Source organism: Pseudochaenichthys georgianus, unplaced genomic scaffold (assembly GCF_902827115.2).
Source record: "Pseudochaenichthys georgianus unplaced genomic scaffold, fPseGeo1.2 scaffold_457_arrow_ctg1, whole genome shotgun sequence".
NCBI lineage: Eukaryota > Metazoa > Chordata > Actinopteri > Perciformes > Channichthyidae > Pseudochaenichthys > Pseudochaenichthys georgianus.
Genome location: NW_027263022.1, coordinates 113,370 through 185,458, shown reverse-complemented (window position 1 = coordinate 185,458; position 72,089 = coordinate 113,370). Strand labels below are relative to the sequence as shown.

At 42.2% G+C, this 72,089-nt stretch overlaps 1 protein-coding gene across 1 annotated transcript; it reads right to left on the bottom strand.

The window, feature by feature from the left end:
- Positions 1 to 49,839: 49,839 nt before the first annotated feature.
- Positions 49,840 to 53,006, bottom strand: ppp1r3ca (protein phosphatase 1, regulatory subunit 3Ca). The gene is made up of 2 exons (XM_034078662.2): positions 52,835 to 53,006; positions 49,840 to 51,748 (listed from the first exon to the last, which is right to left on the bottom strand). Exons 1-2 carry the CDS (start codon positions 52,846 to 52,848, stop codon positions 50,758 to 50,760), a joined length of 1,005 nt encoding a protein of 334 aa, XP_033934553.1. The 5' UTR covers positions 52,849 to 53,006; the 3' UTR covers positions 49,840 to 50,757.
- Between the last annotated feature and the right edge of the window lie 19,083 nt (positions 53,007 to 72,089).

Sequence of the window (72,089 nt, the reverse complement as noted above, 5' to 3'; positions counted from 1 at the left end):
TCTTTAGGACAAGTTAGAGGTATCGAGGTCTTTAGGATAGCAGGTCTTTAGGGTACCACGTAATATGATACCTCTTAAAGATGCCAACAAGTCTTTAGGAAGGCAAGTCTTTACGATGCCATGAAGGCTTGAGGATACCAAGTCTTTAGTTTCCCCAGTGACTAGGTAAACAAGTATTTTGGTAAAAACAGGTCTTTAAGAAAACACTCTTTAGGATACTGAGTCTTTAGGGTAAGAATACTTTGGGGTAACAACACTTTACAATACCAATTATTTAGGATACCAAGTCTTAAGGATACCAAGTTTTCAGGATAACAAGTCTTTAGAAAACCAAACAGTCAACAGTGCAAATGAAGATGTCACGTGTGTCGGTAGCTGAACGGCAAACACTTGAACACAGACCCAAATGAAACGGCACATGTCAGTGATGTCCGAGACGAGCCCACCTTCATCAGAAACTGATATCTTCATCTCAGTTTGCTCTGAAATAAAAGCAACATCTTCCTCTCTTCTGCTCTGAAGCAACCCAGCAGATTTCACTCTAAATCAAGCCTACGTAGACCTAAGCCTCATCCCAATACCCCTCCTCGACTCCTCCTTTCCCTCACTCGCCTCCCTTCCTTGCGTCTTAGCTCCGCCTCTGTAAGATGCGAGTGAGAGACACAAGAGCCTCATCCCAATACCCCCTCGACTCCTCTCTTCCCCTCCTCCGGGACTTGACCCGGAAATTGATCAAGACATTTTGATCAATTTTGAAGGACGTCCCAGTAGCTGAAATGCACACGGGGAGTCGAGGAGGGGTGCAGGAGGAGGGGTGCGTAAGGAGGGGGGAGTCGAGGAGGGGTGAGGTAGGAGGGGTGCGGGAGGAGGGGTGCGGGAGAATACACACGAGCAGACTAGCGGAAGTGTTTTCACTACTCGCGTATATAAGCCCCGCCCCCACCTTCACAGCTGGTCCATTTCAACAGAGGAAAACAGAGAACTGGAAGATGAGTGGAAAAGCGTCACATACATGTCTCAGTGCTCACAGCTCCATGGGAATTATTATGTGCAATTCATTTCTAAAATGCTTTCACATTACTATAATTATATTTGTATTTAAATGTAGGCTATATTTTACACAGACGGAACACAAAAGCAGGACCAACCATCACACATTGAGTTCCTTGACTGACAAGAGAAAGATTCATTCATTTAAAGAAATGTTTAACCAGAAATGGGCCGGTTCTGAGGGTTCTTCAGTTCAGCCCGATGAGAGGGGGTCAGCTGTGCACATGGCTTCATTAACAGACGTCGTTTAAGAGTGACATTTGAGTGAACGAGGACATCCCGATTGGTACCTGAGGACTCCTCTGTCCTCGCGTCACCTCCTCGTGTCTCTCGCTCGCATCTTACGGAGGCGGAGCTAAGACGCAAGGAAGGGACGCCAGTGAGGGAAAGGAGGAGTCGAGGAGGGGTATTGGCATGAGGCTAAGGAGGTGATGCGAGGACAGAGGAGTCCTCAGGTATTAATTGGGATGTCCTCGTTCACGCGGACTGAGGCTCGGTGCGCGCTCCGCAGAAGGCTGGAGGCGTTGCTCGCCGTTCCTGCATCGGCTTTCTATCCAACGGGGGGACGATGCATGACCTGCTAGGTCGACCATCAACCCCATTGCTACCTCGTGGGTTTGTTCTTCGGGCGTGCGGCTGCACGTCCCGGCTGCTAACCACGTGGGGCTAACGACGGCTAGTGCTAACGGCTATCAGCCCTTTTTAATTTTTTTTTCCTGGTGCCGGAGAGGAGGTTCGACCAGCCGGTTGACCTCATGTGGATACTCTCACCTTTTTCACCACCTCGATGGCGGTTCCAGACGCCACTCACGTTTTCATCGAAGCCTGGGTGGTGCAATCCTGGACCCCATCTCGCCTCGACAGTTCCGGACGTCGCCCATGCTCCATCGGCCCATGGGTGGCGCGCTCCGGGACCCTGTCTGGCCTCTCCTGCTTCCCGGGGATGCCTCAGCGCCTGCTGAGGACTTCATGCCCGCCGCCGTGGCACGTCTGCCTGCGGCCGGGTTGCGCTCCTGCTTCCCGGGGCTACCTCGACGCCTGCCGAGGACTTCGTGCCCGCCGCCGTTGTGCGTCTGCCTGTGGCCAGGTTGCGCTCTTTCCTGCTGGGTTCTCCGCGACACCTACTGCGGCCCCCTTACGACGGCCCGTTCTGGCCCGCCCCCGTGGGGGTTCCCTCGCCCTCGTTAGGGCCCCTCCCCTCTCCTGCGGCCCCCTTCCGTGGCCGTTCCATGGCCCGGTCCTCACCTGCCGCCCCACCCTCCTCGGCCCTTGTGGTGCTTCCTCCACGGACGTGGGTATATATAACGGCACCATCCAGAGATAACATCAGAAAACACTTCATCGTTGTGACCTGTTGGCCTTCATCAAATCACATGTGAATGCAGCGATGATTACCAAAGTCCTTCACTGATTACAGACATGCTGGATCTCAGGGTAGCTCTCGTCTCTGTGTTTATGAAACACAAGAGGTCCAATCTGAAATCAATGGACACGATGACCCTGTTGAGAGGACGCTCACACTGTGACAGGGCAAACAAAGACTCGGTGTTCCTGGTTCCTCGTTGATATGCTGCTAATGTTTGTTTATGTTTTCCTACAACAGCTGATAGAGGCTGATAGACAGCTGGCAGAAGGTCCGACGAGTTTCAAAGGGCAACATTCATCTGAGGTGATCTGTGGTGATTCAAACGGAGGACACATACACGTCTGTACTAGGACATTATTCAACTTTATTAAAATATATATAGCTCCTATTTCTAACCTGACCTATCTTACCAAGTATTTAGCATAACAAGTCTAACCAAGTACGTAGGATACCAATTATTTAGGATAGCAAGTCTTTGGGAAAACAGTTTCTTAAGGATATCAAGTGTTAAAGAAACAAGTCTTTAGGATACCAAATCTTAAGGGTAAAACATCTTTAGGATACCAAGTGTTTAAGACCACAAGTCTTTATGGTACCAAGTCTTTTTAGAATACAGAGTCTTTGTATAATTAGTCTTTAGTGTAACATATCTTAAGGATACAATTGATGTAGGATACCAAGTGTCTAGGATAACAAGTCTTTAGGAAATCAAGTCTTTATGGTATCAAGTCTTTATGGTATCAAGTCTTTGGGAAACAAGTTTTTAAGGAACCAAGTTTTTAGTTTACCTAGGCTTTAGGTTACAGAGGTTCCGGGATACCAAGTCTTTAAGATAACAAGTATTTAGTATAACAAGTATTAAGCATAACAAGTCTTTAGGGTACCTTATATTTAGGATACCAAGTCTATAAGGAAACAAGTCTTTAGTATATCAAGTCTTACGGAAAACAAGTATTTTACCTAGGCTTTAGGTTACAGAGGTTCCGGGATACCAAGTCTTTAAGATAACACTTCTTCAGAATACGAGCCTTAAGGAAACCAAGTATTAAGGATAACAAGTCTTTAAGGGATCAAATCTTTAGGAACAATTATCGTTAGGATAACAACCCTGCATATTCACGCATTAAAAGTAGCTCAATATTTCATTAATTCCTCAGTCTTTGGAGTTAATTGTGATTATGAGGACATTTGTGTTCGACTGAGCAAAGAGAAGAGTTAGTAAATGGAAATGCAGCAGGTAAGACTCAAACAGAAGCAGAACGAGGTTAAGGTCCACCTTTTGACCTTTTCTGTGTTGTACTACATTTCACCACAGTCAACAATAGAGGGACTTTACATGACTTCATTCTGGTTTGTTTCTTGACTTTCTGGAATTACCAAACCAAGTGTGTACGTGCTCTTTCTCTTTTCTTTCTTGAGGCTGTGCAATACTGTTGTCACTGCCCAATTTACCGCCAGGGCAACATTGCATCAGGCAGATGGGCATTTGTTGCAGATACAGTAAGCAGGGGCGGACTGAGTGAACTCAGTCTTTACACAGCTGATAATACTGCTTCACTCGTTGAAGTGAGGTCGGTCCAGACCCTAGGGGTTTTTAAATCTTTTTTTTTATTTTTTATTTGGGCTGTTTTTTATTGAAATGTTTTTTTTTATTGTATGTACAGCACTTGTGCTCGACCACATTTTTTTTCTTCTAAATGTGTTATATAAATAAAACTTGATTTGATTTGATCCTGTGTAATAAAGTCCAATCATATTTACATCAAAGTTAAAAGTAAATGGTTATAAGAGATGTCAATCACCAAAAATCGACCAATGGGTTCCAGAGAAACGGCAAATTCCACCCAAATGACCCCAAGGTGTGTTTGTTTGTTTTCTTTACTTTTTTTATTGAGTCAGGCACAATGAGTTTACATTTATACAGTCCAATATTTTATTATTTTTCCCCTTTCCTTCCCTCCCGGTCCTAGCTAGTAAATAAATAACTAACTAAATAAATAAGATAGATACCTGTATAGGTAAAGTAAAGTAATATAGAAGATAATATTAAAAGAAAATGTATAGAGAAGGGAATAAAGAATAGTTAACAGTAATACTCATATGTATACCCACATGTACACATGCACATACATACATGTACCTACCTACATACATACATGTATACAAAGACAGAACAAATACAATAAAAAATAAATAAATAAAAAAATTATATAAAAAGAGACACAAGAAAAAAAAAAAAGAGGAAAAAAAAAACAACATACATTCATAGTTCCCCCTCTTTCTCCTTAATGTAGTGTCTTACGTTCAGCTATGTAGGCTATCATAGAGCCCCAGACAGATTCAAATAGTTTTGAGGAGCCCCTCAGGTTATATTTAATCTTCTCCAAGTTCAGGTACAACATTAGATCTTTAAGCCATTGAGATGCTTTAGGTGGTATAGAAGAGTTCCATTCTAGGAGTATTCTTCTTCGTGCTAAAAGAGATGCAAAGGCTATACTGTCCTTAGTTTTCCTCTTCAACATTCGGTGGCCAGGTATTACTCTCAAAAATGGCAGTTTCTGCACATGGTGTCAATACCACGTCCAAGGCCTCAGTAAGGTGATTGAAAATGCTTGTGTTTTGTTGTTTTCTAAATGTCTCTAAAAAGAGTTACTTGTTTTGCATCAATCTTGATACAGGGTACTTATTATGTTATAGTGTGGATTCCTAAAGCTTTTAGTCTACTAGCCCATCATTCAAGGTTAGTTTTCACTATAAGTAATGTTTATTTTTTGGACGGACACTATAATTTACATGTTTTTAATATGTTCAATCTGAATTTACTTTACAATAAAACAATTATATATTGATTCTAACTTTTCTACATCCAACTCACAGGTTCATCATTGCTTTGAGAAAAAAAGATGATTAATAGAAGATAAGTTATGGTCATTTGTTCTTGGAATGTCATTTTGAAAACAGGTTAAACTGGGTTCACACCTTTTACAATGTGTGTGTTTAATGTGTGTGTTGTGTAACTCTTGAGGCTGTGCAATACTGTTGTCACTGCCCAATTTAACCCGCCAGGGCAACATTGCATCAGTCTTTATGGTACCAAGTCTTTTTAGAATACAGAGTCTTTGTATAATTAGTCTTTAGTGTAACATATCTTAAGGATACAATTGATGTAGGATACCAAGTGTCTAGGATAACAAGTCTTTAGGAAATCAAGTCTTTATGGTATCAAGTCTTTATGGTATCAAGTCTTTGGGAGAACAAGTTTTTAAGGAACCAAGTTTTTAGTTTACCTAGGCTTTAGGTTACAGAGGTTCCGGGATACCAAGTCTTTAAGATAACAAGTATTTAGTATAACAAGTATTAAGCATAACAAGTCTTTAGGGTACCTTATATTTAGGATACCAAGTCTATAAGGAAACAAGTCTTTAGTATATCAAGTCTTACGGAAAACAAGTATTTTACCTAGGCTTTAGGTTACAGAGGTTCCGGGATACCAAGTCTTTAAGATAACACTTCTTCCGAATACGAGCCTTAAGGAAACCAAGTATTAAGGATAACAAGTCTTTAAGGGATCAAATCTTAGGAACAATTATCGTTAGGATAACAACCCCTGCATATTCACGCATTAAAAGTAGCTCAATATTTCATTAATTCCTCAGTCTTTGGAGTTAATTGTGATTATGAGGACATTTGTGTTCGACTGAGCAAAGAGAAGAGTTAGTAAATGGAAATGCAGCAGGTAAGACTCAAACAGAAGCAGAAAGACGAGGTTAAGGTCCACCTTTTGACCTTTTCTGTGTTGTACTACATTTCACCACAGTCAACAATAGAGGGACTTTACATGACTTCATTCTGGTTTGTTTCTTGACTTTCTGGAATTACCAAACCAAGTGTGTACGTGCTCTTTCTCTTTTCTTTCTTGAGGCTGTGCAATACTGTTGTCACTGCCCAATTTACCGCCAGGGCAACATTGCATCAGGCAGATGGGCATTTGTTGCAGATACAGTAAGCAGGGCGTGACTGAGTGAACTCAGTCTTTACACAGCTGATAATACTGCTTCACTCGTTGAAGTGAGGTCGGTCCAGACCCTAGGGGTTTTTAAATCTTTTTTTTTATTTTTTATTTGTGCTGTTTTTATTGAAATGTTTTTTTTTATTGTATGTACAGCACTTTGGCTCGACCACATTTTTTTTCTTCTAAATGTGTTATATAAATAAAACTTGATTTGATTTGATCCTGTGTAATAAAGTCCAATCATTTTACATCAAAAGTTAAAAGTAAATGGTTATAAAGAGATGTCAATCACCAAAATCGACCAATGGGTTCCAGAGAAACGGCAAATCCACCCAAATGACCCCAAAGGTGTTTTGTTGTTTTCTTTTACTTTTTTTTATTGAGTCAGGCACAATGAGTTTACATTTATACAGTCAATATTTTTATTTATTTTTCCCCTTTCCTTCCCTCCCGGTCCTAGCTAGTAAAATAAATAACTAACTAAATAAATAAGATAGATACCTGTATAGGTAAAAGTAAAGTAATATAGAAGATAATATTAAAAGAAAATGTATAGATAAGGGAATAAAGAATAGTAACAGTAATACTCATATGTATACCCACATGTACACATGCACATACATACATGTACCTACCTACATACATACATACATGTATACAAAGACAGAACAATAAATAAAAAATAAATAAATAAAAAAATTAATATAAAAAGAGACACAAGAAAAAAAAAAAAAGAGGAAAAAAAACAAACATACATTCATAGTTCCCCCTCTTTCTCCTTAATGTAGTGTCTTACGTTCAGCTATGTAGGCTATCATAGAGCCCCAGACAGATTCAAATAGTTTTGAGGAGCCCCTCAGGTTATATTTAATCTTCTCCAAGTTCAGGTACAACATTAGATCTTTAAGCCATTGAGATGCTTTAGGTGGTATAGAAGAGTTCCATTCTAGGAGTATTCTTCTTCGTGCTAAAAGAGATGCAAAGGCTATACTGTCCTTAGTTTTCCTCTTCAACATTCGGTGGCCAGGTATTACTCCAAAAATGGCAGTTTCTGCACATGGTGTCAATACCACGTCCAAGGCCTCAGTAAGGTGATTGAAAATGCTTGTGTTTTGTTGTTTTCTAAATGTCTCTAAAAAGATGTTACTTGTTTTGCATCAATCTTGATACAGGGTACTTATTATGTTATAGTGTGGATTCCTAAAGCTTTTAGTCTACTAGCCCATCATTCAAGGTTAGTTTTCACTATAAGTAATGTTTATTTTTTGGACGGACACTATAATTTACATGTTTTTAATATGTTCAATCTGAATTTACTTTACAATAAAACAATTATATATTGATTCTAACTTTTCTACATCCAACTCACAGGTTCATCATTGCTTTGAGAAAAAAGATGATTAATAGAAGATAAGTTATGGTCATTTGTTCTGGGAATGTCATTTTGAAAACAGGTTAAACTGGGTTCACACCTTTTACAATGTGTGTGTTTAATGTGTGTGTTGTGTAACTCTCGATTACACTGAACGTCTTACACAACAGTCCTGTCATACTGAATGAGTTGTATTAGTCAGAATTAATTTACATTGTGATGCTCTGTCTCATCTGTAACTGATATTAACAAAGTATGATTGGCAGATGACAACAGATTTAACATCGAGAGATATGCCGAATTTAGAAGAGGGTGTGCTTAAAGGCCCGGACACACCAAACTGACACCAAAGAACACGTCCCGACGGACCACGACTGTTGTGTCGCCTCACGTCTCTGCGTCTCGGCCATGTGTCGCACTGGAACACACCGACAAGACTTCAGCCGACGGCCAAGTAGCACGTACGAACTGCGCATGCGTGAGTGGCAATAACTCTCCTTACCAGCAGGCGGCGGTAGTGTGTGTTCGCCATTCAAAAGAGGCAACAACCGGAAGACAGACTGCGTGATAACCGAGAGAAGAAGAACAGACTGCGTGATATAAACAAACAACAAATAGCGTTCCATTTTCACTCTACAGAGAGAAGCTCACGGGGCTTTCCCGAACCTGTGTCGAGAGCTGGAGTTAAATGAAATCTCAGATTTGCCTTCTTAATAGTTTGTTTGGGTCCCTCACTTCCGTTTCACTTCTCATGCACTGATTCGCTAAGCTGAACAGCCAATTAGAGTGATTTATTTGGCCAAGCCCCCAGGAGGAGGAAAATATTAGTTGTGGCCAAACGGCGGTACTACACTTCCGTATCAGTCGCTGGGCCCGGAAATACTTTTCCCATTGACTTACATTGGGAAAGAGACGTTTGTAAATCGTTGGATAATTCTTGTTTAAACTAAATAAACTACCCAGTATGAACACTTGTAAAGCCCTTATTAAAAACATTCGGTCCTCAAGCTGTAAAATGTGCTAATAACGTTATTCTCAGAGTTATTATGGACGCGGATCCAACCCACGGGACCGCGCCGCCCGGCACATTCATGTGACGTGTTCAGCACTACATTTGTTTTGTTTTGTTTGAATATTAATATACCTGCTCCAAGATCATCGGCGTGAAACAGAGAGACTTAAATTCCTTCTGTAACCAACAGATTCTGCGGAAAGCAGAGAGCATTCTGAACTCTCCAGGTCGTGGACTCTCACATGAATCTCGTCTGTTGCCATCAGGGCGAAGATATGCTCTACCTGATCAAAGGACTAATCACTTCTCTAAATCATTCATCCCTTCTGCACTCAAACTTCTACATTCTTGAAAAGGCTTTTAACTTGATTATTTATTTATTATTTATTTATTATTGTGATGCTTTGAACTATTTATAGTGTAGATTGGAATGATCCACATCTGTGCTCCCGGGTGTATCTGTGTGTTTCTTCTTGTATGTTCCTGCCTGTGTTCCTGACATACTGTAAGCTGCTGCTCACAACCAACTGCCCCTTGCGGGATTAATAAAGTTGTTGATTGATTGTTTGAATATAAAAAAGTTAGGACTCCCCAGACTATTAGCAGCACCTGTGCCAACACTCGGTTGGATAATAATAATAATATATGACACGTATATAGCGATAGGTAAAGCAGCAGAATGGCAACACTGAGAGTTCCTTTCTAAATCTGTGCTGCCAGGTGTTCAGAATACCTTCATCCCGTCTGCAGGCGACACGAGGAACTTCCTGAATGGTTTCCACTTCCTCTGTTGATCATGCATTGCATTATTTTCCTTATTAAAACCTGTTGAACCCCATCCTCCCGGCGGCGGGGGGAAAACGCAAAACAGCGTCTGAGGGCATCTTAATATTTAATAAACTATGAATGTTTCATATCCATGTAACGGGAAGAAACTCAGCTAACTGATGACATGAACCAATTTTAGCAAAAAAAAACAAGACTAACGCTGAGCCTCTGAATTAGCCCTGAGCGAAATCTTAAGTCCGTTAGCACAGAACTCTCGCTATACCGATCGATATTGGAGCACAAACAAGCTGAGCTAACATCCTGAGAGTCCACAGATTATAGAACTATAAGGATCATCACTGAGCAACCAGAACTCGCGACAGGGGAAGCAAATACAGACAACACACGACGTAGCTTTAGGTAGCAGAACACGGAGATACGCTCACCTCAGCTGTTATTCTGATCAAAGGTCGTGTTCAATGGCATTACAACGAGAAACAACGCGGCTGAAGGTTAATCCATAGGTTAATCCATAGGTTAATCCATAGGTTAATCCATAGGTAATCCATAGGTTAATCCATAGGTAATCCATAGGTTATAGCAATGTGTCACTTTGAAAAAAGTATTGATAATCCATAATTCCATTTTATGCAAAAATCGGATAATAAAAATGTGCTGCTAATGGTACGCGTCACTCTTACTCCTTATTTGGTAACCTGTGTGTGTATGTTGAAATGTCCCTCGATGCCATTGGCTCTGACGGTTAGAAAGAGATATCAATCATCAAAATCGACCAAGGGGGGCCAGAGATATGGAAAATCCACCCAAATGGCCCCAGAAGAGTTATTTTTTGCTAAATCTCTCTAAAAAGGTCAAAGGTCACTTGTTTTGCATCAATCTTGATACAAGGTATTTATTATATGTTGTAGTTTGGACTCCTAAAGCTTTTAGTCTACCATCCCATCATTCAAGGATGGTTTTCACTATAAGTGATGTTTTTTTTTGGACGGACACTATCATTTACATTTTACATGTTCAATCTGGATTTACTTTAATATAAAACACATCTATATTGATTCTGACTGTCCTACATCAAACTCACAGGTTCATCATTACTTTGAGAACAAAGATTATTAATTTCCCCCTTTTAGAAGATATGGTCCTTTGTCATTTGGAGCCTGAGACCTGAAAACAGGCTCAGGGCTAAACGTGTTAAACCTAGATCGTATCTGCATGAGAACAAGTGAAAGGAACCAGAAGACAGAGCCCTGACTCTAGTAATATCACTTCTGCTTGTTTAACCCGTTTCACCAATTAGCATCCAGGGTTTAACAATCTGAACATCATGCTCCTTCCTGCTTCCTCCGTCTGGAGCTTCAGCTCGAGGTACATTTCGACCCAAACACTACATTTGGAAGAAGATGAAAGAAAGAGCCACTGGGTAGGGGGTGCTGATGGAATACAATGAAAGTATAGAACATCAGGGGGACTGGAATAAAAGATGGACTGTAAATATAAATGAAGAATGGGATGTACGAAACAAGCATAGAGATGAGAACCAGAGAGGCTCGAGGTTAGATTGCACAACGATGGACTTTATTGCAAGGCCCTTTTGTAATTCATGTAATGCCAATATTAACTTAATAGCTGTTAGAAAATACATTGCATTTGCACGATTTCGATATAAACCTAGCCCGAATCGTCACTGTAGACCTCTTCTAAAATGAAGCTAGCAAACTTAACACTAAGCGTATCTAGTGTGCCTAAAAAGAGTTGGTTTGTCCATTATTGAAACATATGGAGACCCAAGGTGGACAGGGACAACATTTTTAACAAAAGACGTTCTCGTGCGCACATAGAAGTGATTGTGAGTAGGCAAATGTTATTTCTTTAATATTGTTGTCCCCTTAAAGATGGGGTAGGTCATGTTGGAGAAACCAGCTGGAACGCGCTAGAATTTGAAAATACACAACCGGAACAAATCTGCCACTTCCTCTCAGAGCCCCGCCTCCAACACACGCGCACATGACCAATGAGGGCACGAGATACGTCTGTGCCCCGATGGAAGGCTGACAGGCAGGTCGGCCACCCAGTTCCTTGCTTACCCCACCTTTAAGAGTTCCCTGAAACAAAATAAAAGCTGGAATATGTCTACAAATTTAAATGGAGCACCTTGTTGTGTTTACCTCAAAATGTCAGTTTGACTTATTCCCTAACGCTGAGTTTATTACACCCTCTTGGAACAAGGGATAGAAATTAAAAAACGGAATTGTTATAATCCTTTCTTCATTGATGATCCAACATGTATCCATCAAAGCCAGACCCCTCCCTCACGCTCGTCTCTGGTGAGAGATGTGCGTGACGAGTGTTTCGTGAGTAGACATTACTCACTGGTTTCAACATCAGTCGTTGGACATGAAGCCAAAGGACAGATTGTGTCACCTCAGCATTTCCTGTTCTCACTATGGATGCAATCCAACACATGTGGGTGTTGGCAGCGGTGTCACACAAGCAAACATGTGTGTTTTAAAGCGTTGCAATGTGTATATCGTATAAGGAATATAATACAGCTTTGGAAATATGTCTAATACATGTTCAGAAGATGTTTAATGTTGTTGTCTCGCTTGTTGCTTCGTATCTGCACAACATGGCTTCTATGAGTTCAAACGTGGCTGACTGCACGGATGGTGTAACGGGGACACACACACAGTCGTGTTGGGCCAATAATGAACATATCGAGACGTGACTTTCACTCAGCGTTTTAACTCATTTCAAAACTATATCACGATCTTTCACAACTTAAAAAGACTTTGCAAAACTTAAAAACCATAACCAAATTCTTCTGACCTGAGCTCCTCCCACAATGCAACAGTCAAATAAAGCCTATATACACGTACACAGAATATGATATATACAACAGAATGTAAAATTAAATATTGTACATTAAGATGAAATGAAATACGGTTTATTACGGTGATAACTGTTTATAAACACAAGGGACAGGTCTGTGTCTTCCTCGTGCTCAACTGAAGGAACCTCAGTGTTCTTGAGACATCATTGTCAGCACGCAGACATGTTTCTCAGACGCGTCCCTGACAGCCTCTCCTCTGACTCCCGGTCGTATCGCTTCCGTTCACTTCAACTTGTTTCAGTGACGCAGCACTTCCTAAAACATGAGGTCCTGATCCAAAGGTTTGCCATCGTCATTATAAGGTTAACTAAAGTGTGTGTTCTGCCTCTTCAGACATGTCATGTGTTATCCTTTGCTTTATGACATTACAAACATCATATCGCTGAAACTTTAATCAAAGCTACTTAGACTAAGTGCAAAAACCATAAAGATTCAAACTCAGAACAAAAAGGAAAGTGCAGATATATTGACTGCAAGCGAGATCGTACCATAAGTGCTGGCGAATCAGACGAGGCCTAGGGCAGGGGGTCAAGCTCAAACACACAGTGGGCCGAAATGAACAAATGGGTGCTAGTGGAGGGCCGGACTGGTTCAATGTTTACTGCAGAACTTATTGAAATGAACTTATTGCACATATTGAACCTGGAACTATCAAAGCTTAAATTATTGCCTATAAAAACAACATTAAATAATCAGCTGCTTTCATTTCTCATGGCTCTATCTGCAGCTTCTCCAGAGTCACTTCTTATGAGTACATTTCCCCACAGGCCAACAACAGCTTCAACAAAACTATTCCCTCAGAGAGAAACCAAACATGCCCTGCTGTCGAGAGAGAGGAAGTGCAGAAGGAAGCATCCATTGAGCTCAGGTTGCTGCTCTGTGATGCTAGCTCAGACACTTGGCGTCTCATCAGGGTGCAAGGTCATCAATGTTTGGGCTCTGAGCGGAGGAGACCCTCAGGATGGAGGGAAGGTGCAATATACCGGAGGGCCAGATCTAATAGGAATTACAAATTATCCTGCGGGCCGAAATTAAATCCACCACGGCCCTGATTTGGCCCCCGGGCCTCGGGTTTGACACATGTGACCTAAAGTAACTCTAGAGTTTCGTGGTTTGTTTGTTTTCTCAGCGATAGCTTCCTTGCCAAGGAGCTGCAGTGTGATCAAGATAAAGGACATCATCGCCAGCACGCAGACATATCTCAGTGTTATTGCTTCAGTTGTCTTCAAGCTGTTTAGTGACACAGACAATCCGTCAACATGAGTCTCTTTCTTTTCCGTCTGATCCAAACGTGGGCAATCCTTATCAAGTTGGCGAGAGGCTGTTCGTCTGCCTGTTCCTGCATGTCCTGTTATCTCTTGTTTTAAACTGCAAAAGAACCAAAGTATAAGAACTGTTAAAGCAGCAGCTTCACACCTGATGGCTTCTGTCACGCCGGCAGAGACCTTCTTTTCATTCTCCTTGAACAGTTTGATTGTCTTTTGGAGATTCACGTTGTTTCTTTGATCTTCGCTGCTTTGGGGGGTTATAGTATTATATCTGATGCACGACATGTGTTGATGTACTTTTCCTTCAGGGTGTCGTCCAATCACAGCAGGTCATCTGAACACACATATTTCTCTTTCCCTCCCGTCTGTTTTCACTCGGCGACCCTCTCTGTTTGGTCTCATTCCGCATCTCCTCGTTCATAACACCCCCAACTGCTGCTGAGTTTCAGCTTCTCTCTACCCGTCTGCCCACGTTCTGCTAACACTTGCTCCAGCTCTTAAACCCCTCCCCCTTCCTCCATGTTATCTGCCCTAACCCAATCTGCAGTGATGTCCACCTCAGTGACCCGGCACGGACTCAACCCGAGCACATGTTCTGCCACACAGTACGTCTGGATGTCACGTACGCCTGCTCTGATGTGCCGCCTCGTGACTGGAGACACATTCAGGACGACTCCAGAGAGACAGATGTGGAACCTAACCAAGAAAAATACCAGAGGTGGGAAGTAACTAAGTACAGTTACTCAAGTACTGTTCTTCTACTCCACTAGTTCAGAGGTACATGGTGTACTTCTACTCCACTACATGTATTTAACACCTTTAGTTACTTCTCAGATCTGGATGAATGATGGTAAATATAACCAAGTGTTGAATCAGACTTTAGTTCCACCTGGAGTAAATCCACCAGCTACCCTGCAGTCTACAAAGTCCTTCAGACTAGCTGCACCTTCACCAGCTACCCTGCAGTCTACAAAGTACTTCAGACTAGCTGCACCTTCACCAGCTACCCTGCAGTCTACAAAGTACTTCAGACTAGCTGCACCTCCTCCAGCTACCCTGCAGTCTACAAAGTACTTCAGACTAGCTGCACCTTCACCAGCTACCCTGCAGTCTACAAAGTACTTCAGACTAGCTGCACCTCCACCAGCTACCCTGCAGTCTACAAAGTACTTCAGACTAGCTGCACCTCCACCAGCTACCCTGCAGTCTACAAAGTACTTCAGACTAGCTGCACCTCCACCAGCTACCCTGCAGTCTACAAAGTACTTCAGACTAGCTGCACCTCCACCAGCTACCCTGCAGTCTACAAAGTACTTCAGACTAGCTGCACCTTCACCAGCAACCCTGCAGTCTACAAAGTACTTCAGACTAGCTGCTCCTTCACCAGCTACCCTGCAGTCTACAAAGTACTTCAGACTAGCTGCACCTTCACCAGCTACCCTGCAGTCTACAAAGTACTTCAGACTAGCTGCACCTTCACCAGCTACCCTGCAGTCTACAAAGTACTTCAGACTAGCTGCACCTCCACCAGCTCTGAGAACACTTTCATGATCAATCATTATAAACATATCATATATATTATTCTGAAATGGACCAATCTGCACAACGACTACTTTCACTGTCTTTCACTATATTTAGATGAGAATACTTTTATACTTTCACCTGAGGAACATTTTGAATACAGGACTTTTACTGTGACAGAGTATTCCTACACTCTGGTACTTCTACTTTTACTCAAGTACAAGATCTGAGTACTTCTACTTTTACTCAAGTACAAGATCTGAGTACTTCTACTTTTACTCAAGTACAACATCTGAGTACTTCTACTTTACTCAAGTACAAGATCTGAATACTTCTACTTTTACTCAAGTACAATATCTGAGTACTTCTACTTTTACTCAAGTACAAGATGTGAGTACTTCTACTTTTACTCAAGTACAAGATCTGAATACTTCTACTTTTACTCAAGTACAATATCTGAGTACTTCGACTTTTACTCAAGTACAAAATCTGAGTACTTCTACTTTTACTCAAGTACAAGATCTGAGTACTTCTACTTTTACTCAAGTACACAATCTGAGTACTTTGACTTTTACTCAAGTACAAAATCTGAGTACTTCTACTTTTACTCAAGTACACGATCTGAGTACTTCTACTTTTACTCAAGATCTGAGTACTTCTACTTTTACTCAAGATCTGAGTACTTCTACTTTTACTCAAGATCTGAGTACTTCTTTTACCTCGGAAAAATACATTTCTGTCCACTTACAACAATAACAAAATACCCACATGATTAAAAAGTTGTTGCAGGAAACAATAAAATTGATAATACATATTTTCTTGGCGGAAATACAAGTATTCCCCCCCCCCCCCCCCTCTATTCTGAATGTTACGTGTTGCTTCCTGATACATTTTGTCCCGTACTTGTATGTCAGCGCCGTGTTGTGTTACTTTCAGCACCAGTTAATCAAGTCCATCTCATTCTGCAGCTGCTGTGTTGGGGACCGAAGTGAATGCCCTCTAGAACACAATACGCTTTACATGTACGTTGATATAACTAGCTTTGTACAAATGACAAGAAAAGCCTTGCATCTTGAATCTTGGGGTAAGGACTCCTTCCCCATCTGTATATTTTTAAATATTTTGTAATGTTATTATAGTTTTCTTCAAATAATTTCTATCTGTATTTTTGTTTTACCTGTATGTCTGCACCACGACACCAAGTCAAATTCCTCATACGTGTCGACCGACCTGGTGAAAAACCTGTTTCTGATTCTGATCGGCTTCCTGCTGAAAACCATGGCCTCATATGTGCTGATACGCATCCTAGACGCTTTACAGCAGGGCGGTCTAAACTTTTTTCAATGAGGGCCACATACAGAAAGATATACGAAGGACTGGGCCAATCACCCGATGTGAGGTATATTGTGTATATATATATATATATATATATATTAGGGCTGTCAGTCGATTAAAATAGTTAATATATTAATCGCACATTTTTGATCTGTTCTAAATGTACCTTAGAGGGATATTTTTCAAGTTTTTAATACTCTTATCAACATATGAGTGGACACATATGCTTTATGCTAATGTTTATTATCATTTGAACAATGACAAATATTCTGATGAATATTAAACACAACAACCTGAACATTACAAATATTCGCCTCAATTCAACCTAGAACCTCTCATACAATAATACAATACATTGTGTGTGTGTGTGTGTGTGTGTGTGTGTGTGTGTGTGTGTGTGTGTGCGCACGTGTGTGTGTGGACTGTGGAGAGAGACACTGTGATGGATCGTTGGAGCTATGTGCAACTCAAGGCATATGCTCGAACGGGAGCTGCCTTGACGCTGCAATCATGTTGCGCACTATCCGTGCTGAGTGTGCTGACTTTTCGTACAATGTCCCGCTGTCTGGCTTCCTGCATCAAGTCAAGTGCTCGGCGAATTACTGTTTTCATTGAAACAGCTCCTTTATATCCATTAGCGCAGCTAGCTAGCACCAGATGCTAACAACAGCTATACACGTAAGGTAGGCCTATGCCTCGCTCCATCGTGCCACACATACACACACCCTCCCGGTCCTCCCGATGGCCAGTCGGTGCCTGCCGGTGAGCGTGGAAGTGTGGTCTGCCACAAGCGGGCGGCAGGAGCGGGGCTGTCAGCATCAGCTTGTAGATGGTATTTTAAACTCGATGCTCTCTGAAACCACGGGGCGGCCGAGGACAAAAAATACACATGCGTTAATCGCGTTAAAATAATTAGTGGCGTTCATTTTTTGTTGCGTTCTTGACAGCCCTAATATATATATATATATATATATATATACATATTGTTGTATTATAATTGAGCAAAATCAATCAAATCTAAGTAAATGATGCTTGATAACCGAATACACTTTAAGAAACAAACCCGCCTACATCCCATCTCTCCAGGGGGTTATTTTGTTACAGAAAGTGTTGCAGCTCATCCCTTAAATTAGAAGCCTCAGATTGCTTATAATAAAGGGAAATATGAACGCTGTATTTCAAGCTTGTTATGGAAATAAGTTATTGGCAATTAACAGATTTGTTAGAAAAAGTGTCCATCTTTAATTGACTGCATTTATTTGAAAAGGGGCTTATTATTAACACATGAATACTACTGATAATATATGTGTGTGGGCCAGATTCCATTATACTTTTTTAATTGGCTGAGGGCCGATACAAATTCGACAATGGGCCGCATTTGGCTCCGGGGCCGTAGTTTGGACACCCCTGCTTTACAGGATGTTGAAGGTCTCAGTCCGATGACGTCATCAGAACCACATCCACTACAAACTCCTGGTCCTCACTTTCAAAGCCCTCCACCATCTGCCCCCCCCCCTACCTCACTGACCTCCTCATCCTCTACCAACCACCCCGGTCCCTCAGATCCACCTCAGCCGTTTGCTTTCCACCCCCAACGCCAGACTCCGGAGCTCCGGGGACAGAGCCTTCTCTGTGGCAGCCCCGAAGCTCTGGAGCTCCCTCCCCCAATACCTCTGTGAGTCTGAGTCCCTCACCCTGTTCCAGTCCCACCTCAAAACCCACCTCTTCAACTCTGTATCCATAAGCCCCGCCCCCCTCTCAATCAACTTCCTCCTGACTGCTTTTCTGTTTTGGCTTTGTTTTTGTTTTATTTGTCTACCCTCCCTCCCAAATGTAAAGCGTCATTGGGTTCAAGAAAAGCGCTATAGAAATAAAATATATTATTATTATTATTATTATCCTCCGTTAGATGCAATCCTTTAACGTAAGTCGCTTCATATAAAAGCATCAGATAACACTAAATAAATGTAATAAAAGGGAGACTTTTAAGGCGGACCAGCTGTTCTCATTGTAGTCAAGCCACTCCTAAATGGACTTCAAGAGAGCAGCATTAGTGGAGGGTGTAGTGTACCAACAGACCCTCTGAAGCCTCTTTAGGTCACTAAAGTCAAGGCTTCACTGGTGCCTCTGACGTTTCAACCTGTATGGATATTTCCACTTGACATAAATAGAGCGTGACGAGATGAGGGGCTTCAGAGACAATGTCGTCAAACTCTCTATGTGAGTGTCTCTAAATGTGGACTTGCTGCTCAGCCCTCATGTGCTCGTTGGTTGCATCCATGAGGGTAGAGTGACGATGTGTGTGTCTGTTTTTCTGTGTGGACGTGCAATGGTCCATAGTTTGTTTGTGTGTGTGTGTGTGTGTGTGTGTGTGTGTGTGTGTGTGTGTGTGTGTTTGTGTGTCCCCTTGCTCTATTCAGAAAACACTTACATGGATTCTGGTCCTATTCCAACTCGCAGCCTAATCTCTCCGACGGCAGACACAACATGACCCAAATACCGTTATCTTTCTGAGAAAAATCCCTTCATCCCTCCATTTGTGGACCTAGTGGATGCATTTAATAGACTATTAAATGCTTTCCCATCCAGGTGCAGCCTTTATTTTAGTATCCAGAGCAGGCTACAGGTTCCAGTGATTCTTCTGTATGCAGTGTATTGTTGCATATTGTTTCTAGTTATATTTCAAATCAATCTGCTGTAATAATGAGCTACTTTTAGCGCCTCCAATTCCTGATGGTGTGACAGGCTGAAGATTCCTCTAATTATTCTTTATGCAGTGTATTGTTGCATACTGTTTTTAATGTACCTAAGATAAGTTTAAAATCAATCCTCTGACCTACTTGTAGCGCCTCTAATTCCTGAAGCTAGCAAGCTGTGCTGTCCACGACTCTCCACATGGAAAACGATGGGTTTGTTGACACTGGATTTTAACTATTTGAGGTCAGGCATCTGAGAGTCTCTCTCTCTCTCTCCCCTCCTCCCCCCTCATTGGCTGATCACGAGCTCACAGCATGGACCCCGGCATGGCATCGCATTACAGCTGCACACCTCTGCTGCTCGACAGGAATAACTTGTGGCACACGTGACTCCGGCTGACAATTAGCTGACAATGGTTATTGGTGTCTGCATTACATGAGAGGATTTTGCAGGACGTTCACATGCAGTTTTATGAGGTCCTGAGGATGGTTGCCATTTAAACAGACTTATACATGCAATGTTTACCTTATGTAGTGGCTTTTCCCACTAGAAAAAGCGTTAGTTATTGGGATCATTCACAGCCACACTGCGCCTATGGATCAGTTTATCAGAACCAGAGTCTGACAGAAAGACTATATGATATTATAACTCTGTAGTGTCTGTCTGCTCTGTCAAACTATCAAAGTACCTGAAGCACATCAGCCGGTCAGGCTTCAGACTAAAACTCATATCGACTGACTGTCTGAAGGGGGGACAAAGAGCCTAGATACCAAATTCAATTCCCTGTGTGTGCTATTATGCTAGCCAACACTTATCTATCTAGCTAGTGAGCATTAGTTATCCGTCTAATTAAGCTAAAAACTCTGACAGTTTGAAGTGGAGACAAAGGACCACAGTGTTGACATTTATCAAAAGAAGTTAGCCAAGATACCGAATTATTTTCCCAATGTGTGCTATTATGCGGATACAAGCGGCCGAGATGGGTTTCCTCCGCCGGGTGGCTGGTGTCTCCCTTAGGGATAAGGTGAGAAGTTCGGTCATCAGGGAGGGACTCGGAGTTGAGCCGCTCCTCCTTCGCGTCGAAAGAAGCCAGTTGAGGTGGTTCGGGCACCTAGTTAGGATGCCACCTGGGCGCCTCCCTAGGGAGGTGTTCCAGGCACGTCCAGCTGGGAAGAGACCGAGGGGTAGACCTAGGACCAGGTGGAGGGATTATATCTCTTCTGGCCTGGAAGCGCCTTGGGACCCCCCAGTCAGAGCTGGTTGATGTCGCCAGGGAAAGAAAATTTGGGGCTCTCTGCTGGAACTGCTACCCCCGCGACCCGACCACGGATAAGCGGGAGAAGATGGATGGATGGATGGTGCTATTATGCTAGCTAATGTTAGCTATCTAGCTCGTGAGCATAAGATAACAAATAATGAAGCTAACAAACATTAGCTATTTATCTAACAAGCTGGCTAGCGAAGTTCACTTTGTATCTATCAAACTAGCTCCCCAGTGTGAGCTATCTACTAAACCAGTTTGCTAGCTGACGTTAGCTATGTACTTCTACTAGCTATTCAGTGAGTGAGAGTAATCTACAAGGTCTAGCTAGCGTGTCTCAACCTTAAACACAAGGTACAGATGTAGCACTCTAGAATGGACTCCACCCAGCGGATTCCAACCAAAAACCCAGCGGATACCAGTGGCTGGGATTTTAAATCCCTCTCACTATTTCCTGAGGGGGCGTTGCCAGATTTCTCCATGTGTTCAATTTCAGCATTTAACCATGAGATGGCGCTTCATTCACAAATACACAAAGACAACTGGGTGTTGTAGAACTTAGTCTGTTTGCAATGTTTGCAGCTCTGCAGTTGTGTTTGCTGAATACTGTAGCATTTCATCACTTATTTGTTATGGTTTTCACATGCTACTATAATTAAAAAACATCAATATTTTAGATAAAATAAAGTATATCTAATCTTATTATCTTAAATCTATAATATATAGTCTTTATATATTAAATAATCATAATAATAATAATAATAATGTAAATGTTTAAACTTCTTTATTTGTTATGCTCATACTTTTACCTTTACAATAGTTTGCTTTAATGTGCAGTATTTGTTGTAATATTGTTGTGGTGTTTTTACACAGTCCAGTAGATCGAAGTAAATCAACTCATACATTATCATGTATTACACAGTAATGTGTATTATTAAGTCATATCATACATTAACCCCATTATAGCAGATGCCACATTGAATGGTTGAACACATTTATGCATCAAGAATTACAACGGAGTATTTCTAAATATAAGTTGTACTTATATGTATTTAATACTAATAACATAATGACTCATTTTACTTTCAGATGATAATACTTTTCACTTGGGCAATTGACAATTTTGAATGCAGGATATTTACTTCTAACACGTCTTTTTACCTAGGTAAATAATCTGAATACTTCTTCCACCTCTGAGTTTAACCTGTCACTGTTTGATATTCCAGAGACCCTTTCAGACCGGCAACGCTGCCCTGCATGTGTTGATGACCTTGAGGGGGGCTGTCGACCCCACAGTATTTCATTTGTATTAAAGCCAGACCATTTTTAAATATAACTGTCTGATTTTGTCATTGCACAACATTTGTGAATAAACTCAATTTGTGATTGTTGTGGCAATAATATTACAAAAATGTTCACAGCCTCAGCTTGCAATGTTTTAGTTGTTTTGTACCATTTTTCCAGGCCTGTAGAGAATGCTGGAGAAGATGGGGGATGGGAGGGTTGTCACATTCCGATGGCCCTTTATAGCAAACAAAGAGAGTCCACAACATATACTTGCACTCCAAGCTTTAGTAAACAGAGGGGGGATGGGACCAGTGGCATAAGATTAGGAGCCGGGTAAACAAGAGACTGAAAACCCGAAGAACTGATTCCGAAACACCTCGTCCTCGTTTCTGCCGCAGATAATTGGTCTTTTGATTGTTATTATAAATAAAACTATGAAAACTGAACTTGAAAATTATTTCCTTTTTATTATTTTTTATTATTTTCGGGACGGGGGAGACTTGTGTGATTAAAATGTATTCTCAGAAATGTAAAGTCACCAAACTAAGTTCTATTCAAACTCTTGACGTGAAGAGCGGTGTAAATGGGTGGCCTTGTGCATTTGAAAAGCAATAGAAATCAAACAGTTATTATACAATAGGCTTTAAAAGCATCATCGATAACCATTCCCCTTCTCCAATTCAAACTCTTGATGGGAAGAAAGGTGTAAATGGTTGTGCTATACTGTACCGCATATGTTTCAAACCCAAGGCCCGGGGTCCAAATCAGGCCCTTGGTGGATTTAATTTCGGCCCACAGGATAATTTGTAATTCCTGTTAGATCTGGCCCGCCGGTATATTGCACGCACACCTTCTCTCCATCCTGAGGGTCTCCTCCGCTCAGAGCCTGAGCCCAAACATTGATGACCTTGCCCCCAAGATGAGATGCCAAGTGTCTGAACTAGCATCACAGAGCAGCAACCTGAGTTCAATGGATGCTTCCTTCTGCTCTTCTTCTCTCACGACAACAGGGCATGTTTGGTTTCTCTTTGAGGGGAATAGTTTTGTTGAAGCTGTTGTTGGCCTGTGGAAACATGTACTCATAAGAAGTGACTCTGGAAAAGCTGCAGATAGAGCCATAAGAAATGAATGCAGCTGATTATTTAATGTTTAATGTTGTTTTTATAGGAAATCATTTAAGCTTTGTTAGTTCCAGGTTCAATATGTGCAATAAGTTCATTTCAATACGTTTCGCATTGAACCAGTCCGGCCCTCGACTAGTACCCATTTTTTATTTTGGCCCACTGTGTATTTGAGTTTGACCCCCTGCTGTACTGTATACATATGAAAAGCAATTCAATCTAGACGTTCTTCTGGAAATTCACACACAGTTTGTACTCTCTTGACGGGAAGAAAGGTGTACATTGAGTTACAGTAGGCTACTTTACTTGAGTATTTTCACATCAGGCACCTTCAAGTTAAACAATAATAAACAATTAATACAGAAAATATTGTCTGCCGTGGTGAGATGACGAGGAAGTCTATTTTAGTGACTTACCGAGTTTAGGCAAGTTAATAACGTTGTAATGAAGTTGACTACAGCATATTCATATTTGTTAGTGCTTTCATGTCAATTCGGCGAACATATGATAGCCTACTACATTAAATGATCGTGAAGATGATGATTAAATTATGTTTGAATATCGGTAGTGAGAGCCGCGCTGCATTCCTCCCGACGGATGTGATACAAAAACAAACCGATTATTTTTGTAGTTGTAAATTCACGTGGATTAAACCACATGTATTTCGTTACATAGAAACGAAATACGATTTCTTTTAAATGATTAAATGTATTCAATGCAGAATATGATTATATCCGTGACAGTGGGAATACAAAACGATATGCTACAGTAATAAAAGATAAATCCCACTTGTTGTACCTGGCAGGGCAAGAAACACTCCAGCCTTTTATTTAAACTTGTTTAAAACACAGCCAAATAAATATGTGTGTCCCGGGTTATAAATGCAATTATGCTGTCAGTTTTCAGATAAATTAAGTAGTATAATTATTAACTAGAGGCATGTTTCTCACTATGTTATACATAGAAACAACAGGCTACTGTGTGTGTGAGGAATCAGCTGTTTATTTCATATGAGTTCCATTGTGGCAGCGTCCATCACTGCTCTCAGCTAACTGGCTAACCGTTGGTCTTTGTTCAGGCCTTGGTTCACACAGTATGTTCCCTGACAGTAGTAGTTGACTTCTCAGCTTGTCACTCAGAGGGCGTTGGGGGCTGGTGAACGGTATTGTCAATGGTTGCCGATCACGGCCCCACTGCGGTAGGGACGTCCGAAACTAGGTGCTACATCTGTACCAGAACCTCCAACAATGTATTTACATACAGAATTACAGTTAATATACTTGGTCACTTATACAGGGCTGCCAACCCTCACGTATTGAGCGTGAGAGTCACGCAATAAACACATAGGCCTATCTGACACACTCACGCCACACATGCCTTTCACGCTAAGTTTTCATCCAAAATAAATGTATATAAAAATAAAGTGAAGGAACAGCAAACCGAGCGGTCTACGAAATGAGACCGTCTGGCTTACGGAGGACTTCCTGTTTGCGTCACCTGACACCCGCGGTCCCTAGCACTGTCACCTAGCAACCTGGACAGCGACACCCGTTGTTCAAGTTTTACAGGTGACAGGTGTGGGCCGGTTTGATAGACTCTCCACCAGGGTTGGAGTTATGACAATATGCCCGCACTCAGGGATGTAGTGCTGCCGCCGGAGAGCACCAGAACGCCGCTCCGAGAGAGAGAGAGAGAGAGAGAGAGAGAGAGAGAGAGAGAGAGAGAGAGAGAGAGAGAGAGAGAGCGCAGTGGTACCTGGCATTGTTGTTGTTAGCATCTGGTTAGCTAGCTGTGCTAATAGACAGAAGCTGTTTCTACAACAAGGTGAAGGGAGAGTCCTCTCCTGTCAGACTGATAGGCTCAGGTGAGCTAAAGGACTCTCTGAGTGTTTAGATAGTGAACTTTAGTCTTATGGCATGTTTCCACTGCAGCGGGTAGCTCGCTTTAAGCGTGCCGAGCCGTGCGGGGCCGTTTTTGGTTGCGTTTCCACTTGGCCTAGTTTTGGCCCGGGGCGACTTTTTCACCTTTTTTCTGGCCCGACTAAATCGTGGTTCTAGGGCCAGGAACAACCGGGCTGAGTCGGGCTGAGCATGCTAAACTAGAGAGAGAATCGCTGGCCAGGGGGCAACAACTACAACAAGATGAACATATTTGACCGTGATTTAATTGTAATACACGTTTCAAAATGATGCCGAAGTAACAACATCCTGATACCGGTTAGTAAAAACCATGAATTAATGCTTTGAGTCTGCAGACAGACGGCAGAGAAACGCCTTTTAAAATGTGTGTTTTCTAAATGGAGATTGGCTAAGCTAACGTTATATATGCTCCGACCGTCCACACTCACAACAACGGCCTACAGACATAAATAAACCAGCGACTGTATTCTCCATGACACAGGCAGTCTGTGGTTTGTACTTGTTTAACTTGTGTCTAGTTTCTGAACAGATATGAGGAGCTGTGAGCTCTGAGGGCTAACAGCTAACGGCTGTGTTGTTTTTCTGGGGCTCTCATTGAAGATGACGTCACGGCTCCGCCTACACTGCGTTACTATAGTAACTGCATTAACAATTATTTCCGAAGCACACCTTCATATGATCATTATAGTTATAAAACAATAAGAGAATAAATGAAACAGCTATGAAATACTATATGACAGTAAAACAATAATAGAGTTTGAAAGGGGAGTGATCCCGGTCCCCCTAGAGGAGGTGACGTCCACCCACCAAATAGCACTTTACCCCTGCGTACACCTCCTAGGCCAGTGGTTCCCAACCTGGGAATACAAATGCAAGTCAGTAGCTAATAAAGGCATAAAAAGACAGAAATGTATAATTCTTTCTTTAATAGAAATGTTTCTTCTGCCCGTAAAGTGTCCAAACCAGGCTTGTCTGGATAAGCGCATTTTTAAAACATAGTCATTGTCCATGCCGGCTTCAGTTGGATTATTCGTCAGAGTTGCTCCGATCAGATCGGTCTCCTCCATTTTGTAGATTATTTACGACTTTTGAATCCACATAAACACATCGGCAAAATCCGGCTTACTTTGAGCATGTGTTTTAAACAGTTCAATCCCTTTGTGAATTGTTTCCACTTCCGCCGTCCTTTCATTTCTTCATACAGCGGGAATCAAAATGAATGAATCCTGAGTCCAATAACCATCAAAGTCACTCCAACAGTGCTCCTTGATTACGCTTTCATCCTCCTTTAACAAAATACTTCATTCATCCAGTTTGTGACGGTAGTTGTAGCATTTTGAGACTTTTAATTACCGCTGTAGCCCCCCAAATGACTCCTGTTGGAAGTTGCGCCACCCCTCACAAACACACACAAGGGGGGGGGGGCGCAACTTCCAACAGGAGTCATTTGGGGGGCTCTTGGGAAAAAAGGTTGGGAACCCCTGTCCTAGAGTATATGCCGTAAGCCTTCATTGTAAGAGTCGCGGGTACACTGTGTATGTGCGTGGTACACTGTGTGTGTGTGTGCGTGGTACGCTGTAGCGCCCGGTACATTAATGGGAAACTCTAAATGTTTGAGTGAATCCCTGTCAAGTTACATTTGTGAATATTTTGTTTTTAATGTAAATAGTTTGAACATGTTCAATACATTTGTCACACTGTACACATGAACGTTTTTCTTTTTTGTTCACCCCACAGCCCCCCCCCCCCCCCCACCCCAAAAGAAAATCTCACTCCAAGCTGAGCTCAAAGGTTGGCAGCCCTGATTGATATACCTTGTAAATGTATTTCTGGGCGGGAGCCGATCCTCTCTTATCAGTTTGACTTTGACCTGCAGATTGTGTCGGAGCAGTCTTAGTGATGGTCATATGAAGATTACTTATTGATTGTGTAGTGGGAGTTTAACCCCAGCAGCTCTAGTTAACCTCATGGATTAGTTGACCTACAATACAGACGTAAACCGCTCTTAAAGAGTTCCTTGTAGAAGGAAAATGATCTTTATCTCCACTCATTTTCTCACGTTCTCGCTGAATCATCCTGTCTCCCTTCTGTAGCTTCATTATCTCCCGCGCGCTGCTTATCAACAGTGTGTTTAAGCTCTTATCACATCTTACTGCGTGCTTGAGCCACGTTGCGACCAAAAATAGCTCAAGACTAAGAGTCTACAGCAATGCTAGGGGCAGTGTTGGGAAAGTTCACTTTCTACATGAACTAGTTCAGTTCACAGTTCACACATTTTAAAATGAACTAGTTCAGTTCATAGTTCATAATTCAAAATGTTGAACTAAAGTTCATGGTTTCAAAAATGAACTAATTTATAGTTTATAGTTATTTTTTCAATACGTTGCTGCGAGCTATTATTTGTCTCCTGTACGATGTTGATGGATTTGGGTGGTAGAGGATCTGTTTTGGCTCTCTTTTTTATTCGCCACTCGCACATACCGTGAAAGGCTAGTCGTGTGCTTATTCTCAAGGTACCGTTTAAGGTTTGTTGTCGACGTCGTCGATGTACAGACTTGCTTTTTCAAACCGGGCGGACGCAGTTTACAGGCAAACGTTTGATTTGTTCCGTCTGAGTCAGTACTGACTTTAACGTAAAACTCTTTAAATGCTCATACGCCGACGCCGTAGAGTCTCACTCTGAGCGAGTGCTGCTGCAGCTGCTCTCGGCTTCGTCCATACTAATTCATTCATTCATTCAATGCTCGCCGGTTCCGCGGTTCCACATTGTTTGTTGTGAGGAGTCTGATATATTTAGTATATTTATATTTTAGTGCGACAGCCAGGGGTGACAGGCGCGTACGCGTCACAGGCAGCTTGCTGTTGCCAGATTGGGTGGTTTTCCGCATTATTCTGAAGCCTGTTTACGGTGTGTTTTAACTGGGTTTTCGGCTGAAAGGTACATGAAATCTGGCACACTTTTGAACGCCGTTATAGTACAGTGCTGAGAATGAACGCACTTTTGAACGCCGTTATACAGCGCTGAGAATGAACGCGTTCTCAATTACGTTCATCTAGCGGAAATACAGTACGTTCAGTTCACGTTCGCCCAAAATATGAACGCGTTCATGAACGATCGTTCATTGAACGCGTTCAGGTACATCACTGGCTAGGGGTTATGTGAGGCTAAATGCTAACAGCAGCATGCTACTGTCACACCCTTGATGACAGTCCTAGGAAAAGCCAGGAGATCACACATTATGCAAAATATGAAATGGTATAAATCAAATTTTCACAAAACGTATAATTATATATACTAATGTTTAACTCTGTTACATAGGCAGCAGGCCAGTTCTGGGTCTGTGCACCGGTCGTTGTAGAGTTGAGTTACAAGCAGTTCAAGCTTCGCACATGAGTTGTGTTCATGGCTCATAAACCTTTTGAGGACCGTCCCTCAATCTTGATTCAGATGTCTTTTGACTTACATTAGTTATCAGTTACTATGCTCCAAACATCTGGAACAAACTCCCAGAAACCGGCCGGTCCGCTGCAACTCTGACTACTTTGAAATCCAGGCTGAAGACGTTTCTTTTTGCCGCTGCTTTTAATTGAACTATTCACATCTTAAACTGCATTTTAACTTCATCCAGGTACTTTTTAAGTTTATTTTATTCTCTTTGCTTTTTAAAGACTGTTTGTAAATGCCATTTCACAACGTGTGTGCACTGCACTATTTATTAGTGCTCTTAATGTTTTTTATTTTTGCAGAGCACTTTTGAATTGCCTTGTTTTGAAAGGTGCAATAGTCTTACATTACCGCAAAGTCACTCTGAAGCTCAATGAGGCCATAACACTTCCTCTTCTCAGCCGTTGTTTACCATCTATCAAAAACAGTTCACTGTAGAGACATTCGGTTGAGACAGTGTCAGGGCTGATGTAAGGTTCAGCAGGAGAATGCTGAGAGGGTTCCTGAAACATGATGTGTGGTGTTGCCCGGTAAAACACACAATCCTATTTTAGCCACAGGAGAATGTCGTCTAATGCTTCAAATATGTCTCTGCTTTTTCTGACCTTTAAGGCTGAGCCAGAACCAAAGTGAGCAACAACTCACGGTAAATAATAGGCAGACAGAGCAGAGAGGAATGTCAACCCCCATGCAGCCCTTTATTGATTTCCCCCTTTATTGTTCAACACAGCAGGAGAGTATAATGTTGATCTGCTAACGTGAAAACACCGGCTGCGTGACCCTGACCTTCACATGTGACGAAGAGTGTGTTTCCATCGTGTTGAGTTGCACCAGTCTAAGAGTCTATAGGGGCTATGGGAGGCTAAATGCTAACAGCAGCATGCTACTGTCACCTCCTTGTTGACCAAAGACCAAAGATGGAGAACCTTAGAGGTGGCCGTCATTTATTTTTATACTGCAGTTAATTATGTGCAAGTTCCTTATTTTGGTTTGTGTCATTGACGTTTTTGCTGCAATATCTGTACAACAGACTAACTGAATACCAGTTCTGATGGTGTACCGATTGAACCGTAGCATCCATACTGATACCTTAGGCTCGGTTAGCATTAAGGCATATCTCTGTCATGGGCTTTTAGTAAGTTAGGGCCGGGGATATGAATGTATCACCGCTCTTGAGGATTCAATAAAGGAAACAGTAAGATTGATATCCTTGCCTTCCATCTGAAAGCTTCTGAAGAACTAAACATATCGTCTACAAATAGATCATGTTCTTATTGGGAAGTTGCCTACAGTCACATGTGCATGCACACAAAGCTCTTAATGTGCTAATATAAGGTCTATTGCTCTGACAGTACTTGGTTCCAATGTTCTATTAACATATATTTGAAAGGAAAACGGTAAAATACCGTCTTGTTTTAGCAATTAGCATTTTGGTATTGCCTAATGGACGATTTGAAATGTACTTCTAACTTATAATTGGACTGAAATTGTCCCATTAGACTTGAGTACAATCCTGTAATCAATACATTAAGCACCATGTATACAATGTTTATCTTTCTTCATGTCTTTTAGTATCTCTACACAAAGATAATCCGCAGGAATTGATTGCAAAGATGACAACATCAAGACTTGACAACTCAAAATATTGTATTTCAAACCAGGGGCGGACTGGGGGGAAAAGTGGCCCGGGGATTAATTGACAGACAGGCCCACTTAATGCGCGGCATGTATCGGCCGGCCGGCGACGAAAGTATGTTACTTAACAAAAAACCCTATGCATTTTATGTTATTTTGGACAATTATTCATATAGTCATCACATCGAGCCCTTGAGTTGCCTAGAGCAAAATAGTTACGGCATATATTTAGTGATTTTAATGTTAACAGATCATTGATGCAATAACATCTGGACCCAATTTGCCTGATATGACACATGGAATAAAACATGGGCGACGTACGAAGCATCTTCAATGTGGTTGAGACAATTTAACAGGGGGTGTGGGCAGGTGGTGGACCTCACCTCCTCTAGGGGGGGTCCGGGGGCAAGCTCCCCCGGGAAGATTTTTTTTTAAATGTTGAAGTTAAATGCATCAATCTGGTCCATTTTGAGAGCAAAATTAGGGACTAAATCTATGGCAGTCAGTAGGGGCTTGGACTGTGAGCCGTAGGGTCGCCGATTCAAGTCCCCGACCAGACCTATTTGGAGTGTGGACTTCTACTTGGAGAGGTCCCAGTTCACCTCCTGCCCTGCCGTGGTGCCCTTGAGCAAGGCACCAGACACGGCTGTACCTTTAGTAATGAATATTAAATGTTGTGAGGAAATCTTTCCACCAATAATTCCAATAAGTAATCCAAAATGTATTCACTTCAGGTTTACGAAAGTAACTGTAATCAGATTACTCGTTTTTCAAATGTAACGCGAGCTGAATACAGTTACTTGATTTTTGTATTCTGATTACGTAACGCCGTTACATGTATTCCGTTACAACCCAACCCTGGCCACACCCCACTGGGCTGGGCTGGGCCAGAACACTTACAAATGTGGGCCGGTAGGATTTAGGTAAGCAAAAAAAAAAGGGAGTGGCCGGAACACTTACAAAAAATATTTTTTTCTTTTTATAAACTTTTTTTTTTTTTTTTTGGCCCTCCGGCCCACACACAGCACCGGCCCACCGGGGAAACTCCAGGTATTCCCAATGGCCAGTCCGCCCCTGCTTCAAACAGAGATATGTTGACATTAAAGGTGGGGTAGGTAAGTTTCAGAAACCGGCTCGAGATACACTTGTTGTTATATTCCATGGAATGCTCTTAACATCCCGATAGCAATGAATATCTGAAGTGCTTTGACAAAAAATCCATTAAAAAATGTCATCCAATTGGATGGCCTACCTGCCTGTCAGCCTTCCATCGGGGCACAAACTTATCTCGTGCCCTCATTGGTCATGTGCGTGTTCGTGTGTGTTGGAGGAGGGGCTCTGTGAGGAAGTGGCAGATTTTCTCCCGTTGTGTATTTTCAAATTCTAGCGATCTCGAGGCGGTTTCTCAAACTTACCTACCCCACCTTTAAAGGGGACAGCATTACGGCACACTCAACGTCATAATGAACAAGATGAAGACTGAATGTTGTGTTGTACATGTCTTCCTGTGCAGACTCATGAAAGCATGTCTCCAGGCAGCCTGTGTGTGTATCCCAGTTGTCGAAGTGCTGCTGAGTGTCTGACGTCAGGTCTGAGTAGGAGCTTTATTAAACACAGAATGCCATTATGCAACTGAGGTTTTCTAAAGAAGAGAAGCTTTCTGCAGGGCATCAATGGCCCACTCTGCCTAATATCTGCTCTGCACACAGACGGACATCTGTGTATCACATGTGAAGCTTGATACGAAGATATCACACCTACACAGGAAACACAGTTCCTTCAGGTAGAGAAAGAAGTTAGGTTCCCTCTGGTCTTTGTTTAAAGGCTTCACCACATTGTGTGTGATATACTACAGTGGTGGAGCCAGGAAAGTTCCCAGCATGCAGCTCACAGCAAGCTCTGTTTCTGCAGCAGCTGAGGAACACTTAGTACTGCAGATCCAATCTGGTACCTGAAACAGGACTTTGTGCCCAAATTCGGTGTCGTGGTCAAGACCAAAACCAACATGCTGCCCTGCTAACGCGAGCCATGAGACCCCGACCCAAGATCCTGGCCTGCTCTGCCGTCCTGCCGGTAGCAGCCATTTCAAAAGGTGTTTTTTATTTATGGTTTGACCTGGCTGCTTTCACATGGCAGAGAGAAGGGGTGAGACAGATTGGCTAATGGCTACACAAGACAACACATCGTTATGACATCATCAAGTGGCCAAAATCTGATCAGCTCATTTTCAGACAAGTTTTTATAGAAATGGATCAAAAAGAGAGAAAATCTTTGTTCCTGAAACTTTCAGAGTCTCTTTCCACAGAGGGGACACATGTTGATGTAGAAGAGACATGGAGAAGAGGGGACACATGTTGATGTAGAAGAGACACGAAGAAGAGGGGACACATGTTGATGTAGAAGAGACACGAAGAAGAGGGGACACATGTTGATGTAGAAGATACATGAAAAAGAGGGGACACATGTTGATGTAGAAGAGACACGAAGAAGAGGGGACACATGTTGATGTAGAAGAGACATGGAGAAGAGGGGACACATGTTGATGTAGAAGAGACATGAGGAAGAGGGGACACATGTTGATGTAGAAGAGACATGAGAAGAGGGGACCTTTCAGGAGTGCATCACATTTGTTTGTGCACATAAAAGCGTCTCTGACGGCTGACTCTCCTAAGGACTAAAGATTTCCTGAAGCATTTCCCTAACCCAGAATCCGTTCCCAGCTCCAGAAACACACATGCTTGTTTTACGACCCAGCGAGCCGTGGACAGAAACAAGAAGCTCTTTGTTGTTGGTGGTTTTTTTTTAACTTTTGGGGCAAATCGGTCCCACCTTCACACCGGTTGGTTGCGTACAGAAGCGTGTGTGCGTTGTGTCACAGTGAGGCTTATATCATGGCAGATTGCCTCATGTGTTCTCCTGTCTGCTTTCTGTCCCTTTGCTTCATCCATAACTCCATCATTGTTTCTTGCCTCTGTGTTATTTACTTTTTCTGAGTAGTTTAACCGTACCTGCCGGCTGTATGACTCATTTTGGGTCCAATCCAATGCTGAACCATTACAGAAACATCTAACGGACACATTTGACATAATTGTGTATGGATCATGGTCCCCAGACGATAACTCCTAATACATTTATTGACTTTTTTTTGGTCAAAATTCCAAAAGTCCATAAAACTAAATGTATTATCAGATTATATATATATATATATGATACTGCAGTTATCCAGGTTCTCCAGATGATTAAACCAATGGCAATGGACCTGTCCTTATCTCTTCTTTAGGGTTTAACACATTAAGCCATACTGTAGTAAGGCAAGGCAAGGCAAGTTTATTTATATAGCACCTTTCAACACAAGGCAATTCTAGGTGCTTTACAAAAATGAAAGACATTCAGATAAAGGCATTTAAAAACAGTAAAAGATAATAAAAGTACGGTGGCCCTGAAGTGCAAGACACCACAGCATTTCAGAAAACGCTACAGCATTTCAGAAAACGCTACAGCATTTCAGAAAGCACTACAGCATTTCAGAAAGCACTACAGCATTTCAGAAAGCTCTACAGCATTTCACAAAACGCTACAGCATTTCAGAAAGCACTACAGCATTTCAGAAAACGCTACAGCATTTCAGAAAACGCCACAGCATTTCACAAAACGCTACAGCATTTCAGAAAGCACTAAAGCATTTCAGAAAACGCTACAGCATTTCAGAAATTGCTACAGCATTTCACAAAACGCTACAGCATTTCACAAAACGCTACAGCATTTCAGAAAGCACTACAGCATTTCAGAAAACGCTACAGAATTTCACAAAACGCTACAGCATTTCACAAAACGCTACAGCATTTCACAAAACGCTACAGCATTTCAGAAAGCACTACAGCATTTCACAAAACGCTACAGAATTTCACAAAACGCTACAGCATTTCACAAAACGCTACATCATTTCAGAAAGCGCTACAGCATTTCAGAAAACGCTACAGCATTTCACAAAACGCTACAGCATTTCACAAAACGCTACAGCATTTCAGAAAGCACTACAGCATTTCAGAAAATGCTACAGAATTTCACAAAACGCTACAGCATTTCACAAAACGCTACAGCATTTCACAAAACGCTACATCATTTCAGAAAGCACTACAGCATTTCAGAAAACGCTACAGCATTTCACAAAACGCCGCAGCATTTCACAAAACGCTACAGCATTTCAGAAAGCACTACAGCATTTCAGAAAATGCTACAGAATTTCACAAAACGCTACAGCATTTCACAAAACGCTACAGCATTTCAGAAAGCACTACAGCATTTCACAAAACGCTACAGCATTTCACAAAACGCTACAGCATTTCAGAAAGTACTACAGCATTTCAGACAGCTCTACAGCATTTCACAAAACGCTACAGAATTTCAGAAAACGCTACAGCATTTCAGAAAGCACTACAGCATTTCAGAAAGCTCTACAGCATTTCACAAAACACTACAGCATTTCAGAAACGCTACAGCATTTCAGAAAACGCCGCAGCATTTCACAAAACGCTACAGCATTTCAGAAAACGCTACAGTATTTCAGAAAGCGCTACAGCATTTCACAAAACGCCACAGCACTTCACAAAACGCCGCAGCACTTCACATTGGACGGAAAAGGTATTCCTTTACGGAGAACACTTCTTGTTTGTGATTGGACAGAGCCAGCCAGAGAAGCACTGCTGTGATTGGTTGTTTTTGCTGCCAGTCAAGAAATGACGCTTCGTGATTGGTCAGCACCCGACAGCGCAATATCTCCCAACACATCAGCCGTGAGCACACACTCAGAGCTCATAGCTCCTCATATCTGTTCAGAAACTGGACAAAAGTTAAACAAGTACAAACCACAGACTGTCTATGTCATGGCGAATACAGTTGCTGCTTTATTTATGTCAGTATGACGTTGTTGTGATTGTGGACGAAGCAGCTACAGGTTAGTTTAGCCTGATGGATCCGATTCCATTCCGAAAAACACGCATTTTAAAAGCTTTTCGCCTGCCGTCTGTCTGCAGACTTGTCAAAGCATTAATTCATGGTTTTCACTAACCGGTATCAGTATGTTGTTACTTCGGCATCACTTTGAAACGTGTATTACAATTAGATGATCACTGGTACATTTTTATATACAAAGCCATGCTAGGGAAACTTCCATCTTATATCTGCTCCCTGATCTCTCGGAGAATTGTAAGTGGCTACTGCCTGAGATCGAATGCAGTGGTTTTATTAAATGTGCCAACTGCTAGGACTGTCTGAGGGAAGGCAGCTTTTAGATGCAGCTCCTCTGTCTTGGAACAGTCTGCAAATTAAATGGAAACTGAACAATCTGGTGCCACTAAATGTTTTTAAAGCTCGGTTGGATGCTACTCAATCGGATGCTGTTGGTACCTGTTTATGTGGATAGTTATGTAAATGATGCTGTATGATGTCCTTTTGTTGTTCTGTTTATGTTTTATGTTTCATGTGGAACTACTTGAGCAGGTCTCCCTTGGAAAAGAGATCAATGATCTCAATGGGATTTATCTGTATAAATAAAGGTTTGAAATTAAATGAAATGAGATCACGGTCAAATATGTTAATTTTGTTGTAGTTGGTATCTCCCATAGGATTAACATGGAGATACGCCCCGCCCCCTCTCCAGCGCGTCTTGTTTGAATGACAGGAGCAAACACAGCTGACAGCCGCGGTGAAACTCGAGCGACTAGAAGATCATGCGAATATTGGATAGTCTACAATAGTATTTACATGAAGATAAGCCCCTTACAAACCATGAATTAATAAAGCATTAATTATGTGTTTACTCCTGTCATTCAAACAAGACGCTGGAGAGGGGGCGGGGCGTATCTCCATGTAAATCGGATCGATCAGTCTAAACCAGGGGTATTCAACTATAATTCAACGAGGTCCAGTTAGAGAAGATCTCCCCATGCAAAGGTCCGGAACATCAAGATGTCCAACTTGCTTTATGAATTAGTGACATATATTGAAGTAGCTGTAGCTTTATCAACGTCTGCATGTAATCAACAACTGACTGCCAATCAAATCAATTCAAAAACATCAATATGTATTGTCAATTAACATTGAACTATACAGATATACAGTACACACTGTGGACATGTGCAATGTTCCTCTCAGGCTGCATTTAAAAATAAAATAGAGAAAATAAATAAAATAGCTTTTGAAAATGTGTGCATCTTAAAAGTGCTTAACCCTCTACAGCATACTGTTGCCCTCAGGCAACAAACCACTTTTTCCGACCTCACACTGGCCCTCTAAATATTTTTATCTTTTTAAATATACACAATGTCACCTGACATGCTGGTGTCCAATACCATGAGGGAATTATATGGGTGTGGCATTTTGTCTGGGGGTGGAGCAGTCCTCTCTGCAAGCAAAGCAGCAGGGACAGGGCCACCACTTAGTACACTTCACTTTTTAACATATTAGAAATGTACACAACTTAAAATACATGCATGTGCATGAATACGTAAAGAAGTATATTTGATTGTTTAAAGACTTATTATGTAATTATTAATCTTAATGTTTTTTTGTTCGTTGCCTCAGGGCAACACTGTGCCACTTGACCACTTTTTTCCAGTGCTCAGCTATAACATGATAAACCTAATCAATGTTTTACATCGACTGATATTTACAGGAAATGGACAACAACACATGTTCTGGGCAGAAGGGACACGATCAGGCTATTCCGTCTGACAGTGAGGACAGTGAAGGTCAAGATAGGGTTAGGCACACACACACACACACACACAACACACACACACACACACACACAATCCACACACACACACACACTACACACACACACACACAGCACACACACACACACACACACACACACACACACACATACAAACACAGACCACACACACACACAACAACACACACCACACACAACAACACACACAACACACACACACACACACACACACACACACACACACACACACATAGAGATAGAGACACACAAAACCACTCACACACACCCACACACACACACACATCCCACACACACACTACACACACACACACACAATCACACAACACATCACTCATACACACAGACACACATACACAACCAGACGACAACACAACACACTCACATCACACACACACTTATATACATGATCAAACACACCTGCCACTCCACACACACACACACACACACACCACACACACACACACACACACACACACCACACACACATACACACACAGATATACACACATAAATCTTCACAGTTTAAGCAGGTTTGCGATTCTTTGAACTTAACTCAGCTTATTGATAGTCCCACTAGAATAAACCCAGCCAAACCCAATAACGATACCCTTATAGATGTCATTCTAACAAATGCAGCTCATAAGTATGTGTCTGTTGGTGTTTTTCCTAATGATATCAGCGACCATTGCACTATTGCATGCGTTAGGAGCACTAAGTCGCCCAAAGCCAAGGGCCTTATCGTGCTCAGGCGCTGCTTCAAACACTTCTCTGAGCAGGCTTTCCTTCACGATCTGGCGGCGGTTAAATGGCACTTCATAGCGTTAATTCCATCTGTCGATGTTGCCGTCCAATTTGTCATTGATCACTTTTTATCGATTATTAATTGACATGCCCCCCTTAGAAAATTCAGAGTCAAAAATAGGAACACTCCATGGTTTACTAGAGAACTATCGGATCTAATTCATGATCGTAATAAGCAATGGTCCTTAGCTAGAAAGTCTAACACTAGTGATGACTGGCTTCTTTTTCGTGTCCTCAGAAATAAATGTTCAGCCCTTATTAAAAAAGCTAAAGCTGATTACTATCTGAGCTTAACCACTGATTGTTTTAATGACCATTCTAAGTTCTGGAAAACAATTAAATCACTTCAGAACAAGAAGGTTTCTAGTTTCCCAAAAAAACTGAAGGTCAGTGATTCTTTTATTTCAGATTCTGATGGTGTGTCTAACGCTTTCAATGCTCACTTCAAAAAGGCTGGTCACATTTTTGATGAGCAAAGTCATGACTCTCTAAATGGTCGTACTCACAGCCCTAGTCGAGAGATGAACTCCCCTCTTTTTGATTTAGCTTATTTCTCGGTCTCTGAAGTCTTACAGGGTTTGCACTCAATTGATCCTAAAAAGTCTGCCGGGCCTGACGGCCTCGACCCGTTCTTTTTAAAAATTGCAGCTCAGATTATAGCACAACCAGTAACTGATATTTGTAACCTCTCCCTGTCCACTCACACACTGCCAGCTGTGTGGAAGCAAGCTCTGGTACCGCCCCTCTTGAAAGCTGGTGATCCCACAGAGTTAAATAACTATCGTCCTATCTCAAATCTTTCTGCGTTATCAAAGATTCTTGAGGCCCTAGTTTCTACTCAGCTAAAACTTTTTTTAAATTCACACAACATCCTTAACCCTATGCAATCTGGATTCAGATCAAAGCACAGTACTGTGACTGCCGGTCTGAAAGTCTTAGACGATATTAAGGCTGCTTTGGAAAACAAATCTGTTTGTGTTGCGTTGTTTATCGACCTGGCCAAAGCATTTGACACTGTAGATCACCACATTATGTCTAATGTTATGTTGATGTCTCGTTCCGGTCATAATGCCATTTGCTGGTTTCAGAGTTATCTAACCGACCGTACTCAATGCGTCAGGTTGGGTAGTACTGTCTCTGCCCCTGTCACCTTGAAGAAGGGAGTTCCACAGGGCTCTATTTTGGGGCCTTTGCTCTTTTTATTATATGTAAACAATATTTGTAATCAGATGCAATTTTCTACCTATCATATGTATGCTGATGACACTATTGTATACTCATGTGCTCCTTCTCTGGATCTGGCCGTTTCCAATCTAAAATCTGACTTTATCACGCTGCAGCACGCACGTCTTGATTCCAAACTGCTTTTGAACAGTAAGGAAACCAAAGCAATGCTTTTTGCTCCCAAGTCAGCGTCCTCTTGCCTCTCCATTGACACCCTTGATGGCGTCTCTGTTGAGTTTGTCGATACCTACAAATATCTGGGCTTTTGGTTGGACAGTAATCTCAACTTCAAACACCATATTGAAGTTCTAACTAAGAAATTGAAATTCACTCTTGGCTTCCTTTACAGACTTAAATGTTGTTTTTCAACTTCATCCCGTAAAAGGTTGGTCTCTGGCTTATTCCTGTCCCAGCTGGACTACGGTGATACCATTTATAGATTTGCCTGTCCCACTGTTTTGGCCAAACTTGACCCACTCTACCACGCTGCACTGCGATATATATCAAATGCACCCTATAGGACTCATCATTGCAAACTGTATAGCCTAACTGGATGGTCCTCACTTAGTATGCGTAGGATGCAGCATTGTTTTTTATTAATGTATAAAGCCATTTTAGGTAAGCTTCCACTGTACATATGTGCCAGATTTGCTCCAGTTGTGACTCTTACAACCTCAGATCCAGCGCCTGGATACGGTTCCAGGTTCCTGCTGTGCGGACTGAGGCTGGGAAAAGGAGTCTTTTTTATTATGGTCCTTGGTCTTGGAATGACCTTCAATCACGCCTCAAACTGAGGGCACTTGTCTCAATAGTATGTTTTAGATTGAAGTTGTCTGAAGTCCTTACCCTCCAGCTGCTCTTGCAAGTAATAAGTAGTGCACCTTTCGTACTGTCCTAATGTGCACAATGTAGTGACTGCTTTTTTCTTTTGTTTTCTTAGTTATGTTCTCTGTATTTTATATGTTTGTGTTATGTGTTATGTGTAACGTTGCTGCCTTCTTGGCCAGGTCAGCATTGCAAATGAGATTCTATCTCAATGCTTTTATCTGGTTAAATAAAGGTTAAATAAAAAAAATTAAAAAAAACACACACACACACACACACACACACACACACACACCACACACCACACACAACCACACACACACAGAACATACAAACACATACACCACATACACACACATACACACACACACCACACACACCACACACACACATACACAAAACCACACACACACACACACACACACACACACACACACCACACCCGCACACACACCACACACACCACCACACACACACAACACACCAACCACACACACACCCACCCACACACACACACAACCCCACACACACACATACATACAACCACATATCACCGACCACACACACACACACAGATATACACACACTCACATTTATAATTGATAATATAGGGACCCCTAAGCTCCTAAAACACATGGTGAAACATTGTTTTCCTCCCAAAATAAAAAGTCATGCCATAGAGGGTTAATTTTAGATAAATCAAATAAAGTGTAGCAGCAGCTTGAGTTTCCCTTTTTCTTTTTAACCGTTTCAGATCATGACTTAACAGTTTCAGATGATTATAGAACAATATCAGTCTTTACATCATAACAATTGAACAGTTTTTAAAGTTTCTCTTTCTTTCCTCTTATATCGCAGTCCCTCACTCACTTTGTTTTAATTCAGTGCGAGAATTGAGCTGGAGCTTATTGTCTGCCAGGAGTTTAGATCTGGGCTGAAATGGTGTCAGGGCTACTTTTAATGAGCGCCACGGCCTCTGAACAATGAGACACACCGGCTCTGTGCTCCCAGTGGGCAGGAGAACATGAAGAGTCCACTCAGGGTTAAAAGCTCTGTTCTCACTGTCCACGTTCCTCTTCTCGGAGAGCGCCATGTGTAATTATGTGTCTCTCCCTGTCTGCCGCTAACACGCCTGTTCACTTGAGGCCCATTCCCAAACCGCCCCTACACCCAGGGGCGTACTGCCATTGGAATACCGGGAGTTTCCCGGTGGGCCGGTGCTGTGTGTGGGCCTAAATCCTACCGGCCCACATTTGTAAGGGTTCCGGCCCAGCCCGCCCAGTGGGGTGGCCAGGGTTGGGTTGTAACGGAATACATGTAACGGCTTTACGTAATCAGAATACAAAAATCAAGTAACTGTATTCAGCTCGTGTTACATTTGAAAAAATGAGTAATGATTACAGTACTTTCGTAAACCTGAAGTGAATACATTTGGATTACTTATTGGAATTATTGGTGGAAAGATTTCCTCACAACATGTAATATTCATTACTAAAGGTACAACCTTGTCTGGTGTCTGCTCAAGGGCACCACGGCAGGGCAGGAGGTGAACTGGGACCTCTCCAAGTAGAAGTCCACACTCCAAATAGGTCTGGTCGGGGACTTGAACCGGCGACACTACGGCTCACAGTCCAAGCCCCGATGACTGCCATAGATTAGTCCCTAATTTTGCTCTCAAAATGGACCAGATTGATGCATTTAACTTCAATATTTAAAAAACATCTTCCGGGGGAGCTTGCCCCCGGACCCCCGAGAGGAGGTGAGGTCCACCACCTGCCCACACCCCCTGTTAAATTGTCTCACCCACATTGAGGATGCTCGTACGTCGCCCATGTTTTATTCCATGTGTCATATCAGGCAAATTGGGTCAAAATGTTATTGCATCAATGATCTGTTAACATTAAAATCACTAAATATATGCCGTAACTATTTTTGCTCTTGGCAACTCAAGGGCTCGATGTGATGACTATATAATAATTGTGAAAGTAACATACTTTCGTCGCCGGCTGGCCGATACATGCCGCATTAAGTGGGCCTGTCTGTCAATTAATCCTCTGGCCACTTTTTCCCCCCAGTCCGCCCCTGCCTACACCCTACCCCTCCTTTTGCGCGTTCACGCGGAGGGTCCGCCATATTGAGGGCTGTTCCAAAGCAACGAGTGTGGAGGGGGAGTGGCTATCAAGCCCTCAAACAGCGAGTTCACTCCGTCACGGAGGGTAGGGTCGAGGGAGTAGTTTGGGATTGGGCCTGAGTGTGTGCTAACGGCTGATGTGTTGGGAGATAATTGCGCTGTCGGGTGCTGACCAATTACGAAGCGTCATTTTTTGACTGGCAGCAAAAAAAACAACCAATCACAGCAGTGCTTCTCTGGCTGGCTCTGTCCAATCACAAACAAGAAGTGTTCTCCCTAAAGGAATACCCTTTCCGTCCAATGTGAAATAATGTGGTGTTTTCTGAAATGCTGTGGTGTTTTCTGAAATGCTGTGGTGTCTTGCACTTCAGGGCCACCGTATTAAGAAACGTTAAATAAATAATACATGAATAAAAAGTACATGAATAAAAATCACAGTGCAGTTTAAGATATGAATAGTTCACACAGAAGTTCCACTTTACTGATGAACACAACCGCTCAGTTTCAATTAAAAGCAGCGACAAAAAGAAAAGTCTTCTTGCTGGATTTAAAAGTAGTAAAAGTTGCAGCGGACCTGCAGGTTTCTGGGAGTTTGTTCCAGATACTTGGAGCATAATAACTGAACGCTGCTTCTCCAGGTTTAGTTCTGACTCTGGGGACAGAAAGCTGACCAGTCCCTGAAGACCTGAGAGATCTGTCTCTGGGGACAGAAAGCTGACCAGTCCCTGAAGACCTGAGAGATCTGGATGGTTCATCATTTAGCAGGAGGTCAGAAATATGTTTTGGGCCTAAACCATTCAGTGCTTTATAAACCAGCAGCAGTATTAGAAATCTATTCTTCTAGTAGAAAAAGGAAGATGGCTGTGACAGATATTGTAAATGAATCTCAATTATTCTCCACCAGGCCAGTTGGATGATAACTGTTCCCACCATTGAAGCAACAGCATTGGATGTTGGTCCACTTTAAATATAAATACTTTAAACCAAACCCTGGTATTTTACCATGGCTGAAATGAACACATTTTCATTTTGGACTTTCTCCGTGTCACCATGTGATCACACGAGTCCTGAGTCATGCTTGGTGCTAATGATAGTTTCACCTTTGCATGTCGGCGTGTATTTCTGGCTCCTGATCTCTTTACATGCCTACATGTTTCCTTCTGTGTGCTGATGGCTGTCTTCCAACTTCTGTCAGACAGAAAAACCGTCAGTCTGTGGCTTCAAGCTTCTCCTCAGCAGACCGACATGGACTATTTCCATCGTGTTTAACCAGCGTTACACTCCTTCTTTTCACGGCAGAACAGATCCTTGTGCTAAGACAAACATGTCCTCAAACCTAACAGCCTTTATACAAGTCTAAAAGCATCTTTGCTAGTGGATTTTCCTGAGTCAACATGTGTTTGACTCAGGAGATTGGTATTGCCGAAGGCACGGGCCGAGGAGGTGGCGTTGCAGCAATCTTTGACTCAAGTTTACTTATCAATACTAAACCAAAATTAAATTATACCTCCTTTGAAAGCCTCGTTTTTAGTCTACGCATCCGACCTGGAAAACTTTGCAGCCAATCTTATTTGTTACAGTGTACCGTGCACCAGGTCCTTATTCAGAATTCTTATCAGATTCTCTGAGTTTTATCAACTTTGGTTCTTAAACAGACAAAGTAATTATCGTAGGTGACTTTAATATTCATGTTGACGATGATAAAAATAGCCTTACTGTTGCATTTAACTCTATATTAGATTATGTTGGTTTCTGTCAGAGTGTAAATAAACCAATCCACTGCTATAATCACACTCTCGACCTTGTTCTGATTTATGGTATTGAAATTGAGCAACTATTAGTCGAACCGCATAATCCTGCTTTATCCGACCATCTCTTAGTAACTTTTGAAGTACTATTACGAGACTACAAAGCATTAGTCAAAAGCTCTTGCAGCAGAAACCTATCTGTTAGTGCTATAGCCACATTTAAGGAAGAGATTCCACCAATACTTAACTCGATAGCATGTCTGCATGTAGGGGAGGAAACTTATACAAAATGTACACCACCCCAAATTGATCATGTTGTTGATAGTGCTATAGATGCGCTGCGAATAAATTAGACTCTGTTGCTCCTTTGAAAAAGAAGAAAATAAAAAAGTAGATTCGGTCCATGGCATAATGCCGAAACCCGCAAAATAAAGCAAAAGTCGAGACAACTTGAAAGGATATGGCGTTCCACTAAACTTGAAGAATCTCGTTTAATTTGGCATATTACTCTCAATGAATATAAGAAAGCACTGCGTAAAGCGAGAGCAGCCTACTACTCTTCATTAATAGATGAATAAGAATAATGCAAGATTTCTTTTCAGCACTGTAGCCAGGCTGACAGAGAGCCACAGCTCCATGGAGCCTTCTATTCCCATAGCACTCAGTAGTAATGATTTTATGTGCTTTTTTAACGATAACAATGTTACTCTGAAGATTTTCAGTCTGGCTTTAGAACACATCATAGCACAGAGACAGCTCTGGTTAAAGTCACAAATGACATTCTAATAGCCTCAGACAAGGGACTTATCTCTATTCTTGTCTTGCTCGATCTCAGTGCTGCATTTGATACTATCGACCATGACATCCTATTGCAAAGACTAGAGCACTTAGTTGGCATACAGGGAACTGCTTTAGGCTGGTTTAGGTCCTATCTGTCTGAACGCTCTCAGTTTGTACGTGTTAACGATGAATCTTCCACGCAAACCAAAGTTAGCCATGGAGTGCCACAGGGCTCAGTGCTCGGACCTATTTTGTTCACATTATATATGCTTCCGTTAGGCAATATTATAAGGAATCATTCTGTAAACTTTCATTGTTATGCGGATGATACTCAACTATATTTATCAATCAAGCCTGATGAAATTAATCATCTAAATAAAATTCAAGACTGCCTTAAGGACTTAAAAACGTGGATGACCTTAAAGTTGTTGATGTTAAACACGACCAAAACTGAAGTTATTGTACTTGGCCCGAAGAATCTATGAAACAAATTATCTAAAGATATACTAACTATGGATGGCATTAATTTGGCCTCCAGTGAGACTGTAAGGAATCTTGGTGTTATATTTGATCAGGATTTATCCTTTAACGCCCACTTAAAATCAATTTCAAGGACCGCCTACTTCCATCTACGTAACATTGCAAAGATCAGGCATATCTTGCCTTAAAGCGATGCAGAGAAACTAGTCCATTCATTTGTTACTTCTAGGCTGGATTATTGTAACTCTTTATTATCAGGGAGTACCAAGAAGTCAGTCAAGTCGCTTCAGCTGATTCAAAATGCTGCAGCTCGTATACTAACCAGAGTTAGGAGAAGGGACCACATTACTCCTGTTCTGGCTGCCTTACACTGGCTCCCTATAGAACACAGGATAGAATTTAAAATTATTCTTCTCGCCTACAAAGCCCTTAATGGGCAGGTGCCATCTTACCTTAAAGAACTCATTATACCCTACTGTCCTACTAGGGCATTGCGTTCCAATAATGCAGGGTTGTTGGTTGTTCCTAGAGTCTCTAAAAGTACAATGGGAGCCAGAGCCTTTTCTTATCAAGCTCCACATTTGTGGAATCAGCTTCCAGTTTGTGTTGGGGCGGCAGACACCCTATCCGTTTTTAAGAGTGCGCTTAAGACCTTCCTTTTGATAAAGCTTATAGTTAGGGCTGATTAGATTCAGCCCCTAGTTTTGCTGATATAGGCTTAGTTTGTCGGGGGACATCTTACTTATTCCTTCTCTCTGTCTGTATCTGTGTACTCTCATGTTCCCATTAACCCAGCTTCCCCACATCTCTTTCTTTTTGTTGTTTATATACGCCGGGATCCGGAGTCATGGATGATCCTGCGGTCCTGTGTCCTGGATCGCGAGCCCTGGATCGCGAGTCGTGGCTGTGGTCCTGTGTCCTGAATGGATATCCTCGTGGATTCATCTTCCTATTATACACACATGCATTTCCAAACATCTGGACTACCTATGTTGCAAATGTATTATTGTATCTTTCAATTTACACACGGCATCTATTGCACGTCTGTCCGTCCTGGGAGAGGGATCCCTCCTCTGTTGCTCTCCCTGAGGTTTCTCCCATGTTCCCTTTAAACTGTGGGTTTTCTCCGGAAGTTTTTCCTTGTACGATGTGAGGGTCTAAGGACAGAGGGTCTAAGGACAGAGGGTCTGAGGACAGAGGGTCTAAGGACAGAGGGTGTAAGGACAGAGGGTGTCGTATTGTCATACTGATATTCTGTACACACTGTGAAGACCACTGAGAAAAATGAACATTTGTGATATTGGGCTTTATAAATAAACAATTGATTGTGATTGATGATGTGTTGAGATTAATGTGTGTGTCTACGGCTTCTTTTTACAGAATAATAGACATCAATTACGTCAAAAAAGTATTTCATATTTGACCAAACCAGACATGGCACACTGAAACTAGACCACCTGTCTTCTTCATCTATTTCTCTGCAGAATGTGACCTTCAACAAACACACACACACACACACACACACACACACACACACACACACACACACACACACACACACCACACACACACACACACACACACACACACACACACACACACACACACACACCACACACACACACAAACACACACACAACTGTTTATGAGACGCAGAACATCTGTCCTGTTCTGTTTTCATGCCATCCTGCACGTCCTGTCTCTGCTGAGGCTTGCGGCCCTCCATGTTACTAAAGACCACAGTAATCATTGACTTTGTATTTATATTCTCACCTGTTACAACTTGTGCTGAATGTAAGATAGCTACTAAGTCAACCTGGGTAACATTCACTTAAAAGAATATTTGAATATGTTTTTTTTAGATGTTAGTAATAATATAAAACATGATGTCTTATGTCTAAACGCAATGCATCGGCTGTTTTGGAGAAATAAACATTGATGCACCTTAAAAACCAAGCTTTTGCTAGCTGGTAACTTAGCGTTTAGCATGCTAACGCTAACGGTATCTATCCCTATCCCTAACTCTGTCATCCAAATATGGTCCTAAAATTAGCCTTGTTGTTGATATGTGCTAAATATAAATAAACTTGCCTTGAGTGAATTTGGCATATTTTAACAGACAAAAAAGTTTAGCAACAGGTAGCACTTCTTTTCCCCCGTCTAGAGGTTGCTAAATGATTTATGTGCACACGCTAGTCACCCTTTCCCCAAAATGAACTTGTAGTGTGCTTATCTGAGAAGACTAGCTATATTTAGAATTTCTTTTTCGAGCTTTTACTTTTAACTAAAACTTTTTATGCACGTTCTTAGTTTTTCAAAACATGGGGACACAAAATACTTCCTACTTTGAAGGATTTTAGGGATACTGTTAAAAGTTAGCTTTTTCATGTTTTAGTATACTATTTAACTACCGTTTCAAAACCAATGAAATGTCTTACCTTTGCATTTATGTGTTTTCTTTTCATTTTATTAATTATCCTCATTGTACATTTAGCCAGTAATGAATCAAAAGGCCATCTGTAGCTGTAAAAGAGCAGCACACTTTAACAAATAGTTGACTTTAGTAACCTGTTTGAATCTCAGAGGCTTGTTTTTATGACCTTGCCCTCTTTACATAAAGCGTCCAATATTGCTCGGCCTTCATTAATGTTTGACAAAGTTCAAAGGACTTTCTTAAACAAATGCCAACGGGACAGAACGGGTAGAGAGGCATCTGATCAATACCAGTGATACTCAGTGATGTTGATCAGCAGGAGAGGACTCTTTAAAGTAGGGACACTACATACTGATATACACCTGAACATCAGCAGGAGAGGACTCTTTAAAGTAGAGACACTACATACTGATATACACCTGAACATTAGCAGGAGAGGACTCTTTAAAGTAGAGACACTACATACTGATATACACCTGAACATCAGCAGGAGAGGACTCTTTAAAGTAGAGACACTACATACTGATATACACCTGAACATCAGCAGGAGAGGACTCTTTAAAGTAGAGACACACATACTGATATACACCTGCACATCAGCAGGAGGACTCTTTAAAGTAGAGACACTACATACTGATATACACCTGAACATCAGCAGGAGAGGACTCTTTAAAGTAGAGACACTACATACTGATATACACCTGAACATCAGCAGGAGAGGACTCTTTAAAGCAAGCTTGTAAATATGACTTGGGATTTCCTCCATTCTTGCTCACATACGTTTTGAATTGACCAACAAAAAAAACAGAGAGAGGAAATTAGAGTTCACCATGTAAAAAACCAGAGAGACATTGAATGTTTCTGTAAAAACGGATTCCGACCCACGTCAGCAAAGGGCAGGGAGAACAGAAAGATGGAGGTTTTGGAGAGGATGAGCACGGTTACGCTGATCCATCAGGAAATGACAGGTAACATGGGAATGTGGGTCCATCAGGTGCAGATGAGCTGGAGCCGGAGGGCAGCTGAAGATCTACTCAGTGTTAGGCAACAGCAAAGCTTGTGCATGTTACAACATCACTTTTTACCGGCACACATACATGTACATATATGTAATATGTATAGATGACCCACATATGTATATATGCTCATTTCTTATTTTAAAAGTTACTTAACTGTATATTTATTTATTTGTTTATTCCAGGAGACCGAGGGTAGACCTAGGACCAGGTGGAGGGGTTATATCTCTTCTGGCCTGGGAGCCCCTTGGGACCCCCAGTCAGAGCAGGTTGATGGGGGGAAAGGGACGTTTGGGGCTCTCTGCTGGAACTGATACCCCGAGACCCGACCACGGAGAAGCGGGAGAAGATGGATGTTTCTTCCACACATGGCAGTTATTTCAAAACAAAACATGGACACTTATACTAGCTTTTTTCATATATATAGCGCAAGGTGGAAACAAATGACAAAATAAAATAAAAAATGAAATAACCATTACAAATAAAAATAAAAGCAATATTCTTTCAGTCACAGTTGCTTACAAATACTGAAACATAAAGCCACGACACAATCAAAAGTAAACTTCATACTGTCTAATTACGCTTTCTTCATACATTTTCTTAAACATGAAAATGTTCTTACAGCCCTTTAAAATCATTCGGCAAAGAATCCATTTCAATGTTATCTTTCATTGTAAGTGTGTGTACATCAAGATGTGTGTACATCTTAATGTGTGTACATCAAATGTGTATTCATCTTGTGTGAATCTGTGCTGTCCTGTTCTCTCACATCTCACCGTGTTTGCCTTTAATCTAATTTCCCACACGGATTAATAAAGGTCCATCTTGTCTTATCTTTTGTTCAGTATCGTATGTTTCTTCTTCCATTTCGAGGCAGCCATGATCTCTTTCCAGAAACATCCCCACAGCTTGAGGTGCTGACATGGCGCCTTAGTTAAACAACTTTGACCCGGGTAAATGTCATGTCATGGTTGTTGTCGGTGAGCAAAGACATAAGAGTCATACCAGCCTGTATTTAAAGAGTTAAAACGATGATAGAGCGGCTGCAGAAAGTCATCACGCTGTAGCCCGAGGTCTTTCCTGCTCACGCTCCAAAGGAAGGAGAATGCATTCCTCCTGCAGAATCTGAACACACGGACAGCTGACCAGAGTCTGCAGGAAGAGAGGGAAGCGCTCCGGGCTTCTGTCGTCTTTCCGAGGGCTCAGCAGACGGAGGGTTTGGCATTATTTTGATACCGAAGTTATGATTTATTTTAGGGTTAGTCATCGTTCCACATGCATGAGGTAGATGGTGTGCGCAGCCTGGATTTGCATGAATAATTTGATCAGTTTCTACGTCTTAATGTCCGGCTGCTGACTCGTGCATGCACCGTGTAGAACTGATGATTGCAAACACACTTTGTTCGCTGCTTTTGCTTCCTTTAAAAAGGACCCAATACGACTTCCTGCATGAGCTGTGGCTCTAAAATACCTGTTGTGTTTTGGGTAATGGTGGAGGAACGTCTTTTACTTGGTATTCAGACGATTGGTATTCGTCATTAAAACATTGGGAAGGCCTTGTAGAAGAAGTACGGGGAATAAAATGAGGTTAATCAAATATCTATACATGTTTAATGAAGCATGTGTGCACAAACTGATAATAAGAAAACGATCAGGAGGCACGTTTAGAACAAGTATAGCAATTTTATTTCTGAAAGGGAAATACTTTACAAACACCTTCAAGTGAAACGAAATGCTGGGCGCAGACAGACCCTTCTTCACAGAGAACCGATTGTTTTCAAGATAAAGATACAGCTCATTTCCAGCCACACATCCTGTACACATCACACGACTTAAAAACACTCAAATATAAACATCCCATCACTCCTTTTTCAAAACGTACCTTAACCCATCCATCTTCCGAGGGGGAGACAACCAATCACGTGCGTCGTCTCCTTTCATAGCAGCTCTCAATAAACTTACCAACATATTACATCATCCCAACGACATTTCTCATCATGTGCAATTCACAGGGAGGGAAAGAAAGGGCTGAGTCACTCGACATGTATTTTAAATAAGGCCCTTTTGAGTTTAATTATTCTCTCATTTGAAGGTGCAACGTTTTAGTGTCTTGCATTAGCAATGAATCAGCTGTGTTTCATTTAGTAGAGGACCATTCTGTCGCCATGTACTTCCCCTTCAATATGAAGGACTTAATCGTGTTGATTTCCACTTCTCCAGTTTACGGAAATCAAATTGAGAGGGTCATCTCAATCAGTGCATATTTAACCATGAAACCAGGCCCTCCGAAGGGGCTCCGACTCTCGTCATGACACATCGTCTGTATTTTAGCGGGCACTCTGAGAAGGCACATTAACATTATACAAACAATTATGTGAAACAGGATATTTTTTTCCACATGAATCCTTGCTCTCCGAGGCCACGTGACAGCGGGAAGCAGGTCAGTTGAGCGCTGTCTGGTTTCTACATGTTCCGTTTGCTTCAGTTCAGTTTCTGGCTGAGCGCCGCTCACAGCTTCGCGCCGAATGCCCCTGTTTCTCATCTTATTCCAATGTCATTTCAGCAAACAAGACTCGTGGTTTCACCAGTAAGGCACGGTGCTATCGATCCGACCCCAGCTCTGCCAGCCGGGGAAAAGTCCAGTGGACATGCGGGGGCTTCCAAACTGATCAAACTCCATCTCAAGAACCTTCACCCCCTTGTTTTCGAAGGGTTTCCTCTGCTCCGGTGTCACAACATTTAGATCCTCTCCGTTCCAGCCCACGTGCTTCAGGATGTAGTTCTTGCCGTCATTATTGTCCCAGAAGGTCCGCTCCTGGGTTGTGCAGAAGCAGATGCAGAACTCGACGCGGTTTTGCGCCGGGATTTGGGCGGGCAGATCCAGGACGAAGGCGAAAGTGTCGGAGTCCTGGCAGCTGTACACGTTGTTCATGAAGGAGCACTCGACGTCGGTGAAACTGACCCACGAGTCGTACGTTACTCGAAGCTTCACCTTCTTCTCGAAGCCCATGTTTCGGACCTTTATGGTGCCGGTGAGCGAGCGTTCCTGCAGCGAACAGTTCTCCAAACACACAGAGTTGGCAATCAGCCGGTTCCTGAAGTCCAGGTAGTCGGCGGATGGTTGTTTAAAGTCCAGCACCAGGTTTTGCACCAAGTTAATCTTTAGGTCCATGGTTGCCGCTTCCAAGTCGAACATGTCGAACTGGAGCTCCTCGCCGATGCTTCGTTTCTGGTACGGCTCGTCGTCGAACTTGGAGAAGACGTGGATGGCGGTGAGAGACATTCCTTTAGTGTCGGCGAACACCACCTTCTTCTTCTTGCAGGCGTTGTCGTTCCCACTCCATCCCATGCAGTTTACGTCGTCCATGGCCCTCTGCTGGCTGCTGAGGCAGGGACGAAGAGGTTTGAAAAGCTGCTGATTGTTGGACGACTGCTTCACCCGGTTCTTGGTCCTCTGGAGGTCCTCGTAGGATCTGAGGAAACCCCGGAGAGGAGGCGGAGAGTGGCTCATGTAGAATCTCATCGGCATCACAGGACCAGGCATCGCTGACGGACTGAAGGACCGGAGCACACTGAGGGAGGAGGAGGTGTGTCGGGAGAGGAAATGGAGAAGGAGGTGGAGAGAAAGAGGGGCAGTCAGAACAATGGCTTCACTTTAAGCACTTAAAAATGTCTGCTCTGATTTAAACTAAGACGCCATCACTTTGTACTTTCTGCACAGTGACAAGATCTACAAAAGTAAAACTCTGCTTTTTTAGAGTTGAAAGAAGTACTCTTAAGATGATATAATTAAGTAAAAGTACTCAGATCTTGTAATTCAGTAAAAGTAGTACCATAATGTGGGAATACTGAGTTACATGTAAAAGTCCCCCATTCAAAATGTTACTTAAAGGTGGGGTAGGTAATTTTGGAGAAAGCAGCTTGAGTGCGCTAGAATTTGAAAATAAACAGCCGGAAAAAATCTGCCACTTCCTCACAGAGCCCCTCCTCCAACACACACGAACACACACATGACCAATGAGGGCACGAGGTAAGTTTGTGCACAGATGGAAGGTTGACAGGCAGGTAGGCCATCCAGTTACTTTAGCCGGGCGGCTCAGATGATTGGTCGTGCTTTTTACAGCACCACGGCTTCCACTGATGACATGTTTTTATGTATTTATTGTCATAGCACTTCAGATATTCATTACTATCGGGATGTTAAGAGATTTCAATGGAATATAACAAGTGTATCTCCAGCCGGTTTCTCAAACGTACCTACCCCACCTTTAAGTGAAAAGGATTTAAAAATACTTTAAGTCACAAAAGTAAAAGTACTCATTGTGCAGATTGGGCCCATTAAAAAGTAACTTCAAATAAATCTGCGAAGTGACTAGTAACCAAATATTTAAAATAAATGTAGTGGAGTAAAAAGTAAGCTACAATATGTGCTAACAGATGAGTGGATTAAAAGTATAAACGAGCATACTGTGAGAATACTGAAGTAAAGTAGAAGTTCCTCAATAAGTACAGAACTTGAGTACATGTACGTAGTTACATTACATCACACACCGTGGCTTTTAAATCAAATTAAACTGCTTTCAATCGTCTGCACAGTAAAAGTACTTCGTGTTAATTCAGCAACACATGGGACAAATCAAACTGCTTCTGGTCCTTACCTTGCAGCACTCATGGAAGAAATAAAGTTATCGGTTCCAGTAAAAGACAGAGGGTCTTTTCGAAGAGTCTTCTTGATTCTAACAGAGCATACCGCCTCCTCTCTCTTCCTTCCTTCCTTCCTGCCAGCCTGCCTGCCTGCCTGCCTGCCTTTGTGCTGGGGTTGCTCAGCACTCGGGGATTTCTACTGCCTCACAGAGTCATTTGCATATGCAATCATCTGGTCTGTGAAACAGCCAATGAGAATTGGGTGGAGTTCACCAGCAGCCAATCAGCAGGAGCTTTGTTTGGCTGCAGGCCAGCCGGTAGGGGTGTGTCGCCACATGGCCTCATTGCATGCTGGAGGCCTCCTGCTGTTTCTCAGCTGTTTTCTGAGGGCCATGATGGACCCCTGCTGGTGGGGGGGGTGTTCACATTGGGCTGGGATTCCCACATGAAGTCACTGTGTCGCACTTTGGAGAGAGTCAAAATGTGATTCATTATATGACATATTTTTAATATATTTGTATATATCTGAGACCTATAATATATGCCTGAAAATAGTATAATAGGAGAGATTTAAATGATATAATATAATATCCACTTTAAAATACAATACACTGTTGTTAGCCAAATGCTCATTGTCCTAAGTGTTTTATTTGATTTATTTTTTAGCTTTTATGGCTTTTTGTATTGTTACATTTGGTGTAAATTGTCTTTAGCATCCTTTTTTAATGCGAAATTGTTTCTTAAAATGACTTGTTTTTTATTATCCTTATATCATTTATTTTTGTTTCTACTTTGCAACTTTCAACTCTCAAAATTGCATTCCAAGATAATAGAGAAGCAGTTAACTTCTACAAATCTATATACATCTATTTAGGTAAATATTCTTTGTTATTTAATTGTTCATTGTAGCGGCAACAAACATGAAGACAGAAAATGCACTCAAAATGTAAAATGCTGTGGGTTCTGCTAATGTAATGGCATTTTTTAGATAAGCTTTGAAAGGGAGTCTTGAAATCACATTCCAAGAGAATATACAGTAGATAGAGGCAGTTCACTGACATTAGGGTGGAACACTGCTGTTGGGCACCAGAGAGTGATGATCCAAGTTCAAGGCAAGATATCCTTTAATCCAAAACCACAAAGAGCAATGGTTTCCCCTTTACTGCCCTGCTGCCTTACACCCGGTAACAAACACTCTCTAGTAGTCACAATGGATACCTTGTCTTTTACCTGCAAACCAAATCTACCTACAGGAACAAATACATGACCTGAACCCGAACCTTGTTGTTCTTCACCACAGATCTTTTTTAACCACTTCATTATGACACCCGATGCTTTGTCTTTTAATCCCATCCTGCTAAGGTGCTGTTTACACGAGAGCGCAAACGGTTGTATCCGCTACCTTTCTCTTTCGTACAGCCCGTTCGTTCACACGAGGCCGTAACGGAAACGCGGAAACGGACCCCGCAAACAATAACGGGTCCCAAGGTGGATAGATCTGCAAACAGAACGCTCTGGGGGGCAACCGGCTCCCTGTGTACGCCCTATACGATCATTTCCTGATAACGATGAAGCCACAGCCCCGCCTCTCCCCACCTCTGCTGCTCACTGCTGTAGCATGCTCAGTAGCTACTGTCAGTAGCTGCTACTGCTACTGACTATACTACAGATGTACAGCTCCTCTACCACAACCATCAGCAACAAGTGGACATGGAGAATTACATGAACTACATGTTGCTAAATCCACCAAGGATGGCCAACCATGGCAACCATGGCAACCATGCTCGGGGGTCTTCTTCGCTGCTTCCGGTGTATTTTTTGGCGGAGGTAGAGCGCCAATTACAGGCCCGGCATATGTACTACAGCGTCTACAGCGCTCCCGAGCGGTCTCTTGTGAACGGAATACTTTTTTGATATCGTATTGGGTTCGTTTGCGTTTCGTATGCGTGTAAATGGGGTCTTAGTTGGCCCATTGTGGACCCACAGAAAACAGCACTTAAATCGTGTAGCCACACATGTGTATTTAAAAAACATCAAGACACTGGGTTGCCTCCTGTACCATCTTAAATAGTTAGGTAACGCAGATGTTCTTCCTTAATTACAAATGACTGAAGACTTTAATACTTACATTAAAACACATGTATATTCTGAAGGTCTAAAGTCCAACATATTCAGGACCAACGGTTGAACTGTTCTTGGTGTTTGTGGTGGTCAAAGTGGTTTTGTCCTGCGTACATGTTGACAGGCAGGCTATTTATATAAACCTCATTGATTTTCTTTTAAGCGGTGGGTTAAACATTATCCTGGTTGAGTCAGAGACATTGTTTTGGAGTGTTTTAAACAACCTACAGAAATGAGTGAAGAAAATGGTCTATAAAAGAGCCTCTGATGTGAGAAGCTTTGATTGATCTGTGAGAAAGCTGAGAGGTCAAAGTGTTAAATGCAAAATGACGACCGCTCCCACTTTGAGGTTAAAACAAAGAACTGTGCCAAGTGGAAACAATAGTTTTATCTTAAACCCTAAAAGCTGCTGTGTCGTTTATTGCTCGTCAAACCAAAAAAAATTCCAAAATTAGGAGTATTTGAGGCCACACGAGGACGAAAACGGCTAAACGCATAGGATTAACGCAAACGCAATCGCAAACAAGCTTCCGTCCACACGCAATATTCACCGGATAGTGTCTGTCCACACGAGACCGCTCCGTTTAGCTCCAACCGCTGGAGAAGCTGCAGTACATGCAGGAGCCTGTAGTGGCGCTGTAACTCCCTCCACAAAAGCAGTGAAGAAGCATGGTTGCCATGGTTGCCCTTCTGTTTATTCTCCGCGGTGGGGGCCGAGGGAACCGGGCAGAGTTTTTCGCCAGTCAACGTGTATTAAAGTTTAAATCTTCCGGACAAAATGATAAAAGTGCCGGTCAAAGGTCTTCTTTGTTATTTATTGAGCTTTAAAACATTACATTACATTACATTACATTGCATTTAGCTGAGGCTTTTATCCAAAGCGACTTACAATAAGTACATTCGACCAGGAAGACACAACCTTGAAGAAAACAGAATCATATAAGAACATCAGGTTTCAAAGAGCCAATCGTTTCAAGTGCTACTCAACTGGCTTTAAAACAAATGAATAACGACTCTAAATAATATAATAATAAAATACACGGAGCCTCTCTTTTTCCTCCCTCTCTTCGGACAGCGTCAGTGTCTGTTTCATGCAGCAGCTGATCCAGTATGAGTGACCCGGCCGACAGTAAAAATAAACATATTTATAACTAGTTTAGTTTGAGAGGTGTCTCCGTCCTGTCAGATTAGACTTCACTCGCGTTTAGGTCCACATCGAGAGAAAGATAAATAATCTGAATTCAGTGTGCAGTTTACTTTGACGCGGGGTGAGCAGCAGAGGTGGGGAGAGGGCTATTGCCTCATCATTATCAGAACATGATCGTATAGGGCGTACACACGGAGCCGTTTGGCCCTCAGAGCGTTGCGTATGCCGTTCTATCCACCTTGGGACCCTTTATCGATCCGCAGTCGTTTAGTGCCGTATTCGGTCGTCCTCGTGTGGCCGAACGGTCTATATGACACTAAACAGTAACGCAAACGACCGTTTTCGTCCTCGTGTAGCCGGGGCCTTAGTAAAAGATAAGATCTGTGTCTTCAGGATGGAGATGGTAATGAATGGAAGCCGCTCAGTCACAACGTTTGAGAGAAACCCTTATTAGATACAGTGTGATGCTAATGAGGCTAACGACAGTCGTCCAATCAAAACAAAGTTTATTTGTATCACAAAACACCTCTGTCTTGGTTTACAGATCAAACAGCCCACAGTGTTGAGAGATAAATACAACTACAAGACAATAACAAAAGACAAGATTGAATGTAGATTACAACAGTAAAAAACAATAAAACCAATACCATAAAATGTAGGACTCAGGAGGACAAACATAGAGTAAACTTAAACCAGCTTTGACTATAGGCTTTCTTAAAAAGGAAAGTCTTCAACAAGCTCCTAAAATCATAAACACTGTCTGCCTCCGTGATGAAAACAGGAAGTAGTATCCAGAGAAAAGGAGATCGGGTAGGATGGCGCCCGCCTGACCATTTACACCTGTCAAAGTAAACAGATGTAATGTTAAAGTCCAAGTAGTGATTGTAGTCGCTGTAGAAATAACGATGCAATTAAAATGCAGGAATCCAGGGAAGATGGTTAGGGCCACATGCGGAAAGAAATGCACCAAAAGTGAAAAGATATTCTAACTTTTGTGAGAAATTCTTTATGAATGAGATACTTATATACATTGAATAACATACTTACAAATACAAACACCATGTCAATTTAAATACTGAATAATACGACTTTATAATGTAAAGTCCGTCTGTTTCAGGATTATCTTCATTTCTTAATCATTTTCTAAGTTATTGCTTTCCGATTCTGTGCAGCCCTGCAGGTCAGAGGTCATCTCCGAAGGGTTTTCCCCTCTCATGCTCAGGCAGACTTTAGACCCAGAGTACGGAGCATGCCTCGTTCACATGCTCATAAGAACAACAGACCATCATTTATCACCCCCACAACCAATCTCAACAAATTCAACCTCAATGACAGATGGCGTAAAAGTAAACAAACATTTCCAAACACTGATAACAGGTTTACAAGAAGTGGAAATAGGTAAATATTATGATTTATAAAGAAAGTATATTATACAGTTTCCATTAGAGAGTTTACATATTTCACCTCCAACTCTCATATGCGATCTCATTCTGTTTTTGTGACATATCTGCTGTTGATTTGGTGTTAAAGCTTTGCAATACTCAGTGTTTACTTTAACTATCATGCCGTGTGCAGGTGATCATCCAGGAGTCAGACTTCAAACACACTGACGGCTAACTGATGCAACACACGAGCACATTGGGATGGATGATTATAAATACATGATTAACAGACGACGACTACTCTGTGCAGATGTTACACCACAGCTTGTTGCATTTATCGGCTGTTTCTTAAGAAGAGATAACAGAAAAAACTGTCAGGATACATATACATATAAATTCATGCTTCATGGTTTATAAAGCACGGAATGGTTTAGGCCCAAAACACATGTCTGACCTCCTGCTAAATGATGAACCATCCAGATCTCTCAGGTCTTCAGGGACTGGTCAGCTTTCTGTCCCCAGAGTCAGAACTAAACATGGAGAAGCAGCGTTCAGTTATTATGCTCCAGATATCTGGAACAAACTCCCAGAAACCTGCAGGTCCGCTGCAACTCTGACTACTTTTAAATCCAGCAAGAAGACCTTTCTTTTTGTCGCTGCTTTTAATTGAACTATTCATATCTTAAACTGCACTGTGACTTTTATCCATGTATTTTTTCTTTTAATGTTTATTTTATTATCTTTTCTTTTTAATGAAAGATTTTAAATGCCATTTCCTTAATGTCTTTCGTTTTTTGTAAAGCACTTTGAATTGCCTTGTGTTGAAAGGTGCTATTATAAATAAACTTGCCTTGCCTATCTCAATCAATCAATGTTTATTTATATAGCCCAATATCACAAATATTACATTTGTCTCAGTGGTCTTCACAGTGTGTACAGAATATCAGTATGACAATACGACACCCTCTGTCCTTAGACCCTCTGTCCTTAGACCCTCTGTCCTTAGACCATCTGTCCTTAGACCCTCTGTCCTTAGACCCTCTGTCCTTAGACCATCTGTCCTTAGACCCTCTGTCCTTAGACCATCTGTCCTTAGACCCTCTGTCCTTAGACCCTCACATCGTACAAGGCAAAACTTCCGGAGAAAACCCACAGTTTAAAGGGAACATGGAGACACCTCAGGGAGAGCAACAGAGGAGGGATCCCTCTCCCAGGACGGACAGACGTGCAATAGATGCCGTGTGTAAATTGAAAAGATAATACATTTGCAACATAGGTAGTCCAAATGTTTGGAAATGCATGTGTGTATAATAGGAAGATGAATCCACGAGGATATCCATCCAGGACAGATGATCCAGGACCACAGCCACGACTCAAGATCCAGGGCTCGCGATACAGGACACAGGACCGCAGGATCATCCATGACTCCGGATCCCGGCGTATAGAGACACCAAAAAGAAAGACATGTGAGGAAGCTGGGTTAATGGGAACATGAGAGTACACGGGTACAGACAGAGAGAAGGAAGAAGTAAGATGTCCCCTGACAAACTAAGCCTATATCAGCTAAACTAGGGGCTGAATCTAATCAGCCCTAACTATAAGCTTTATCAAAAAGGAAGGTCTTAAGCGCACTCTTAAAAACGGATAGGGTGTGTGCCACCCGAACACAAGCTGGAAGCTGATTCCACAAATGTGGAGCTTGATAAGAAAAGGCTCTGGCTCCCATTGTACTTTTAGAGACTCTAGGAACAACCAACAACCCTGCATTCTTGGAACGCAATGCCCTAGTAGGCCAGTAGGGTATAATGAGTTCTTTAAGGTAAGATGGCGCCTGCCCATTAAGGGCTTTGTAGGCGAGAAGAAGAACTTTAAATTCTATCCTGTGTTCTATAGGGAGCCAGTGTAAGGCAGCCAGAACAGGAGTAATGTGGTCCCTTTTCCTAACTCTGGTTAGTACACGAGCCGCAGCATTTTGAATCAGCTGAAGCAACTTGACTGACTTCTTGGTACTCCCTGATAATAAGGAGTTACAATAATCCAGCCTTGAAGTAACAAATGCATGGACTAGTTTCTCTGCATCGTTTTGAGGCAAGATATGCCTGATTTTTGTTACGTAGATGGAAGTAGGCGGTCCTTGAAATTGATTTTATGTGGGCGTTAAAGGATAAATCCTGATCAAATATAACACCAAGATTCCTTACAGTCTCACTGGAGGCCAAATTAATGCCATCCATAGTTAGTATATCTTTAGATAATTTGTTTCGTAGATTCTTCGGGCCAAGTACAATAACTTCAGTTTTGGTCGTGTTTAACATCAAAAAGTTTAAGGTCATCCACGTTTTTAAGTCCTTGAGGCAGTCTTGAATTTTATTTAGATGATTAATTTCATCAGGCTTGATTGATAAATATAGTTGAGTATCATCCGCATAACAATGAAAGTTTACAGAATGATTCCTTATAATATTGCCTAACGGAAGCATATATAATGTGAACAAAATAGGTCCGAGCACTGAGCCCTGTGGCACTCCATGGCTAACTTTGGTTTGCGTGGAAGATTCATCGTTGACACGTACAAACTGAGAGCGTTCAGATAGATAGGACCTAGACCAGCCTAAAGCAGTTCCCTGTATGCCAACTAAGTGCTCTAGTCTTTGCAATAGGATATCATGGTCGATAGCATCACATGCAGCACTGAGATCGAGCAAAACAAGAATAGAGACAAGTCCCTTGTCTGAGGCTATTAGAATGTCATTTGTGACTTTAACCAGAGCTGTCTCTGTGCTATGATGTGTTCTAAAGCCAGACTGAACATCTTCAGATAAATCATTTTTTTTTAAGTAATCACACAACTGTTTTGCGACCGCTTTCTCAATAATCTTTGAGAGGAACGGAAGATTAGAAATAGGTCTACAGTTGGCTAAAACCTCTGGATCGAGGTTGTGCTTTTTAAGAAGCGGTTCTATCACTGCTACTTTGAATGATTGTGGAACATTGCCTGATAATAAAGACATATTCATAATATTTAATAAAGAAGTGCTAATTAATGGAAAAACTTCCTTCAACAGCTTAGTTGGAATTGGGTCTAACATGCATGTTGATGGTTTAGAAGTGAGAATCATTGAATGTAATTGTTCAAGGTTAATGGCTGAAAAGCATTCTAGTTTACTATCTAGTGTAATATTAGAACTTACGTTTACGGGAGCTGTTGATAACACTATACTGGTCAAAGGCAAGAGGTCATTCATTTTGTTTCTAAGAGTAACAATTTTATCGTTAAAAAAGCACATCAAATCATTACTACTGAGTGCTATGGGAATAGAAGGCTCAATCGAGCTGTGGCTCTCTGTCAGCCTGGCTACAGTGCTGAAAAGAAATCTTGCATTATTCTTATTCTCATCTATTAATGAAGAGTAGTAGGCTGCTCTCGCTTTACGCAGTGCTTTCTTATATTCATTGAGAGTAATATGCCAAATTAAACGAGATTCTTCAAGTTTAGTGGAACGCCATATCCTTTCAAGTTGTCTAGACTTTTGCTTTATTTTGCGGGTTTCGGCATTATGCCATGGAGCTAATCCATGTTGTTTTATTTTCTTCTTTTTCAAAGGAGCAACAGAGTCTAATTTTATTCGCAGCGCATCTATAGCACTATCAACAACATGATCAATTTGGGGTGGTGTACATTTTGTATAAGTTTCCTCCCCTACATGCAGACATGCTATCGAGTTAAGTATTGGTGGAATCTCTTCCTTAAATTTGGCTATAGCACTAACAGATAGGTGTCTGCTGCAGGAGCTTTTGACTAATGCTTTGTAGTCTAGTAACAGTACTTCAAAAGTTACTAAGAAATGGTCGGATAAAGCAGGATTATGCGGTTCGACTAATAGTTGCTCAATTTCAATACCATAAGTCAGAACAAGGTCGAGAGTGTGATTATAGCAGTGGGTTGGTTTATTTACACTCTGACAGAAACCAACAGAATCTAATATAGAGTTAAATGCAACAGTAAGGCTATTTCTATCATCGTCAACATGAATATTAAAGTCACCTACGATAATTACTTTGTCTGTTTTAAGAACCAACGTTGATAAAAACTCAGAGAATTCTGATAAGAATTCTGAATAAGGACCTGGTGCACGATACACTGTAACAAATAAGATTGGCTGCAAAGTGTTCCAGGTCGGATGCGTAATACTAAAAACAAGACTTTCAAAGGAGGTATAATTTAATTTTGGTTTAGTATTGATAAGTAAACTTGAGTCAAAGATTGCTGCAACTCCACCTCCTCGGCCCGTGCCTCGAGCAATATGAGTGTTGATATGGCTGGGTGGAGTGGCCTCATTTATGCTGACATATTCTTCATGTCTCAACCAAGTTTCAGTGAGACAGCATATATCAATATTATAATCTGATATTAAATCATTTACCAATATTGCTTTAGATGCTAGAGATCGTATGTTTATCTCTGACCCTCTGTGTGTTCATTAAAGAGTCCACCACTAAACCTATTTATTGTAGCAGGGGTGAGAGTGGTTAGAGTTGCAGCGTGCCCCGGGGCCAAAGGTAGGTAAAGAGTCAAGATGGACCGGCATGTCAACACAGATTACACTGATACCAAATCCAACATTAACAATGGATATGAACAAAAGCCAGAAGGCACACGATTAACATGGAGATTTTCACATTTAGTCTTTAACCCTCTTCCAGCTGAATATCAGCGACCGTTATCAGCTCGTATGTTCGCTTGAGTAAATATTGCTAAATCCGAAACCGATAAACTGGATAAAAAAGGAGAATTTAGCAATAAGATCAACTGTTGAGTAATTATTAACACGGTTACATCATCGCGGCCTTTATTACAACAAGCAAATCTATTTTTGATCTTGAAAAATAACTAAATCTACTCAAGATCTGTGTTTGCTTTAATGGATTTTATTATATATCCTCATTGATTTGTAATCACTTGACTCATGCAGTTGGAAGTTGTCAATGATATTCAAAACCCAGAAGACTGGAAAGCAGTTAGAAAATGTCCCTTTTTGACCAAATCAAGGACTTAAGGTAGTATTTAAGATGTATTGCAAACAAATGGTTGCTTGTTATAATTGCTTGTACATTTAAATACACAAATATTCCAAAACACATGGTTTCTGCAGCTTTTAGTAAACGCTGCATGTTTCCTCAAGTTGCTGAATGTTTTCTAAATGCTGCATGTGTTGTTGCTGGAGATCGTCCTTCATGAGTACAGGAACATTTTCTTGTATCTGCATCCTTTCTGAAGCTGCAGCGAGTTTCTCCTGATGGATCACAACCAAGTGCAGATATCAATAATTGTTGGTTACATTTCTCTGCAGTTGACACTGTATTAAATGCAAAATAAGCCATCATTGAAAATGCACTACTTTGCAGCACAAAGATCACTCAACATAAAGCAGATAAAATGCAACGATAGTTTGAGATGTTTAAAAAACGTTAAGACTATTTTGGCATCGTAGAGTAAAGCCTCTTGACACATGGTAACCTTCTCAGTGTGTTATAATGTCAGCATTAGATCAGGAAGCTTACATATCTACAGACGGAGAGTGAGAGGGACCTCGTGTCTGGCTCTGGGAGGTTGTTGTCTGCCAGTTGGTGCTTTTAAAGTTCACGTAGCGACCTCCCTTTGACCTGCAGATCATGATGATCAGGAGAGGTCACCGGACCCTTTGATTGGCCGGCAGCTGTCACAAGGCCGCTCTTGAGATTTTGACAGCTGTGAGGATATTAATGACAGATTCACTGAGGTCCAGCAGAGCTCAGAGTGTAATGTCAGGCATACCTGTGTGATAGCCAGAGGGCAAATACTCCTGATCCATGTGTTATAAGGCTTCATCTTCATTCATACAGGTCGTTAAATGAGAGTACTCGAGTCAATGGTCAAAGTCAAACTGTTGGGTAAAGGTGTGTGTGGATGGATCAGAACATCCTTGTTATTATGACAATATCGTTGGCCGTTACATGAACAGCCCAACAACCTTTCCATAAAGACAAAGGTGCTGCAACTTCAGAAACGATGCACATATAAGCCAAACCATTGTAGGTGCTGATGCATTCATTTCAAATGGGCTAAACCCTTTAAGGGCTATTTATGGCCAAGTTACAAGTGAATAAAGGGGGTCAGAAGATGTGAATATCCCACTGGTGAATTTAATAAAGAAGGTTGCTAACGTGTCTAAGTGAGACGACTAAACGTCATCACGCCCAACATTAGCCGCCATTAGCTTAGCGGTGGTGAAGTGAAGTCATGTGACCGTGCTGTAGTTTCCTTATAGCCCGACATTAGCTGCCTTTAGCTTAGCGGTGGTGAAGTGAAGTCATGTGACCGTGCTGTAGTTCCTTTATAGCCCAACATTAGCCTCCTTTAGCTTAGCGGTGGTGACGTGAAGTCATGTGACCGTGCTGTAGTTCCTTTATAGCCCAACATTAGCCTCCTTTAGCTTAGCGGTGGTGAAGTGAAGTCATGTGACCGTGCTGTAGTTCCTTTATAGCCCAACATTAGCCGCCTTTAGCTTAGAGGTGGTGACGTGAAGTCATGTGACCGTGCTGTAGTTCCTTTATAGCCCAACATTAGCCTCCTTTAGCTTAGTGGGGGTAAAGTGAAGTCATGTGACCGTGCTGTAGTTCCTTTATAGCCCAGCATTAGCCTCCTTTAGCTTAGCGGGGGTAAAGTGAAGTCATGTGACCGTGCTGTAGTTCCTTTATAGCCCAATATTAGCTGCCTTTAGCATGAAGTCATGTGACCGTGCTGTAGTTCCTTTATAGCCCAACATTAGCCTCCTTTAGCTTAGCGGGGGTAAAGTGAAGTCATGTGACCGTGCTGTAGTTTCCTAAGGGGAGCATGCTCCACCATTTTTAGGGCCAGGATAGCAAACAGGTGTGTTTTTGCTGAAGAGTACCTCAGTCCATCTTGCGGACAAAGAATGTAGGAAGGACCGACCGGATCTCTCTTCACATCAAGGAAGCTTTAGGATTACTTTCAAACTTTATAGGATTACTGAGGAGTTTCTTCATTTATAGGGTTATTCAAGGATAGCCTAAGGGTTAGGGTTATGATGGTCTCTTTGTGTAACACGATGGTCTTTAGTACTTGTTATGAAGACATAGGCATACAGTAGATCGGCATTGAGGTTGCTCTTACAAAAACGTTTTGCTAAGTGATAAAATATACCAAGTGTTGAAATGACATACCAAAGATATACATCTATTTAAAATGTCCTGGGGTCAGTTTTTCCGAGTTACCACGGCACTCTTTGAACAATGCAGCATGTCATGACATTATGTGACACTCCTCCAGAAATAGAAACAGATTTTGGAGCAGAGTTCAAGCCGGGAGGACAATTGAACGGGTCGGATGGAAACACACTCGACATCGGAGGGAAACGAGGCGATCACTGTCACTTCAGATGACAGAGATACTGCAGGAGGATTTAACGAGACCTCCAGGGAAAGAGAAGACACAGGATTAAATATAATTGTATTAGAGAGTGTTAATGTTATTGGCACATGAGTACATGCCCTTATAGCAAATACTGCCAGAAAGATGAGTCTGCACTAGTGGAAGTATATTTAGCCAAACTAATGTGTTTGGTATTTAAGTGACGAATGTTAAGAGGAAACCTTAGACGGTAATGAAATGTAGAGGCGTAGTAACAGCAAGGTTAACACAAGCTGAAGAGATTTTAATGTTTTGTTCTACCACATAAGATACGTCAGTAATACCCCACAGGTGGATTTAAAAACGGAGGTTAATAACTGTCTAAATGAGACGACTAAACGTCCTCATGCCCAACATTAGCCACCTTTAGCTTAGCGGTGGTGACGTGAAGTCATGTGACCGTGCTGTAGTTCCTTTATAGCCCAACATTAGCCACCTTTAGCTTAGCGGTGGAGACGTGAAGTCATGTGACCGTGCTTTAGTTCCTTTATAGCCCAACATTAGCCTCCTTTAGCTTAGCGGTGGTGACGTGAAGTCATGTGACCGTACTGTAGTTCCTTTATAGCCCAACATTAGCCACCTTTAGCTTAGCAGTGGTGACGTGAAGTCATGTGACCGTGCTGTAGTTCCTTTATAGCCCAACATTAGCCACCTTTAGCTTAGAGGTGGTGACGTGAAGTCATGTGACCGTACTGTAGTTCCTTTATAGCCCAACATTAGCCACCTTTAGCTTAGCGGGGGTGACGTGAAGTCATGTGACCGTGCTGTAGTTCCTTTATAGCCCAACATTAGCCACCTTTAGCTTAGCGGTGGTGACGTGAAGTCATGTGACCGTGCTGTAGTTCCTTTATAGTCCAACATTAGCCACCTTTAGCTTAGCGGTGGTGACGTGAAGTCATGTGACCGTGCTGTAGTTCCTTTATAGCCCAACATTAGCCACCTTTAGCTTAGCGGTGGTGACGTGAAGTCATGTGACCGTGCTGTAGTTCCTTTATAGCCCAACATTAGCCACCTTTAGCTTAGCGGTGGAGACGTGAAGTCATGTGACCGTGCTTTAGTTCCTTTATAGCCCAACATTAGCCTCCTTTAGCTTAGCGGTGGTGACGTGAAGTCATGTGACCGTACTGTAGTTCCTTTATAGCCCAACATTAGCCACCTTTAGCTTAGCAGTGGTGACGTGAAGTCATGTGACCGTGCTGTAGTTCCTTTATAGCCCAACATTAGCCACCTTTAGCTTAGAGGTGGTGACGTGAAGTCATGTGACCGTACTGTAGTTCCTTTATAGCCCAACATTAGCCACCTTTAGCTTAGCGGGGGTGACGTGAAGTCATGTGACCGTGCTGTAGTTCCTTTATAGCCCAACATTAGCCACCTTTAGCTTAGCGGTGGTGACGTGAAGTCATGTGACCGTGCTGTAGTTCCTTTATAGTCCAACATTAGCCACCTTTAGCTTAGCGGTGGTGACGTGAAGTCATGTGACCGTGCTGTAGTTCCTTTATAGCCCAACATTAGCCACCTTTAGCTTAGCGGTGGTGACGTGAAGTCATGTGACCGTCCGAATTTATAGCCCAACATTAGCTTTTTACCGCAATTGTAAAAAAATCCCAGATTGGAGGTTTTGTGCTCTCTGCATATATATATATAAATATATATATATATATATATCAGGGCCGGGACTTTAACGCGTTAATTAAGATTAATTAATTGCACAAAAATTAACGCGTTAAAAAAATTAACGCATTTTAATCGCACTTATTTTTGCACAGCGGAACGTTTCTCACTGGATGAGTTTCAGGCGTACCGATTATACTGGAGCACCAACTAACGTTCATGACTTCAGCATGGGACTTCAAACAACAACAAACCACGGTGAACAATAGTCAAACATGAACGAACAAGCTGATGAGACCGCTTTGGTCGCCCCGTGGATGGGACATTTTGTTTTAAAAAATGAACGGATGGAAGCGTCGATGAGAGCACGGTTGTGTGCAAATTATGCAAAAAATAATTTGCATATCACCGCAGCACATCAAGCCTAAAGTATCACCTCAATGCAAAGCATGTAGCAGCTAGCATGTAGCAGTTAGCCCGACTCCGAGTGCAAGGAACCACACCCTGACCCAACCCACACTCAACCAGACGACTGGTTTCAGGGCCAGGATAAGTCAGTCCACGTCTGAGAGAATAACCAGCTCCCTGGCTCACTGGACTGCACTCGACTGTCGACCACCTGGAGTAACATCCATGTGGAAACTGCTTCTCACTGTTCTCAGGTCAGATATGTATATTTGATTAAAAATGCGATTCATTTCGATTAATTAATTACAAAGCCTCTAACTAATTAGATTAATTTTTTTAATCGAGTCCCGGCTCTAATATATATATATATATATATTCATTTCCAGTGTCAAATAGTTCAGTGGGTGAGTGTTTTTAAAAAATGTAAATGAAACACTTATTTTGCTTTCTGTCAACATTAATTCGGCTGACTTTTATATTTGATCCAATTCATAGATAGGTTACATGTGTTGTGTGTGTACCTTGTGTGCACCGCCTATTGGTTAAAGCACGTTATTTAATTATTGTTTTAATGTGTTATGTTATGAAAAAAATATTAAGAGTACATACTCTCATAGGGGGAAAGTAGAAGGTCAATGATAGAAATATAGAATATAAAAAATCAAGAAGATACTGTGATCTCTACAATAAAACAGACACTGAAGTTAAAAATCAAAAAGTCTTTATCAGTCATGCAGTTTCTGCGTGCTGAGGTGTCTATCCCTCTTTAACCTGTGGACTGGCACACCCCGAGCATTGTGGGGAATCGAGGTCAGCCCTCCCAACACACACACACACACACACACACACACACACACACACACACACACACACACACACACACACACACACACACACACACACACACACACACACACACACACACACACACACACACACACACACACACACACTGTTACAGGGAGTGTGACCAAGCCCGCCTTAACCTGCCATCAGGCCCTGGGGCTGATTTTGTAGCCCCCTATTTAAACAACAAATCAAAGTCATGTATAGCCTCGGCAGGCTCTGTGCTCGCACTTCTCCACCCTGCTCTGCGCGCCTGGTCCTCTCCTCCAGATCAGTGACGTATCGGGCCTCCCTCATGTATTTGTCCGGATGCCGTTGGCTCCCCTCCACGTAGCAAGTCCTCGTCGTCCTCTCCATCTCCTCCAACATCCCTCCTGTCTGTTTTTCCTCTCCCGCTACTCCATCGCTATCAGAACCAGACGGCCTACCTGGCTCCGAGGGCCCGCGGCCGGCACCGCTGCCGCTCGGTACAGAACTCATCTGTCCTTCCTCCTCATCCTGCAGCTATTACAACAACAAAAAAAATGCCGAAGCCTACAGGTTATTTTAAACCTGCTTCGATGGCATGTTTTGTAACAGCTGCTTGTCTCCAAACTCCTTTTCCCTCAACAATTTCCTTTTCCGAGCGCCACTCTCAAACTTTCTCTTCTCCGACATTTTCTCCTAAACAACCTTCATCTGTCACTCAATCAGTCGCACTTTGAATAAGTCACATGTGAAGCATATTCTCATTCTGATTGGCTGTTAACGGGTGCATCTCTGGAATCCATCGATCTGATTGATTAGCGGAGCAAATGATCAAAATACTACGGAGGGAAGATATTTTCGTTTGGATTACTGGGCTGGGGAAGCTCACGAGTGTGTGTGTGTGTGTGTGTGTGTGTGTGTGTGTGTGTGTGTGTGTGTGTGTGTGTGTGTGTGTGTGTGTGCGTGTGTGTGTGTTTGTGTATTTTTGTGTTTGTGTGTATTGTGTTTGTTTCCCGGGGAAATTCATAATGTCAGCCGGAGGGAGGGGAACAGCAGAGTGCGAGGGAGAGCTGTCATCTTCCCTTTACGAGCTTCAAACATGTATTTATCGTGTGATTTTGGAAATAAAAGTTTCATATTCTGAAAGCCAAGAATCTGTATTTTACTTTATTAACGAGCAAGTACTTTACTTAAGTACAATATTATGCTACTGTGTACTTTTCCTCCACTACATGTATTTAATCCCTTCACAGATGTGGATGAATGATGTGAAATCTAACCAAGTGTTGAATCAGACTTTAGTTCCACCTGGAGTGAATCCACCAGCTACCCTGCAGTCTACAAAGTACTTCAGACTAGCTGCACCTCCACCAGCTACCCTGCAGTCTACAAAGTACTTCAGACTAGCTGCACCTCCTGCAGCTACCCTGCAGTCTACAAAGTACTTCAGACTAGCTGCACCTTCACCAGCTACCCTGCAGTCTACAAAGTACTTCAGACTAGCTGCACCTTCACCAGCTACCCTGGAGTCTACAAAGTACTTCAGACTAGCTGCACCTTCACCAGCTACCCTGCAGTCTACAAAGTACTTCAGACTAGCTGCACCTTCACCAGCTACCCTGCAGTCTACAAAGTACTTCAGACTAGCTGCACCTTCACCAGCTACCCTGCAGTCTACAAAGTACTTCAGACTAGCTGCTCCTTCACCAGCTACCCTGCAGTCTACAAAGTACTTCAGACTAGCTGCACCTCCACCAGCTACCCTGCAGTCTACAAAGTACTTCAGACTAGCTGCACCTCCACCAGCTACCCTGCAGTCTACAAAGTACTTCAGACTAGCTGCACCTCCACCAGCTACCCTGCAGTCTACAAAGTACTTCAGACTAGCTGCACCTCCACCAGCTACCCTGCAGTCTACAAAGTACTTCAGACTAGCTGCACCTCCACCAGCTACCCTGCAGTCTACAAAGTACTTCAGACTAGCTGCACCTCCACCAGCTACCCTGCAGTCTACAAAGTACTTCAGACTAGCTGCACCTTCACCACCTACCCTGCAGTCTACAAAGTACTTCAGACTAGCTGCACCTTCACCAGCTACCCTGCAGTCTACAAAGTACTTCAGACTAGCTGCACCTTCACCACCTACCCTGCAGTCTACAAAGTACTTCAGACTAGCTGCACCTTCACCAGCTTTGAGAATACTTTCATGATCAATCATTATAAACATATATATATATTATTCTGAAATGGACCAATCTGCACAACGACTACTTTCACTGTCTTTCACTATATTTAGATGATAATACCTTTCTACTTTCACTTGAGGAACATTTTGAATGTTTATTGTAACAGAGTATTCCTACACTCTGGTACTTCTACTTTTACTCAAGTACAAGATCTGAGTACTTCTACTTTTACTCAAGTACAAGATCTGAGTACTTCTACTTTTACTCAAGAACAAGATCTGAGTACTTTTACTCAAGTACAAGATCTGAGTACTTCTACTTTTACTCAAGAACAAGATCTGAGTACTTTTACTCAAGTACAAGATCTGAGTACTTGTACCACCTCTGTTAACGAGACAATGTGTTAGGTGTCCAGCTTGTGATCTGGATGCTGGACGGTAAATGTTTCCCCTGATTTCATCACCTCTTATCGGAGGTCTGACACGGGTGAACTGTGACCGTCCGACTGACAGCAGCAGGTCCAACGCTGACAGGAGTTCATGTCACACACCTGCTGTCTGCAGGCCGGCGCATGACGAAGAGCTCAATCTCACCGCCAACTGTACGCTAAGTTAGCGATAAGGATAACCCTGATGCACTGTGTGCAACCAGACTCCAGTGAAGTAATCATTTAAAAGCCTATTTAAGGTCGAACCCATCGCTCCTAAAAAAGCAATATTAGTTTAAAAAGAAGTAATTACACTGAGATCTAAAGTTCCTGCTGTGTGAGCACAGTCCACTGTGATGCCGCCTACATGAATCCCTCGAATGCAAAGTGCAGCAGACACGGACATGATGGGAGTGAGCTAATGATTATGCAGAGCCTTTTTATTTTTCCAAACAAACAAATATAATGAGCTCTTGCCATAAACTCATGTGACTAATCCTGTTGGATGGGGAATATGCAGGTTCTTTAGCGAAATGCACTTTCTGGCAGCTCTTATCACAGCTGTGTTTGGTGACGAGTCAGGAAGAGCTTCTGACTGTGCGTTAGTTTGTGTTCTACACATTGAGCTGTTCTACACATTGAGCTGTTCTACACATTGAGCTGTTCTACACATTGAGCTGTTCTACACATTGAGCTGTTCTACACATTGAGCTGTTCTACACATTGAGCTGTTCTACACATTGAGCTGTTCTACACATTGCACCTGCAGCTGGTTCCCTTCCTCTCTGTCCCACAGCCCTACGGTGTGAACCTGCAGGTGACCTCTGTGCTCTCCAAGCTCTCCATGTCCCCGCACCCCCACCTGCACGAGCACCTGCTGGACCCTTACATCGACCTGGCCCCCGGCTGCAGGTCCCTGTTCTCCGTCATCGTCAGGGAGGCTCGATTATACACTTTATCTTATCTGTTGTTGATGGCAGCACTGCTCTTCCCCACGGCGTACACACACTGGAGCAGGTGTCCCCTCTTCTTCATGTCTCTTCTACATCAACATGTGTCCCCTCTTCTTCATGTCTCTTCTACATCAACATGTGTCCCCTCTTCTTCATGTCTCTTCTACATCAACATGTGTCCCCTCTTCTTCATGTCTCTTCTACATCAACATGTGTCCCCTCTTCTTCATGTCTCTTCTACATCAACATGTGTCCCCTCTTCTTCATGTCTCTTCTACATCAACATGTGTCCCCTCTTCTTCATGTCTCTTCTACATCAACATGTGTCCCCTCTTCTTCATGTCTCTTCTACATCAACATGTGTCCCCTCTTCTCCATGTCTCTTCTACATCAACATGTGTCCCCTCTTCTTCATGTCTCTTCTACATCAACATGTGTCCCCTCTTCTCCATGTCTCTTCTACATCAACATGTGTCCCCTCTTCTCCATGTCTCTTCTACATCAACACGTGTCCCCTCTTCTTCGTGTCTCTCCTACATCAACATGTGTCCCCTCTTCTTCATGTCTCTTCTACATCAACATGTGTCCCCTCTTCTTCGTGTCTCTCCTACATCAACACGTGTCCCCTCTTCTTCATGTCTCTTCTACATCAACACGTGTCCCCTCTTCGTCATGTCTCTTCTACATCAATATGTGTCCCCTCTTCTCCATGTCTCTTCTACATCAACATGTGTCCCCTCTTCTTCATGT